The sequence below is a fragment of the Podarcis tiliguerta genome, assembly GCF_965153285.1.
Source record: "Podarcis tiliguerta genome assembly, chromosome: 9".
Taxonomy (NCBI): Eukaryota; Metazoa; Chordata; class Lepidosauria; order Squamata; family Lacertidae; genus Podarcis; species Podarcis tiliguerta.
Genome location: NC_139542.1, coordinates 39,703,567 through 39,775,655, shown reverse-complemented (window position 1 = coordinate 39,775,655; position 72,089 = coordinate 39,703,567). Strand labels below are relative to the sequence as shown.

The 72,089-nt window shown below is 43.4% G+C and overlaps 1 protein-coding gene and 1 long non-coding RNA gene across 7 annotated transcripts; one reads left to right on the top strand and one right to left on the bottom strand.

Annotated features, from left to right (window-relative positions):
- Positions 1-14,723: 14,723 nt before the first annotated feature.
- On the bottom strand, positions 14,724-29,676 carry NPY2R (neuropeptide Y receptor Y2). Of its 6 annotated transcripts, XM_083457474.1 has the most exons (5): positions 29,505-29,676; positions 25,286-25,382; positions 23,024-23,125; positions 19,318-19,771; positions 14,724-18,233 (listed from the first exon to the last, which is right to left on the bottom strand). In XM_083457474.1, exon 5 carries the CDS (start codon positions 18,183-18,185, stop codon positions 17,022-17,024), a length of 1,164 nt encoding a protein of 387 aa, XP_083313600.1. In that variant the 5' UTR covers positions 18,186-18,233; positions 19,318-19,771; positions 23,024-23,125; positions 25,286-25,382; positions 29,505-29,676; the 3' UTR covers positions 14,724-17,021. The 6 variants fall into 6 exon arrangements, with proteins under 6 accessions (XP_083313600.1, XP_083313601.1, XP_083313602.1 ...); XM_083457475.1 differs by lacking the exon at positions 19,318-19,771; XM_083457476.1 differs by lacking the exon at positions 25,286-25,382.
- Positions 29,677-35,652: 5,976 nt separating this feature from the next.
- LOC310685480 lies at positions 35,653-54,552 on the top strand. The gene is made up of 3 exons (XR_014515314.1): positions 35,653-35,743; positions 38,131-38,162; positions 53,576-54,552. It is a non-coding gene; the product is annotated as an uncharacterized lncRNA (long non-coding RNA).
- The last annotated feature ends 17,537 nt before the right edge of the window (positions 54,553-72,089 follow it).

The window sequence follows — 72,089 nt, the reverse complement described above, 5'->3', positions numbered from 1 at the left end:
CACACACTTTTTCAAAGCATGCTTAATATAACGTGGAGCTTAGCCCGCAAAATAAATCAGGCTAGAAGCAGAGTGAGAAATGGAGGAGAGAGGGTGAAGCTGGAAAAGGGGAAAACCAGAAAGAAGTGCAATCATATATGCACTTATTCAAAAGCATGTCCCACTAGTCTCAGTGGAGCTTTCTCTCAAGTTAAGTATGTACTGTGCATGTACATGATTGCAGCCTTAAAGTAGTCAAGGCAGGAAAGAAGAAGAATAAATCACTATCTTTGCAGTAGAAGAAGTAATGGCATTAGGGAAGGGAGTTTCTTAAATAGGTATGAAACATTTCAAATACCATGGACAGCAACAGAAGCTTCGCAACCCTACAATTTGCAGTTGGGCATCTTTGCCAGTGCTGACAATGAAGGAATTTGCATGCCTGGTGATGAATCACTGCCAACCTGCCCCATAAAACACTTCATATTCAGTTAAGTGTTTTTCAGTTTTATGTCTCTGCATTCTGCTATTACCAAAGCATTTAGGTGTGGCAAATAATGAGACCCGTAAAATCTGTCCTGCAATATATATAAAAAAATGGTCGGAAAGACTGGGAGGAATGTAGAAATGTTTAATTAAAAGTGTATTTCTCACCACTCCAAAAATGTAAATCCGTATGAGTTCCCTCCCACCTTAAGTTCCCTCCTTATTACCTGGTGCCGTTTCCAACTGAACTGTGAAATTAGGTGGCCAGATTTGAACAAAAGAACAGATGCTACTTCTAATTTAAAAGTATAATTGTAAGGAAATTTCATTAAAGTTGGGCTATGCAGTGGCTCCCTCTTTTCATCAACATTCTTGTTCTGTATTGCTAAGAATTGCTTTTAAGGGAGAAACCTGCTGTGATGGAGCCCTGCATCAACTGACTGCTCGTATCCGCTGTTCATTTGGCAGAAGATACACATTTGTGATGATAAACTTGTGTTAGCCCTCCAAGGACTTGCTTTTTGCCACTACTGGTCATGGAAACAAAATTGATTTGTGAAGTCCTTGTGATCTGTTCTAGGGCTATGAGCAGTCACTGTCACTCTCTATCTCATACCCATAAACTATGCATTGAACCTGCTTAAGCCCATGAAAGAGCAAGGTAAAACGGGTCATTTGCACTGAAAGAGCTTTGTTAAAATGATGCAATCCACATAGTACTAGAACCCTTTTCCATCTGTTTATGTATGGTTTATTTGGATCAGTTTTTACTAAAGCCACTAGCATTTATTCCCTAGAATAGATGCAATATTGGATACCAAATCTGGGGAGTCTTTTGAGAGAGAGAGAGGGAGAGAGAGAGAGAGAGAGATTTGACATGAGGCAAGACATGAGGCCCTGTTGACATATTGCTAGGCATGGGTGAATCTGTCAGCTGAGTTCCTGCCAGTATCTCTTTTTTCCATTCTTAAGTTTGGTTTTCCACAGAAGCTTACAAATTCATTTTTAAATGAAAACTCAGCATTTTACTGCATATTTCTCTTAATTTTGATATGCATTTTTTGTCAAATATACACATTTTTGCATGCATTTTTCTTTAGTATGTTAGTTTCACGAACAGATGCATTCTTATTTACACATTACTTTGTATGCGCATTTTTCTACACACTGGAGAACTGCATTGCAGAAGTGTGAATTTCAAAAGATGACAAGGCTTCGGTTTGTGTATTGTTTCAGGAAGTGTCCGCCATGGATGCTTTAGTTGAGATTCCTGCATTGCAGGGGGTTGGACTAGATGACCCTTGTGTCCCTTCCAAATCTACAATTCTGATTCTACGATTCTATAAATTGGCTAGGTTCATCTTTCGATGCAAATTCAAGAGAATTCAAAAGAATTTCTTCCCCATCTCTAAGGATGGGCAGAGGACCGGCACAGCCGCATCTGAAGGTGAGTATAGTTTTTAAGGGATTAGATCAGATTCACTAATTAAATCTTTCTGAATCCCACAGGGAGCCAATGTGTGGCCTTCATTTGTAAGCAATCTGAACAAATTGAAAGTGAATACCGCAGGGAGTGAGCATGTGTCAAAACCAGCCCATTGATGGGACAAAGCAGGTGTGGGTTTGTGTGAATGCTATTAACATGCTGATTTTTGTAATGCAAATAGCAGGAACAGGACTGGGAGGGATTAAGAGCAGTAATGGCTTGAGAGCAGTACATGTGAAAAGGATCTAGGAGTCTTGGTTGACCACAAACTTGACATGAGCCAACAGTGTGACGTGGCAGCTAAAAAAGCCAATGCAATTCTGGGCTGCATCAATAGGAGTATAGCATCTAGATCAAGGGAAGTAATAGTGCCACTGTATTCTGAACTGGTCAGACCTCACCTGGAGTACTGTGTCCAGTTCTGGGCACCACAGTTCAAGGAGGACACTGACAAACTGGAACGTGTCCAGAGGAGGGCAACCAAAATGGTCAAAGGCCTGGAAACGCTGCCTTAGGGGTGATATGATAGCCATGTTCAAATATATAAAAGGATGTCACATAGAGGAGGGAGAAAGGTTGTTTTCTGCTGCTCCAGAGAAGCGGACATGGAGCAATGGATCCAAACTACAAGAAAGAAGATTCCACCTAAAATTAGGTAGAACTTCCTGACAGTAAGAGCTGTTTGACAGTGGAATTTGCTGCCAAGGAGTGTGGTGGAGTCTCCTTCTTTGGACGTCTTTAAGCAGAGGCTTGACAGCCATATGTCAGGAGTGCTCTGATGGTGTTTCCTGCTTGGCAGGGGGTTGGACTCGATGGCCCTTGTGGTCTCTTCCAACTCTATGATACTATGATTCTATAAACCTGGACTCCTCTCTTTTCCCATGCTACCACCCACCTACCAAAGCTGCTGTTTTCATTGGGAGGGAAGCTGGCATCGATTCAGAACACCTTGTAGGCACAATTCCCAAGTGGTTCTCTTATAAACTCTGTGCTGTCATTTGCATTCATGACTCAGAACCTTCAATTAATGATCTTGGCATCCCATGGAATGTGAAACAAGGACTAAACCATTTTTTAAGCAGGTCTGTATCAAGAATGTTGGTTGTTGTTGAGCAGCTAGATATAAGTAGGGAAGGTTTTGCTGATTTTCATCCTAGTACCAGATGCAGAGCACATCTCACCAGGAGCTATTCTGGAAACCACCACCACCCCTCCCCCAACGCAACAAAAACTGGTTGGGTATTTTGCTGGTAAAAACAAAATGGCATTGCTAGCTTTCATTTCACCCCAGTGCTATATGAAACCCTAACTCTCTGCAATCCACAACAGTTTTAAACTTTTTAGGGATCAGTGATCCCACACTGGATTGTGTCCTGCGTGAAAACGAATGGGGTAATCTCATGTGCATGCAACAAAATGGAAAAACTATAGCATAAAATAATATGTTCCAGTTTCAGTATATGTGCTGCCGAAGCGAGCACCATAAAATAATATAAAAGAGGTGTACACTAGAATATGAAGAATAGATACAACTATATATCTATTTTCTGCCTAAAAGAGAGATATCAAATAGCATTCCTCTTGTTATTATATCAGCAAACAACATACCCTAATATTTTCTCAGATCTCATACTACTGTCTTTCCAGCCTTCATTATTTATTGTCTTTTAGCACGTTGAATGAACACCATTATTTCACAGGTAGAGAGCCATAAAATGAAAGGAAAGCACACAGAAATGCCTATCTATCTCCGTCGAACAAATTATATTTCCACACACACACGCAAACACCTTTGTCCCTAAGCACCATTATGAGACCAGCAAGCCTGGGCTTCCATTAGTGAGACACAGTTGATGGTCTCGTGTCAGTGGCGCTCTTGCCTCAGGGACGGGACCTCTAGACAAGGTCTGTTTGCCCGCACCTTCATGCTGCTGCTGTAGGAAATCAGGTCAGAGTGGAAGAGGGAGTGATGTGGTGGTGGCCTTCACGCTGCTCCTTCCCATCACTGATGTCATGTCACAGGATGAAACTGGCTATAAAACCTTCATCATTGAAAAGGGGGAAACAAAAATTCCTGTCTAAGAGCCACCTTTTGCACCTCAGCAGAAGATAGAGAGCACAAGCAGTAAACATGAAGCATGACACATTTTGATGGCTGGGTGCCCTTTTCTAACACTAGAACAAATTGAAAGGCCGCTTACAAGAGCTGTAAACATCCTGCCTCTACAGAGATTACATAGAGATAATGCAATGTAAGCTGCCATAATGAATCAATATTCATTATGAAGTGACACTGGATGCTAGATGGCTATTCCATGGACAGGGTCACCTTCCTATATATTGGGCATTATATCTTTGCCAACAGACCTTATGCTTCTCCTGACTTCGCTGAAGATGCCAGGTGCAGTCAGCTTTAATGTGTCATGGGAAGACCGGAATGGAAGCACCCGATTCAGAGTCCACTAGCAAGGCTCTGCCCACTGGAGGGCCCCTGATTGGCCAGTTCAAAGTTGGGATTTTAATGTGTTTCCTCTCTTCCATCACAGCATTTGACTGAAGCAAGCTGCTCTTAAGCAGTTGCAGCTGTGAAGGAAGCAGATTCCCCATGGATAACCAGACCTTGGGTTGAAGCAGAAGCTATCATCGCCATTCTTATTTCGACTCGTCGCTCAGGATCTTATTAAGAGAAAAATTGTGATGGGGAAAACAACTCTATTCTGCTTGCTATCCTTGCCAAAGCTTGAGTTGCCACATGAGGATTTAGTAAGTTATGCTTAGATGCCGTGACCACTGATTATATTGCTACTATGTCAGTCTACTCCTTTTGTTGAATCCCCCACCTTATTTAAGTAAGAACTAATTTTGCACTCAAGGCTGTATGCTTCAATGAGATCTTTTTTAAAGCTATTACTGTTACTTGAATGATCAATGAGAATATAAAAATTGTCACATTGCATTAGATCAGGGAAGGGGAGCCCATGAACCTCCAGATGTTGGGCAGCCAATCTGCCCAATGGTGAGGAATGATGGGAGTTGTAGTCCAACATTTAGAGGACCACAAGTCAATCATTCTTGCATCAGATCCATGGCACATGTAGCACCCTGTTGACAAATATTCAGCTTGCCACATACTGCCAAACAGATTTATTCATTCATTAAAACCATATCCACCATTCTACTCATGAAGAGTACAGAGAATGGAAAATGCCTCAAGGAGGCATATTGATGTGGTCAATGTGTTCCTAAAGCCAGTAAGAAGGACACTGAACCGGAGAATGAAATCCATACCTTCATCATCCTTTCTCCTCTTGGTTCCCATGTTCTGTCTTGACAAACAGACTAGCTGGTCTCTGTGCTGCATTGATTAAAGACAGCCTTCCCCAATCTGGTGCTCTCCAAAATATTTTGGACTATAAATCAGTTTTACCTGATCACTGGACATGCAATCATGCTGATGAGAGGTGTTGTGCAGAGCATCTGGGAGGCATGAGGTATTGCTTGGGCTGGATCACTTGGGCTGGACTAACCAGGAAGTGGGAGATTATGGGCAGCAACAAACAGGCCTCGTGTCAGCATCTGGGCCCAGAATCTGGTTGCCACCACATCCTTTCCTTGTATTTTTAAAAACATTTTATAGCCAGGGAGCAGGCAGCTGGGCACATAAAAGGGGGCATATGTTCACTTTATCATTTCAATCAATCTTTATTATTGCAATCACAGATCAGCCACTAAGTTACAATCAAGCAAATACAATTTTAACATTTACAGGCCAGCAAATGTCTATTTGGTATTAACAGTACAACAAAGGGCTAGGATATGTGTGTGTGTTTTCCCACACTCATTCATTCACACTAAAATGGATTACTGAGGAAATAACATGCTGATTCACATACTCCACAAACGGAATCCCTATCAAATGGGGAAATTCTGGGCATCAGCATACTATTATTTTCATTTCAAAACGTATATTAGCCTTTTCGACATCAACTGTGCTTAGGATAGCAGAAGCAGACTCTCATTTTATTCTTCTAGTTATGACGATGCTATGATCTGAGTGAGTTTAAGACATGGCACTGAGCATTCTAAGGATATTTCCTTTTTCTCAGGATTTGAACGTGTTTTTTCATCTTGTTTGTTTGTCCTTCTGATGTATCAGGAATGCACGGCAGTCATAAAGCATGGTGTGTGGCGAGGATGGAAGAAAAGAAACATTAATTGAATACATATGGCCATTTAAAGCTACACACCCACACTGTATGTTCAGGGTCTAAAAAGGCAGAACTGCACCACTAACAGAGATACAGTGTCAACACTCCATTGCTCCCATGCCAGATATTTCTGGAGAAACAGCCAACTCCAGGGTTGCTATATCCTGAAGAGCAAAAAAGAGGGCAGCCCGAGCTGCTGCCAGCCCGAGCCAGAGAAAGAGGCATGTGGGTGCATGGGGCCACCTCTGTGCCCATGCACCTCTTTCTCCAGCTCAGGCTGGCAGCAGCTGCAGCATGCAGAGCAGCCTGAGTCAAAGCCCAAACCAAAGCCACCAAAGCCTGAGCCGCTGCCAGCCCGGGCAGAAGAAGAAGAGGAGTTTGGATTTGATATCCCGCTTTATCACTACCCAAAGGAGTCTCAAAGCGGCTAACATTCTCCTTTCCCTTCCTCCTCCACAACAAACACTCTGTGAGGTGAGTGAGGCTGAGAGACTTCAGAGAAGTGTGACCAACCCAAGATCACCCAGCAGCTGCACGTGGAGGAGCGGAGATGCGAACCCGGTTCACCAGATTACGAGTCCACCACTCTTAACCACTATACCACACTGGCTCATGGACCCCAGCTCCTACCTGATCTTCACTGAGACAGCCTTACTCTGCTGTGGTGCTTTTGCTTCTGGGGCACAGCGCCCTCCCAAGCATGTGCATGCCCCCCAACCCCCCCCCCCAAAAAAACCCTAGACATTTCCTTTGAAATGTGAAAATTCATCCAGATGGGCATGTTGACCCCTAAAAAGAGGACATGTCCAGGTTTTCCAGGACATATGGCAACCCTAGCCGGCACCTCAAAATGCTGTTTGCTAACAGGGTTCAGAATGTAGCTCCCTGTTCATTTCTTCTTCTCTAATTCAGGGCGCTTCCATGTGACCTTCTAATTCGGCACTCACGCTGTTCCGCTCGCACAAAACTTCCATGGAGGTTCTATAACTTCTGTGGTTTCCTGAGCCTCCATCCTGATTTGTTTGCACTGAGGCTATACGATTTCTCACCACTCAATTAGCATCCCGCTCTTTCTAACGCATGTTCCTTATCACAAAAAAGTCAATTTGTTTTTAAAAAAAGTTTGGTTTGTTTCACAAGATTGCCTGGGTGCTTTTAAAACCAATTTCTCTGTGCAAACCTAAAACCATCAGTATGCAGTTGAATTCCTCCTGCAAGATTATATCTTCACACAGAGACATGTAGATTATAACATTCTTAGCCAGGTGGGGGAAAGAGAGGTGGGGGAAGTATGTCCCTTTGCCAAAATTGCTCTCACCTCCCATAGGAATCCCCAGCTATTTCCTAGCCATTTACCTGTAATTTTCCCTGCAAGAGATGTGCCTGGTAACTTGGACTGTTGAGTTAGTTACAGTCACCCTCGCTCCAAATGACCTTCCTTTGACTGAAGGGGGGAAAGAACTGCTATTATGTTTGGCATGGTGAAAGGCATTTTGACACAGCATGGAGCATTTTACATTTTGGGGATCATATCAGCTTATTACTTTCATTTTAAAGCAATCTGTAGTTATGAAAGTTCCAGCCAGTGCAATCTCTTGTCCAATCTTAATACAATACCGCTGATAATGAGTTGACATGTTCCGGGACCTTGAGAAGATTCGTGGAATCACCTCTGGAAGGGAGATCAGAGAGTGATTTTCATTTTCACTGTGTTTTTCTTATAGTTCTGAGCCAAAGTATTCAGCCCAGATCCTTTCCTGACTCTGGGGGCAAAAAATGCTATCCAAAGTATTGGAGTAATCTTCAGGGAGGGAGGGTGAACTCTAAAAACTTTAGGGTGGTTTGAAAATGAGGTGGTCAATGTTTGATTTTGATTTTTGGCCAGTGGGGGCTGCCATTTACGTACCCCACCATCACCACAATAACGCACACACCCCCTCCCAAATGTCCCAATGTCCCCGCAGTCATTTATTGCTGGCTATTTTACACCTCCCTTTGGGAGGACATTAGCTAATTTGATATGGAAAAAGGCAATCTGGACGTAACATTTTACATTTCTTTAGATTATACTGCATTAACATTTTCATTTTTAGAATCACTCATGGATAAGAGTGTTCCAGCCAGTATGTGTAGAGGTTAAAGCAGATCAAGACTCTGTAGTGTAGGGTCCAGCGCTGGATGTAACTCTGGAAAATTCTGCAATAATTAAAGGTTGCCAGTTAGCCCTGTCCATGAACTTCAGTGGGTCTACTCTGACTTTAACTTTTTGACTAAGAAATATGAGTATGTTAAAACTCTCAACTAAAGCACCAGCTAGGAAGTCTAGGCTTATTGCATTGCTACAAAATATTGCTATCTTGGTGAAATAAGGCCTTTAGTTTAATTCAGGTGAGGGCCTTCTTGGTGGCTGCACCTAGGAACTGGAATTCTTTGCCAAGGGAGGCCCGTCTCCAGTGACTTTACACCAGCAGGCAAAGACATTATCTAGACAGGCTGTAAAAGTGGCTTGTAAATATGATGTAATTGGTTTTAGGTGGCCTTTTCTTTTTGTTGATTTTATGTTTCACCTGTCCTTTTATTCTTTTCTTGTGTGTTTTATTTTACACACACACATGCGCACACCATTTGATGGAAAGGTGAGATGCCAATTTAACAATTTGAAAATGGGTGTGGCAGTGCTGTTGTTTGCAATGCACCATGTCCTTTATGTTGTGAATGTTTGTTCAGTATTACCCAACTGTGGATTTGAGAGGAAAGGGAGTTATTGTGCTTTAACAGAGCTGCCTTTGTTTTTCTGATCTTGTAAAGGCAACCTTGAACTTGCCAACACTCAGGAAAGCATACCATATGAGCTATGACTGCCGGGAGCCCCCTCGGACTCTGGAGCCAGTATTTTAATACAGAAGTACCTCAGGTTAAGTACTTAATTCGTTCCGGAGGTCCGTTCTTAACCTGAAACTGTACTTAACCTGAAGCACCACTTTAGCTAATGGGGCCTCCTGCTGCTGCCGCGCTGCCGGAGCACGATTTCTGTTCTCATCCTGAAGCAAAGTTCTTAACCTGAAGCACTATTTCTGGGTTAGCAGAGTCTGTAACCTGAAGCGTATGTAACCTGAGGTACCACTGTACAGGCAAGGCAGTGCCAGGGTGGTGCAGGAGATTCAAGGCAGTATGTAGAGTTTCTGTTCCGGCAGCATTTCTCTCCTTAATGGAATGTACCATCTGTGCTCAGGTTTGAATTCCCAGCAAGGATCCATTAGAACTCTGCTTATGTACCTGCTCAGTTCTGTGTGGATCACCAAGTGCCCCAATACCACCTCCCCATTTCCTTGAAATTTGTGTCCCATTATATTTCATTTCTACAAATTTGCTGAAACAGGAGCCAGAGCCAGGTGTTTATGCTAAGCTATACAAGAGCTCAGAGTTCTACATCAGATCCCTGCAGCCTCACCATTTAGTGTTTCATTCTACCCATTTGGCTACCTGTCTCTAGCCATTTATCCTCTTTACAACAATAATGCAGTGCTTAATAAGTATTTGTTCAACACTTTGAAAGTGTGACTTGCTCTGATGTTTGACTTAGGGCTTCTCCAGATGATCTGCTTCTTCATCCTGTTTTACTTCCACAAAGCTTACGCACTGGTTAGACTATGGTTGTTACTGAGCATTTGTTATGATTGTTTACGAGGTGGTTATATGACAACTGGCACTCGTCTTGGTTTGCTTGCAGGGTGTTCACACATCTTCCAGTTAATCATTCGTTCACCTTACACTTTCCCAATGGGGCATGTTTTTAAGAAGCAGATTTGTTGCGCCAGAGTGACTGAGCTTTAATCCACTTCAATTCTGCAAAGCTAAATTTCTAGTGCAGTCGTACCTTGGATCTCGAACGCCTTGCCTCCCGAACAAATTGGCTCCCAAATGATTGAAACCCAGAAGTGAGTCTTCCAGTTTTTTAACGTTCTTTAGGAAGCCAAATGTCTGGCTTCCTGCAGCCAATCAGAAGCTGCGCTTTGGTTTTTGAATGCTTAGGAAGTTGGACAGACTTCCAGAACAGATTCTGTTCAACTTCCAAGGAATGACTGTATATGCTTGAATCAGAACTGGCTTACATAGTGAGCTGGGCTACTACAGCAGCTTCCCAGCAGGTGGGTCACTGTTGCTTGCCTATAAGGGAATAGTGATGCGGTAGGGAGTTTGTTGTGGTGCAAAAATACTGCATGGAGCACGGGACTTGTTCTGCTGGTGTAGCATGCTAACTTCCCTGCTGCCTCTTCCCTTCTCTCTACTTCCCAGCAACAGTGACTCATTTTCCAGGAAGTGAGCAGCTCCACCCCATCTCACGCAGTGAGCTGCTTCTGCATAGACCCCGTAGCAGATACAACATCAGTAGACAAAAGAGTTTAAACTTGCAACCCACTATACAGACATCCCTGGGAGTAGGCCTCACTGAAAACCATGGAACTTTCTTCTGAGTAGAGACATATAGGGTTGCACTCGTCTAGACTTTCTGAGAAAGGGAACAGATGAATCTCTCTGGAAGCCAGGCACGTCTCAGGTGACCCTCTACATGGCTGGAAAAGAGCAAAGTGTTTTGCAAGTTTTTAACAAGGCCAGTTCACCCAGCTAACTTCCAAAAATGAAGAACAAGGCAGAGAGAAAGGATATTTAATCAAACAGTGTGGGTGGTGTGATCTTCAGCCAGAGCTCAGTGGTGAAGTAAGTGCTTTGCATACAAACGCTCCAAGTTTCAGCATCAAGGTCTGGGAAAGAAAATCTGGACAGCTGCTGCCAATCATTGGAGTTAATACTGAGCTAACTGGGCCAATGGTCTTTTGCCAGCTTCCTATGTTCCTGTCCTTTTTTCATTTGCCAGGAAATATAATATGAAAAGGAGTTTTCTCCCACAGTTTGACAAACAATATGCACTATCATTTGTACACTACATTTAACTTTCTCATTGTTATTCCTACATCGGAAGAAAATAAAGCCTTTGTGCCTCTTACATCTTGTGAAACTATGCATTCTGTACCAAGCATTTCACATGACTTCGGGTCATTACAATATTTATTCATCAACGTGCCCCAAAAAACACATAAGCAGGACTGCCTGTGGCATTATCTATTCCTGCAAAAGTTAAATGGGATCTTCATTTGCTTGGCACTGTTTTCAAATGCTCATTTTTAAAATAGAATAATTAGCAAAATGCATGAGACAACAACATGATTGTTCAACAGTTCCTAAGCAGAAGCAAAGGCAGAGTGCCATGCGGCTGCAGGTAGCTGAAGCTGTACCCTGTGGGGAAATAGGGAGAGATTGGGTAGTTTCACTGAAACAATAGTAGTTAGCTGGCTTGGTTAGTTTCCACTTGCCCCATTGGCCATGCTGGCTGTGGCTGATGGGAATTGGAATCAAACAACATCTGGAAAGCCACATGCTGCCCACTCTGAAAAAGAGCAACTGACCTTTCTGCATCTATTTATGGTGCTTAGGAAGCAGTTCACATGCTCTGACTGATGTCTGCATTCATTATACATGCCTTGCATTTGCCGGAGATAATAACATGTGAGTTGCTTCAGGTGCTCCGCATGAGAGAACTCTTGCATATGTACTCTCTGGGAAAAAGGCACCGGCTTGGAAGTAACCTGAAGGGTTGGAGCTGGATGCTATGAGTGTGGAAGTGGCCCACTCAAGCTGCCACAGTATTCCCAGGGCACAACTTTAGTTACGGCACAAAACTCCTCGGAGCTAAAATGAGCTTGGTTGGACTGCTCTCCATTTGCTTCTTATTGCACAGAGGTGCCTTTCACAAAGAGCCTCTTTGGGCATATTGGAAGATGTTTTCAAGCTGCATCACTCTTTCCTTCCTCTCCCCTCACCCCACCAATTGAACGCCACCTGCAGACACATTTATAGGAAACAGGACCGCTAAGAGCAGCTCTGTGTCATCTAGGAGTGAGTATGTGATTGCTGCACATACTTTTAAATTATTTTAAATGTTTTCCATATGTTCTTATTTTTAATGGTGTTGTTGAACTTTTGTGTTTGCTGAATTTGTGCTTGAAGTGCATGCAGGCACAATTGTCCCACCTCATAGTTATTAAAGGGAACTGATTACTTGTTGTATAATCAGAAAGTAGATCAGCACCTACTGACTGATCTCTGGGTGATTTGCGGTTGTTCGGCAATGTTCCTGCCTTCTGACTCTAACATTATCAGCAGCAAAATAACTTTCTATACCTATACTAGGCTGCTGAAATGTAGAGAGGAAACAAGGAGAGGACTCTTAGGGGAAATCTTTGTGAGACCAGCCCAGTTCTTGCACTGAAAACAAATTCCTAGGCTCACAATGTCCTCAGAGGCACCCTGCTCTTTCATTCTAACAACATGTCTTTTGCACTTGGCTTCCGCTGGTAGATCTTGGAGTTCAAACAAAACTGAGAAACCACAATCTGAGAAGCCTCAAGTTCCACACACACACCCTACAGGGCATGGTATCCATAGGCTCAGGCATCTCCCATGTTTAAGCACAGGAAGCAATTGATTAGCTGCTTCCATGCTCAGCCCCCATGACTGATATTTCAGGGCACCTCCAGGGCCAAACCCTGGCTGCGATCTGACGTTTCATGACATGCAGGTCTGCCCTGGTCACATACTGGCCCGCCACATACTTACCTTCATTTCAGGCACATTTTTTCCTGCATGTTTGGTAAACGTTAGGGCTGGTGGTGAGCATCTCAAGATTGTATTTACATTTAAGATAAATTACTATTCACTCTTTAGAGGGGGAAAATGAGGTTTTAACATTTCATGGCTAAGGTCTAAGTTTGGTACCTGGCAAACATTGTTTCTTCTTTTTCATTTTTTTGAAGTCCGATATGGGTTTAAATGTTCATAGAATCATAGAGTTGGAAGAGACCACAAGGGCCATCGAGTCCAACCCCCTGACGAGCAGGAAACATGTTCAGGAGAGCTAGATTTTTGTATTATGCATTTAATAGGTTTTTGGACCATGGTAAACGTTCTATAACATGTTGTCAGGGGTTCAGGAGCAGAGGCACAAGAAAGGGAGGAAATAGAGAGCGAGGGGGAGGAGTCCGAAGGAAATGTTAGCGATGACAGCGGTCCGAGGTCTCTGAGTCTTTCCAGCGAATCGGAAGATTCACAGAAAGGGGCTCCCATGGTCAGAGCAAGGGGGGTGCCTAGGGGGGCACCCCAGGAAGAAGGGGCCAGAGGGGACTCAGAGAGCAGCAGTCGGAAATCAGGACCAGCGTCCACACCTGAGTGCAGTAGGGGGGAGGAGTCCCAGGCATCAGGATCAGGCGGCGCACTGCCAGCGGGAGGACATGAGTCAGGATTGGCCACGCCTCCATCGGGGAGCGAGGAAACGGTCGAGAGGAAGGTTGAAGGCTGGGCGCGCGCGCCAAGTTCAAATGTACAGGAGGGCGGCGCGGTTGGCAGCCCGGATAGGGAGCCAGGTCCCAAAGCCCGCCGAAAAGAGCGGGAGGAGTCAGGGGGGGTCAACGTCAGCGTCAGAAGAATCCAGGAAGGAAGGGACCCCGGGGGGTAGCAGAACCCAGAGGAGAAAGGAGAGACGGAAGAGGTGGAGTAAGGCTAGAATCTTAAACTGGTGTACAGGGGGCGGAGATTCAGATGGAGCTTCGCCGATCTAAACCCTAGACGTAGAGCTGGGGCGCTGCGGCTTGAAAATGGAAACTGTACTTCAATAAAGACTTTTGTACATTACTACCGGCTAGCGTTGGTCCTCTGTGAGCTGGGACCTGGAGCCAGCTCTGACACATGTGTATTACTTACATTCTATTTTTACGAATCGTGTTACTAATACTGTTCATTGTTTCTGTCCATAGCTCCTGAAGGAGTTAACTTCAAAACATGTAGAAGTACCTTTTTTTTCTTTTTCATTTTCGCTTCATTGAGCACCAGAGCTTGCCCCCTCTTTTCTGTCTTGATCCTTTTTCTGAGCCAAGCTAACTTGGGGCATTGGAGACCAGATGAAGCAAAAGCTAGGTCAAGGAACTAACCCCATAGAAGCAAGCAGTGAGCAAGGGAGGAATATGCCATAGCTCAATGGTAGAGCATCTGCCTTGCATGCTGAAGGTCTCGGGTTCAATCCCCAGCATCTCCAGGTATGCCTGGGTTGATCCTCCAATTCAAACTGTGGAGAGCTGCCACCAGTCCGTGCAGACAACACAGTGCAAGATGGACCCCTGGTCTAAGAGTCCAGCTGGATCAGGCCAAAGGCCCATCTATAGCACTCTTTTATCACAGGGCCCCACTTGCGATTCCCAGCAATGGATATTCAGAGGGATACTGTCACCAACAGCAAAACAGAACAATCATAGCTTAGCAGCCATTGACTCAGTAATAAGACAGCTTCCTATGTAGCAAACATTGTGACTCATGTAGCATTTGTTCCTTGAATTCCATCCCCCTGCACTCTCCATTTTTCATGGCTTACCCACATCTAAAGAAACGGCTCCAATGATGCACCACATCTAGCTTGGCCCGAAAAGTGGGTGAGGAAAACACGCCAGCAATGATCCTTTGTTTTGATAACTTTAATGATTCCAGGGGGTTTGGGGGTTGTTGTTTTTTAAAAAGGCAAACCATATATGCTGAAGAAGTGTGCATTGCCATTCATAGCTGTGCATTTACAGGAGAGTCAAGTCATATACCTGAGCAAACAGAATGGAACTCTTAACACACACACACATGCAAACTTCATTTGGTGGTATACACAGCAGCATACGGATGTCTAGCTTGCATTCTATTTGAACGTATTTAATTGCACAGAGTGCAATGATGGGCACAGATCCCAGGCAAGATGCGTGACATAAAAGCACAAACCACAAGAACAGAAACAAAACAAAAAACACACGTTACCATTGAGCAAGATGGGCAGCATTTCTACTGTCCTTTTTTAGCATCTAGCAATAAAGCAGGAAGAGTTTCAAACATGATGTGTTAACAGTGCCAGAAGCTCAATCTGCAATCCATTTAAAATGAATACTAGGATCCGAGTCAATTTAACACCACTGAGAATAAACAGGATTACCTTCAATCACTCAGGTATGGATCAGGCTATAAGATACCTGAAAGATCAAGCATTTGCAGTTCCCTCACATAAAGGCATGCATGCACCCAAAATACCCAGACTTGACTTGAAACAGGGATCCACACCAGTACACTTGCTTGACTTCTTAGTTCCTCACCCATTACTAATCTTCCCATTAGCAGGCTCAGATTTTTAACTGAAATGTTTGAAAGACTATGAATTGGTACCGCAGTACCCCAGTGCATCCTGTTAAATTTTTGGCAACACTGGTCTGAAAAGGCAGGGGGGGGTACAAGACAGAACTGCAAAATAGCTAAGTGCTAAGATCATTGAGAGGGGCAGTTTTTGGTCTCTGCTAAAATAAATTAGCAGAAGAAATAAGCATAGTGCTATTGGTAAGCGGATGAATAGCACAAAAGCATTGTAAAGGAACAAAGAAAACTATGTCCGCTTCTGTCGGAACCAATTGCAGAAAAGTTTGGACAACTTTAATGAAAAACTCTCCCCCTTGACCTTCTCCTTCCCAAAAAGGACTGCAAAAACAGTTCACAGCATAAGTGCAAACTCCCTGAGGTCCTGGGTGCCCAAGCACCCACAAAATTCCCCATGAAAGGGCCGGGCACCCACAAATTTCAGTGCCAGGGCCATGCACACTGCATGTCACCCACAGCCCCAGGCATTCACGGTTGCAGGGCCAAGCTGGCACATATACTTCACAGGATGCCATGCAGGTGCTCAATTCACCAGTAACAGATTGCACAATACCAAGCTGGGTACCACTTTCATTATACAAACTTCAAGTGTGGTTTGCCTTCCAGAATTTCATTGCAAGAGGCTAAAAGATGGATGTTTCGCTGACCTTGTTTTTAACTTCAACAGGGGAACACAACTTTCACGTAAATCAAAGGAGGGGGGGAGAAACCATAGTACACTACGACTTTTAGGAAACCCACTTCTTTCATAAAGAAAGATGCAGCAAGTTTCAACTTCAGCAACCAGTTGCAGCTTTGCCACTAGAGGGTAGTTTGATCCTGTGGCCTAAAAGGACTGTGCAACGTTCCAAGCAGTCAAATGTTTATTGTCATCTGCCTCCAACTAACAATGTCTTGTCTCCTCGCTTTTTAAAATATGCATTGACACCCTTTTCTTCTGTGTTACTGCTGGCTGTGCTTCTGAATTCACTGTACACAACCAAACACCGGCTTAGTCTTTTATGGTTCTTTGGAGTTGACGTTATACTTGATGACAAATGGCCTTGAAAATGTAGGGAACGTTCTCAAATTGCACCCAGTTCATAAGCTTTCTATGAATCAGCAGCACATCTGAGCACACCCAACAATACATCAGCATCAAACTATTTCCCCTTGCGCTCACTCACATTCTTTGTCCAGCTTCACTGCTTTCTTAGGGTCAAACAAGAAATGCAATAGAGATGTGTGAATGCACTTCTCTCTCTTTAAAATCAGTGCAAATGCAAATTGGGTGAGGATTGGATCAGATCCACAAGGGGGAAGGGCTTAACCCTTTCTGCCTACATTGTTTTCCTACTCATGACCCCCTGCCCCACCATCTGCTATTTGCACTTTTGCTTTTCCTATCAGGGCAAATGCCAGCTGGGAGGAGCAATTTCCATCAGGAAGATTGGACAGGGGAAAGATTAAATGGCTTTTCTCCCCCTCTGCCCCTGGTCCCAATCCATATCGCCACCATACCTGTTAGCTGCAAAAAGAGAGAGAGCGACGGGTATGTGTATGTGTATGCCCACTGCCACATCTAGTTTGACCCCCTAGACACTTGTAGGCTGTGAAAACGGGGGTCCGTTGCAATGCTCCTCTTTGGCTTCTAGCTTTTTCTTGGCTTTCAGTGCAGGTGATACCTCTGGGTGGATGGAATCCAGCCGCTGTTCGCACCGGAAAGCAGTCAGGAAAGCCGTTCTGTAGTTGCTATTCATCCAGCCATAGAGGAGCGGGTTGGCAAAAGTGGAGCACATAGCAATGACATGAAAGAGCGTGTAGATCAGTTTGTATTCCTGCAAATCCAGCACGTTGCTGTCAATATCGCTGACGAGTTGAAAGATGTGGAAGGGCAGCCAGCAGACCCCAAACACCACCACGACACACACCAGCATCTTGGTAGTTTTCCGACGCCTCTGGTGGTAATGGTCCCCTGCCGCCCCGGGACTGATATGGTTCTTTAGCTTACTCCAGATACGGATATAGGCATAGGAGATGATGGCCAGAGGCAAGACATATTGGATCAGGAACATCAAGACGCTGTAGATGGTGCTGTAATTGACCAGCCCTTCCCTGGGCCAGGCCTCAGCGCAGACCACGATCTTGAAGTCCTGGTTGAGCTCAATGGAGAAATACTCCCGGAAGATAGCCAGAGGACTGGCCAAGATGGCACTGACAGCCCAGGCCACCCCAATGATCAAGAAGCTGATCCTCTTGGAGATTTTGCTCTCCAGGTGATACACAATGCAGCGGTGCCGGTCCAATGCTATCACAGTCAACGTCACTATGGATACCTGAACGGCAAGGCCTTGGGCGTACGGCACGAGGTGGCACAGCACAGGACCCAGCTTCCATTCTCCCAGCAATGTGTAAACTAATGTGAACGGCAGGCAGAGCGTGTTCACCAGCAGATCAGCCACGGCCAAGTTGGCAATGAAGAAGTTGGTCACCGTGCGCATGCTCTTGAACTTGATCACCACGTGAATCACCAAGGAGTTGCCCACTAACCCGAGCAAAATGATGACGCAGTAGGCACAGATGAGGACGATCTGCACCTCCACCAAATTGGTGCTATCCTTCAGATCTCGCTTGGGGTCAGCAAGCAGGTCATCGTAGGGATGCTCGAAGCCTGGTGGCAAGTTCAGCCTGGAGTAGAGGTCCGTTTTAGTTAGTCTTGTCCGGTTCTCCATAATTTTGGATCCTCCCATCAGCCCCATGTTCTCTGTAGGTGTGACAAATTTCAACACACGAGCCGTATTCTTCCCCTACAAAGAATACCAAGATGATGGACATGTTAAAAAAGGGCAAAGTCAGGAGGTTTACCCCAAGGTAGGGTGTTGGCTAAATGAATTGAACTAGGAGGTCCCTGCTTCAAATTGCACCTCAGCCCTGAATTCTTAGGGGCCCTAGGCAAGCAAATATATGTCAGACTCAGTTGCTTCATCTTTAATATAGACATAATATACACATTCTCATCACACACAGCTTTCAGATACTATGACCTGTTGATCTGCACAGAAGCAGGGGAGTGTTCCCATCACAATGTTATGTTATGAAGAGAGGTTCCTCTCTCACAAGCTGAGTGCTGTGGTGGTGAGAGAAACTGTTCTCTGCTGCATTTTTCTTCCCATCACAGCACTGTACTGGGAGCTGAGGTTCCTCTTCTCCTAGGCTGGTCTTTAAAGCAACAGCCAGACACCACAAACAACAGAAAGCCAGCCAGCCCTTTCAATGGGCAATGATAAGCCACTGTTCTAGGATGCAACGTAAGATGTAAACAAACCATTTGCTGCTCCCCCAAATCGTGTGTCAGCTTTGGCAGAAGCTGTCCTGTACATGTGATGATAATGTTAGGCCAGGCAGAAATATCCACAATAACTGGGAAGATGTTGTACAGTTCTAATTGGCAAACATTGGCTGGTACTGTATGTCAGCTCTCAGAGCCTATCAAATGTTGAGTGCTACATGTCAGACATTATCAATGTGTCCTGACCTTCTACTGAAAATTAAATGTCAAATCCTATTTCAGAATGTAGAATATTTGCATAGTCAAAGAAATTTCAGGGAATATTCACCAATGACATTAATACAGAAAAACTTTGAGGATGGGGGTGGAATCATTTCAGCTTCAGCAGAAAGCATGTAGCAATGCTTTTAAATACCTCTAGACTGCTTCTCTGCCCCTCACAGCCAAGGATTTTGAACTGCATAAGGCAAAATTCATTGGAGAGGAACTCTAATAGATCGTTCATGAAAACATACAAATAAAATTATAGGTCTCAGCTACACAACGCACTGAAAATCAATTTCATGAACCAGATACATACAAAACAGGGCAATGGCACACACCTGACCTGCTGCCCCTACTGCTGCCGTTTACTTGGAAGTAGAGGGAAGGTGGCAGCAGTGAGGTCAGCACGGTACAAACACATCAGTGGTGTCAATCCAGTGTTCTTGCCAGTACATTTCCACTGTGCCAACCTCTTTGCTCCACTTTCTGATAAGCAGCAGTGACAGGAGGTCAGCTGAGTGGCTCATCAACTGATGCAGAAAGCTAAAGTCCGTCACCTCATGTGATTTTCCCACAAGCAGAGCCAGTGTTTTGTGGTGGTTAAAGTGCCAGACTAGAACCAGAAAGACCAGCATTCTAGTCCCCACATGACAATGAAGCTGGCCGAGTGGCCTTGGGGCAGCCATAGTCTCTCAGCTTAGCCTACTTCACAGGGTTCTTGTGAGGATAAAATTAAGGAAGGTGGAGAGAGAACCACATTTGTCGTCTTGAGCTCCTTGGAGGAAAGGTGGGCTCTAATTGAAATAAATAAACACATATGTACACACATAGTACTCTTCATGCCCAGGAAATATACATAGGAAGCACTTCCCAGCTGCTACTGCTAGAATTTAGTTCATTTTTGTGACTCTCAGCATGCTGCTCATGATACTGATGATTTGAAAGTATCAGGAGAATTTTAGAAGCTACATGTCATGGACACCACACATTTTCTTTTAAACTCTAGAAAAGAGTGACAGAGTGATGGAAAAAACATGCACATCTACAGCCATCTAAACAGAACTGAAACATGAAGTTCCCCCCTGTCCCTTTAAAAGGTCAGTGTAGCAAAGCAGCTAGCTTTCAGGAGTACAAGCTGTACCCTGCAATAAACAATAAGGGAACAGAAAGCATGTTTAATACCGAGGAGTTTTTCTATACTTTGAAATTAAATTTTTAAAAACACATTAAAAATAACCTGAGGTAATGTTTCTTTGGCAGTGGACTGCACTTGGAGTGGTATTTCGAGGAGAAGAAAACATTCCCCTTTTCTCTGCTGCAGAACCTTTCAAAGTACGATCAAAGAAAGGGGGAAAAACTTCTGCCTTTAGTTTATATATAAGAGGAGCAGTAAAGAGTGAACGAGTATTGCTAACCAATGCTAAAGTTGTCAAAACTCTTCAGTTTATTATCAGCTTGAGAGTATAAGCTCAAGAGAGACATGAAAATGAGCAAGTGTATAAAGCTAGACTGTTTGAGCCTGCAATCTTACTGACTTATCTGGGAGTAAATCCCACTGAATTCAATGGGACTTCCTTCCATGTAGGTATATTATAGAATTGCACTGACCATCTGCTTTAACACCCCCATTTATATGAACAAGATGTTTTAAGTCTTCCTTATTACATGAGAACACATCCTGAACTCTGGGGATAGAATTCCTAAATCCAGGTTGTCACCATTGCAACACAAACAAAGGGCATTTTTAAATTATTCCAAATAGAAAAGGTATTTTTTGGTTACCAATTTATCATATAGTTTTGTGTTGAGTAACCTAAGATACTTCCACAGAATCCATATGATGTCCTTATTAGCCAGTTGCTTCCTAGTGTTTTCTGGAAAATCCTTTGTCTTTTCCCCATTTTTTTCCTGCATGTCTAATCAATGGCAATTTCTGTGGGCAGCTTCAACCAGTTAAACCCTATTAAAGTTTTCAGGGTACCTATGCATTTAAATTAAATGCTTCCTCTTAGAAAGCTCAGCCCATCATATTGGTTCTTCTTAATCTGTGCTGGAGGAGGAAGAACGAATAAGATCCGTTTTGCCCTTTGAATAACATCTCTACAATTACCCCAATGTCAGTTTCTCTTCTTGCTGGGTGTGTGAGAGAGATTTACTATTATTAATACAGTGGTACCTTGGGTTAAGTACTTAATTCGTTCCGGAGGTCTGTACTTAACCTGAAACTGTTCTTAACCCGAAGCACCACTTTAGCTAATGGGGCCTCCTGCTGCTGCCGCGCCTCCGGAGCCCAATTTCTGTTCTCATCCTGAAGCAAAGTTCTTAACCTGAAGCACTATTTCTAGGTTAGCAGAGTGTGTAAGCTGAAGCGTATGTAACCTGAAGCGTATGTAACCCGAGGTACCACTGTAGTATAATTTTCATATGTGGCAAAATAATGATTTTTTAAAAAGTGATGTACTCACCCCCATATGCAAAATCTGTAAAGGGCATTCAGGCTGTTTTGGATAGAGAAGCTATTCAAGGGGCATATCAGAAACTATTCACCACTGATCCCCAGAGCATAGACCAGCAAGAAAACAGACTGAACTTGCTAAGAGTATTTCCATGAGTTTTGGGTATGGAACTTACTTGTGAATAGACATCACATAAGGATCTTGGGCCGGGGGGAAGGGTACCACTGAATAACTTGGTGTGGCATTCAATATCACTTTCTGCAAACTGAGAAAAAACAGTGCCTTGGCACTTTGTGTGGAAGCACCCACAGGGTGGAAACAGGGGAGGCCATTTTGAAATGTGATTAATTACCTGGAGCAATTTACGAGGCTCCCACAACCATTCAGAAATATAGCCAAGTATGGAAAAGATACAGCCCTACCTACTATGAAGGAATGGTTGATAAAATTATCGGACTTAGCAGAGATGGCAAAATTAATGTGTTTAATTAGAGAAAAAACATTACTGACATTTATTAAGGATTGGAAACTTCTTGCGGGCTTTTCTGCTTGAATGAGAAAACGAACTTGTAATATCTGGATTAGAAGATTGAAAAAAATATTGGCTCATAGAAAATAGAATAGTTGGATGTTAATGAGTGAATACTATATGCAATGGACAGAGAACCTTTTTATCATTCCATGTTCTTTTCTTTCTCTCTCTCTTTTTACCTTTTTCTTTCTTTCTTCTTCCACTCACCACTTTTTTCTTCCTTTTGTTCCTGTTCATTTTTAGATTAGATTTTTAAAGTATTTCTTTTACTCTGTTGTACAATAGAAAGATACTTTGTATTGGGTAAGACCTTTTGCGTAGCTTTTGATGAGTACCAATTAAAAATATATATTCTACCAAGAAATATAGGAAAGTGTATATCCCCATTCAGTAAACTGAATTAACCTTGTAGCTGCTGAACAGAACTATAGAGGACACTTCTTTGTAATCAAAGGTACCTAACAGAAAGTTGGAATCCTTTCCCACAGGCAGCGGCGTAACTAGCTGCTCGGGTGCCTGGTGCGAATCACTGCATGAAGCCTCTCTGCCATCTCCCCCTCAACTGTAGGGCGGCGAAGGGAGAGGCGGAGAGCAGATGCAAATCCCACGCTCCTGCTTCAGGCAGCGCAGAGCCTTCAGGCACCTGCCCAAGCTACCACATCACACCCTCAGTGATGACACCCGGAGCATCTGCACTGCACACACACAGACACACACACACACACACACACACACACACCTTCCTCCAGCAGTGCCCACAGAAGTGGGATAACCCTTTTTCTGCATTCCCTTGGGAGGTAATCTGTTGGAAGCTGCACACCAGCAGAGAGCAGAGCCAGAAACAAAAGTGGGGAGAATTTGAACCAAGGATGTGTGACAGGACAGCCCCTCCCCCCTCTTGTTTTCTAGCAGCCCTTTCATTCTCTCTCTCTCTCTCTCTCTCCCATCATCTTTCCATCCATTTCCTCCCTCATTGCCACCCACATAAAATTAGGCCGCAGGCTGTATGAAAGTGGGCTATGGGCCTCATTAGTTCCCAAACCACACGTTGCCCACCTGCACTCTATTCTGCCGCAGAGTTGGTAATCCTCTGTTTCAAGGCACGGCTGGCGGCAGCTGCTATCAACACCTGCAAACTGCATGTGGACGAGAGAAGACCTGAAACGAAGCAACAGAGCATGGTGACACTAATAATAAGTTGGCAAGCTAACAGTCTTGCCATCCTCATATTTCCACAAGGCAACAAATATGCAAGGCGCACATTTGCCATGTTTCCAGTCGCTACAGCCAGCGGCTTTATCGGATGGACATAGCCCTGCAGAGTGAAAAGGCAACCACCATGGTGGTACTATTGTTACCTGAACCTACTCTTTGTGTCAGATGAACATGCCTCAGGCATTATTTCCCCAGCTGCTCCTCTGTATGAAGGCAAGCCCTAGCCTGAGTCAATTAGAAGTTAATGAACCATTCTAGACCTATTGAAATTCTATATTGCCTTTCCCAATAGCAATGCATTTGTAGGCTACATTCTGTTAACTTATGTGCCCTGCTCCTTATGTTTACAATACATGGGGAGCAAATGTATTATGGCTTGCAAAAAAATGGTGGTGCCACTCAGGATTGCTGTGCTGCAAAGCACAACTGCAGGTTTTTCTAGGGATGGGGGTGAACTCCCAGTCGCCAAAGGAATTTGTGGCCATTCATTTCCTACACATCCTTAATAATGCATTGATTATCCTACTCTATGCCTTTAACCAGGGACAGCCTACAAAGCAATTTCATCTGCTGCCAAGGTCACACCAAATGTTAATGAAGTAAAAAAGGTTGCCTTTAGCTTTCCTCATTCAAAGAGATAAGGGGTTTAAAAACTTGTGTGTCAGAGGAATTCCTTTATTTTAAGGTTTGTTTTATATGTAAGGCACAAACAATACCCAAGTGGCCACGTTTTATAATTGTGAAGCAGTAAATACTATATGCAGCTATGTGCTTCTTTTCTCCATTTTCTTTCTTTTTTTAAACCCAAAGCAAACTCAAGGAACAGGGGAACTGTGACCCTCCAGGCATTCCTGGACTACAACTCCCATCACCCCTGGGTTGGATTTAGGAGCCCACCAACATCTGGAGGGCACAGATTCTCCAACCTTGCTCAAGAGGCTTCAGGTTGCAGGAGAGGAATAGCCGCACAGTGGACTTCTTTTACTTTTTCATTCATTTAATGAACAAAACAACAAAAAAGCAATTTGCATTTCACCAGAAGTGGCTCATTAGTGGGGCAAAGCCGCTACACTACCTTTCCAGCTGTTGGTTTGCCAGAGAGGTGATGCGGTGGAAGCTTGGCATGGTGCAAATGCATCAGCAGGAACACCAGATTGGCTGCATCAGTGTGTTTGCACTGTGCTGACCTTCCCACCACCTCACCCTCTCATTCTGAGAAAGTAACAGCAATGCACCTGCTGGGAAGCTAGCAGAGTGGCTCTCCCCACCCCTAATCAGCAAGTCTGCCTCTGCATTTCATCTTAAAAATATAAAAGCCCTATGCATTCCAGTTACTGAAAATTGTATCTAGAGGACTTTATAAACCTTTTGCTTTTTGCCGTTTTTCCACTACCCTGGTGTTTTCCAAACTGCCTGGGGAAATGTATGGGTTCTCAAAAGTTTTCCCTTGCAAAGGGAGAAAAGGGGGGGGGGGCAGTTTTTGGGCTGGGTAAGCAGGCAAATGGCAAGGAAGGAAATAGTTAAGCAGTCCCTTCCCTGCTCCAAACTGCAGCCCAGACACAGGTTTTCATTTTTAAAATGGTCAGAGGAAGACTTGAATTTGTGTGCCTCCTGTGTGTTGTTCACTCTGACCCTGTAAAGCTATTGCTGCTGGATGACACTGAACTTGTTATGAAACCTGATCACCTGTGAAGGGGGCCGGTTATAGAAAGAGCCCCTTTCTCCCTTTACTCAAAAACTATATGAAGAACAGAAGGGGCCCATCTATGCAGCAACTTTTAAGAAGATCAGCATCTACCATGTGTCCAACCCCCACTGTCCATATCTGGCCACAACTTCAGCCCCCTCTGGTTCATCTCCTTGCCCATCCACACCACCTGTTACAGGAATGCCCTCTAACAGGTAATAAACATGGAAAGAGTCATGATTATTGGCTGTCAAAAGGGGGGCAGGGAGGAAGCTCCCAGTTTCATCCCTCTTCCCACACTTCAGTTTAAGACACAAGAGCCAGACTGGGAAAGGTATGCCATGGATGTCCCCTTAGAAACTTGTGGCTGGGAAATTTTTCATTCTCTTGCAAACATCACCGCTGATCTGCATTACCTTTGCTGAGGCTTCTCAAGCTGTAAAGGTTACATCTCTGTGGTACGGATGGTGGCGGTCACAGGACTAGTAATAATATACTTTAAGTCAATCACACCTGTGGACAGGTGAAACAAAAGTATATCATGGCTGAAATGTAGATGCAAAACTATCTTCTTGCACAAGTAAGGTGGGAAACTTGTGTCATGGGTGACCAGAAATCACATTTGCACACAAGGAATGAAACCATTGCTAAAAGGTTGTTTTAGTGTCCCTTATGGAAAGGGTGGGGAAAACCACTGAAACCTGATCCTAGCCATGTTTACTCAGAAGTTGGTCCCACTGAGGACTATTAAAGTAGAAGCCAGTGTACTGAACTACATAATGGAGCAGACTTCAAACTTGTTGCGTCTACTTTCCTCGCCTACAACCCAAGATCCACCAACAAGCTCCAAGTGTAAAAGATACAATATTGTTCTAGTTTGCATATAACATGAAGCCAGACCATGGCTATCCATGAACGAGTGAGTATTCAGGTAGCCACAGCCAAAGCTCATCTGAATCTGAGCTTGTGGTTTGTCTGGGCCACTATTAGTTGCTGTGGGTCACTCATTCACACTTAGATATGACTTGACCTAACATTATGTGTGAAGTGGGCCAGTGAGAATTCAATAACAGGGTGCTTCTGAACCTTGGTATTTGTTTTCACTTCCAGAAATGAACTGAGGTTGCAGTCCTTTCACACAAAGGATAAACCCTAGATAGCTTTCTTCATTTCAGCAGCCCCACTTAAGTGGAAAAAGTAATTTCGTTGTTACCATTGCTAAACAACTAGGAATCGTGAATCCTTGCAGGTTCGTTGAAAATCACCCAAACTCACCTAGGTAAAAATAAGTCTCAGTAAACTCAATGGGGCTTACCCTTCAACAGACATATACAGGGCTGCACTGTAAATAAACATATAATTACAAAGTCTGCTAATAATGCATGTAGCATGCAGCTAGGATGCATAACATACAATTCAAAGAACCCTGCATTCACTCCCAATTAAGAAAAAAGCATGTTAAAATTTCTTTGACGAAAAATTACAGTATTTTAAAAAACTGTATTGAAAGGCTGCTTCATTTTTCTACAAAACTTCATCTTCCATATCTCTCTTTTCATCAAGCTTTTCATCCTCCTTTTGGCTAGAAAATGATCAGATAATGTTTTTTCTTCTCTTGACACCATCTTTTCTTTATATCCTTGTTAAAGTGCTCTGCTGAGTTTGCTTCATCCAAGAAAGCATTTTTTGGGTAGCAGCACCAGAGGGGAGGAAAAAAGAAAGATACTTCAAGAATCCAACAACACAAGCAGAGGAGAAATTGCATTTGGTTAACAAATGCCAGAAATTGGAAAGAACGAGGGTGTTTAATGCGGCTGTTACTAAGAATCCTACTGTATTGTATATAAAATCCTCATTATTTCTCTCTGTCTCTCTTTCTTTCACCTATTCTGAAGCACGCTGGTTTTCGCTAATGCTGTTGTTGTTTTTTACTCAAATGGGTGCACAAAAACATCTTGCAATCATGCTTCTCATAATCCATATTCCAGCACTGCTCTGCGGATTTTAGAACTCCTGCTGGACTCATTCTGCAATGGCCTGGTTCACACATCACATTAAAGAGGGAAGTGATGCCCTCCAAATGTTGCTTCATATGTCTGCTCCCATGATCCCTGACCACTAACAAAGCTGGCTGGGGCCAATGGAAGTTGGAGTCCAACAACAACTGCAGAACACTACATTGGCCACCCCTACATTTAGCATAACCTATGGTTTAATATTGTTACACGCCATCCCAATCTCTGAGCAGGAATCCAAGCACTTTCTCAGGGTTTGTGTTTCCTTTTGTAAAGGAGGCAAAGCGGAGACTGTGGCGTGTTTATGATATATGGTTAAGACCACCTGAGCCTACTGTGAAGGGGTTCCCAGCATTACACTCCAAGAGGGTCCTCTTGCTTCTCCCATAGGCACAGTGAACTTGGATCCAACAGAGAAATCAGCCATGCTCTCCGTCTGTTTCGCAGCCTGCCACAGTTTCTTGCCAGTACTTCACTGCCAAGTGCCATCCTAAAGCCTTTTCCCTTTTGCTAGTTACCTCTCTAGATGAAGAAGGGGCTCACATCCCTCTGCCTTTTGGCACAGAGTAACTACTTTGTTAATCACCCTGCCTCTTTTTGACTTGGCCATCATTAAGCTTTATACCTCTAACAACTCTCACTCAGCAAGCCATCATCAGGTTGGCCTGGCTTGTATTTCTAACATAAGCTGTTTGGTACAGTTTAACTCCCCAAAGCTTGATTAGTTCTCACTTTTATCAGACCCAGGAATTTACAAACTCGTAACAATATGAATGGCCAGGGCATCCTTCAGTGAGAGGGTAAGAGTGGCCTCTTAACAATTTCATAGGCTCTGTAGTCCAGGTTAATAACAGGGACTCAGTCCCATGTTCTTTATTTTGAGGGACCAAACAAGGGTGTCCATTATCTCTGGTACTTTTTGTTCTGCCTTTTTTTTGATCCCCTCAACATTTCACTTCACAATAATGAATTGATTACCACAGAACTGGAAGAACTTGGGAGAACACCTGCAGCTTGTATTAGAAGACAGAAAATATGGATGGTTGCTGATTAAATGGGTAAAGGCTCTCAGGATGTTAATGACTATATTGAAATATGGCATCCATTTGCAACTTTCTCAGATGAAAATAATACAATCTGGCATCCACCACGTGCACATGATTGGTTAAGGAACAATGAACTCCACTGTTGAAACCATTTTGTCCTACTTGAGCAAGGAGGGGTAATTTGTTACTGTTGGGAAGAGATTTAATTTTGTATTTACTGAAATCCAATGAAACTTCCTATTTAAAAATCCAGCAGTTTAATGTGACCTGCACACCAGGTCAATGTGTCCATTCCACACCTCAAATCCACTCTAGCAAACCATATTTACAAGTAAACTCATCTATAAACATATCTACAAACTCATCTATAAACATATTTGCTCAGAAGAGAATCCCGATGATTTCCATGGGATCTGCTTTCACCCAACAGAAACTTAAAGTGACCTTCTAATGTAAAAGTTTGCAATGTGTTACTAACTTTCTTCCAATGAAGAGAAGCTGCTGGTTTGAAAGAAATACAGAGCTGTTGAGAAAGGCAGGAGTTAAAGAAGGAAAGGCTACGATTTCGATGCTCCAAACAATCTGATCCGTTATTTATGCCATATGGCCTGCTTTCAAAAAAGCATTACTGCTAGCTGACATTATCCTGGGTTGAAGTAAGTTTGATGCACAAAACACTTCCTTCCCCAGCCTTCAATAATAATGATAATAGCTGTTTAAAAATCCACCCAGCATTCTTGCAGAGCTGGCTGGTACGTTATTAATTGATAACCTCCTCCTATGGGATGTACACGGGGTGGAGCAGGGTAGAGGTTGAACGCAACAAAGCACAACAAGAAAAGCAGAGGGATGTGTAGCAATATGCTTGCCAAACACTTAAATACAGACGACTCCTGAATGCTTTGTTGCTGCAGTTCATAATTCAGTTATTCCGGCCGGAGTTCAACAAATTTCCATAGGGTGACTGCGGAGTCTGTAGCTTGTAGCCGGCAACCTGAGGTTCTTAGTGTCTAATAACCATAGCTGTCAACTTTTCCCTTTTCTTGCGAGGAATCCTATTCGGAATAAGGGAATTTCCCTTAAAAAGGGGGGAAACGTTGACAGCTATGCTAATTACCATCATCCCCATCCCCATTATGACATTCAGAGGCTGCTACCACGGACCCAACACACACGCATCTTCCCGCGTCAGTTTATGTCCTGTCACTCTGAATCCCCGTGCGAAGCAATGCTCAAGGGCTCGCTCATCAATTCGAAACAGAGGAGGACTAGAGAAGAGAACTGCCAGTTTCCAGATGACCCTTTTCTCCCCGTGGAGATCGAGTGGCCAAAGCACGAGCGAGGCTCTCCTTTCGCCTCCCTGGGCAGCTGCACGGGCAGCGCCAGGACCTTTGCTTAGAAAGCAGGAGTGGAGGAGATGGGGGCAGAAGTGTCCAAGTTTTCCAGGCAGGGCGGGGACGGGTGCCTCGCCTGGATGGAGGAGGGACGCCAGGAGTTGCCCTCCTCCAAGTACCCAAGGGGGGCTGTTCTTTCCCGCCTTCCTCTCTAGATACTTTTGTGGGGCTTGGACTTACCGATCTCCCGTGCCTGTGCTTCCCTTCTCGCCCCCCTCGCCGGAGCTTGACTCCTCTCCCCGCCTCAGTTCGACGCTCCGTCTCTGCCGCCCGAAGTTTGCAGCGCCTCTTCCATCTCCGGGACGAGGGAGGCGCCGGCGTGCTCACCTGCCGAAGCTCGCCCGGCCACTGAGCGGCAGCGGGCAGAGGACGCCGAGGGGAAGGAAAGAAGGCAGCGGGGGAGGGAGGGAGGGAGGGCACCAGGAGCCCCGCCCACTCGTGCCCAGAGGGGCGGAGCTTCGCTCGGAATCTCTTCGGAACGCCGGCAGGCAGCCGCGCGGGGGAGGCATCCCGACGAGGAAACGAGCGCCTCTGAACATGTGCAGAGAACCCCGCAGCTATGCCATGAATAGCGTCGCTGTGGGGCAGGCGTCAGCCCCGGGCGGCGCCTCCCTCTTCGTAACTGAACCGGTTTGTGAAAAAAAGGAAGAGAGAGGCGCACTTCGGTCCCGCAGCCCCGCAAGTGTGTCTACTCAGAAGTAAGACCATTGAGTTCAGCGGCGTTTGCGCTCAGTGCCGAAGGGATTGCAGTCCGACGACGAGCCACAGGTTTATTGTCTCGGCTGAAAATTCATGAAAGGGAAGGTGATGGGGATGGGGGGGGCGGTTCAGATACATTCAGATGGTTTATATCATGTCACAGCAAAGTGGGTTTTCTGTGAATCCGAGTGGATCTCTCGCGGTTAATGTCTAAAAAGACAAGCTCTCCAAGTGCTATGGCGACCTAGACAAGTTTCCATTTCCCTTTTCATTCAGGACTTCTAGGTGTCAGTGTTGTTGGTTTTTGGATAAAGAAACAGAACTTTATTGGACAATTAGTTCCGATTTAGCACCAGTAGCAGCCTAATCCGGAGAGCGATGCGGACCTCAGCCACATAATACTCCTTAGGCGAAAGCTGATCATTCTCATTTATGTTCGCGTTGGGGAGGATGCAGAATCCAGGGCAAGCGTTTACTTCAAACAGGATCAAGTGGGAAAGTTTGCTGTCGTTGCTTGTCCAGGACTGCACCACTTCTAAAAGCCTGGAAAATGTGTGCGTGTCTCTTAGTGCCCAACAACAACAACCTCATGTGCTCCTGGAAAACTAGCATGACAGGAAGATGGCTAGGTTGAACACTGATGCTTTTCTACATGCAGGAAACCTCTCTTCTTTTTTTAAGGGGGGTGTATTCAAATATGCAACTGCAACAGAATCTGCTAAATGTGTGAACTGGTGCTTTATAAGGAAACCAGTAAGTGGGGTCTAATCCGGAGACCCTGCAACGATGGTCTGTGAAGGCTGCTATGAATCCATGATGCATCTGTCTTCCAGAGTAGTCCCATTAGGAGGAATGCAACTGATCCACAGTAAGTAGTTTGTGCGTGGCAGCCGAAAGAGTTATTGCAGCTGCTATAGAAGAAAATGAACCAGAAAGCAGCCTTATTTCTGCCTCCCAGACTCTTCTATATTCTTACATTTAAAGATGTTTGGGTTAATATCCCGTGAGACTCCAGAATTCTTCTGTAATTATATTAGTCCACCACTTGCCAAATCAGTGTTGCTACTTGAACTTTATTCCTCTCCTTCAACTTGCCTGAGGAGTTGGGGGTGGGGGGAAGCACTTACAAAAAGATGTGATAATACAGAATTGCAAAATGACATTTGAAGTCATTCTGGATCATGAGGACAGACCAATTGCCCTCCTCCACCCCCAATTTTTATTTTTATTTTTTTGCAAGAACAGGTAATTGTTCACACTTCAGCATGACATGGCTTGACTTTACAGCTGAGTGGCGATTTAAAACATGGTCTCTAGTCAGCAGGAACTGCTGCTTACCAGGAACAGGAGTGAAGTGGTGTTGAGTCTGAGGCTGTATAGATACATTGGTGCATGCACCAGGATGGTTCTGCTGGTATGTCTGCCTGGCCCCAACCTTGCTGTCATCTCATCCTGTTCCTCCCTCTCCTGGTGAGTGGCAGCGACCCCGCTTCTGGGAAGCTATGGCTGCTCACCGCCCCACCAAACAAGCCACCCCTGTGCAGTTCAAGTTCACCACTCTAACCACTGCACCACACTGATTCATAATACAAAAAAAAAAAAAATGCAGCTCCCACAGGCCTAAATTCTAATGGCCTTGTACCAGGGAGGCAAAAATAGTACATTTCCAAATTTCCTCCTAGGTGCAGTTTTTATGCACTCCTTGGCAAACTCCTGGAAATTTAGAGGGACTTCTGAAGAAACTGTCTGGTGCAACGCATGATATTTTGAGCAAAGGTGAGATGAAGAGAGAAGCAGAAGCCCTTGTCCAAGTCCTTACATACTCCTTGTGATTTTATCACAGCCAATGTGGTTCAAAAAAACCAGCCCTTCTTGGTTAATGAGCATTACCTTCTGACATTTCAGAAAGTCTTTGCAGGTGGACTTTTTTTGCATTTGAAAATAGCCAGCTGTAGGAGTGTTCAGCTGCCAGAGCCATGTAACTCTCATTCTAAAGGAAATACATTGATGCCCTGTTTGCTGCTGAACTCAATTCAGGGTGCTGGGGCTCACCTTTAAATCCCCAACAGGACAATTCTGTACACTAGAAACTGGTGTAATGCTAAATTAAGCTGGAGTAAAACACACCACACTCAAACACCAGTCTAGAACCAGCCTGAGCTTGGCAGAGGGAAAACAAGCCTTTAAAATAGTGTTTGCCATCCTTTTTTCCAGCTTAACTTGCACTGAGTGCCCAGGTGACATGAAAGAACTGAATGGGCTTAGGATCCAGTCTTTGTCCCCCTTTTTCCCATCTTGCCCCCACCATGACCCCAGAACGGCTCTTTTCAGGTCTTACACCAGCTTAAGATCTTCCAGACTCAGCTCAGCTGGAGATATGCTGCTGAGCTGAGGATGGGGAGTTAGTAAAAGGCAAAAGATTTATACGATCTTAAGAGAAACCAGAGTTACTTACACTGGTGTAGTCCAGCTGCACCAGGAACCTCCTAGCAGAGCCAAAGATCTAATGGATTCTAACCCTGTTTATTCTGGCTTATCTTCCTGTAGGATTGCTCCCTAAATGATTTGGGGCCAAAATATCTAAAAAATAATATATACCTCCATACATCATGCATTCTTTTTGGCTCCAGCTTATAAGCTTTGTACTAGCCCAGCATTCTAGATGTGGGTATGTGGTGCTGATGGAATGATTCTATTCCTCTTCCATTTATTGTACAACTCATTTGTTTGCTTCGTAATGTCTTTGTAATTGTAAATGGCTTTGTTTGCTGTCTTGAAATCCACTATTGCACCAAGAGTATTTGATCATTTGAAAAATAAATAAACAAATTTAAATAAATACAAATTCTGTATGTAGTATTAATAATATTAATTATTTCTCTTTGGGCACAATTTGCTCATCTGATCCTCCCCTCAAAGTTTTGAGCTGGCCCTGTTTAGAGAACAAATCACAATCCCTCGCTTCTTCAAATGACTTTTGAAAACAAGCATTAGTGAAAGTAAATAATTAGATGCGTTATTACGAGGGTGCCTCCTGTCTAAGTGAAAATAACCTTAGATCATATTACAGAAGCAGCTGCAGCCATGTGGCATATAGTGAAAACGCAAACTGAATCTGCACTGATCACAGTTGCTACCCTGATAGATGAGGATACAAGAACGAAGTCAACACTGCTGCTAAGGAGGCTCACTTCACATGATGTACCATTATACATAGGGGAGTGAGAGGGAATGGCAGCTGGCAGTGAGCAGCCACCATTTCCTCAGAATATGCCCTTGTGTATGATGCCACAAACCCAGGGGTTTGTCAGCAAAGTGCCCACAGACATATACCCACCAAGGCTTTCTCTCCATTCCCCCCCCCCAAAAAAAAAGATTAGTCTTGAAAGATATGTTCTGTTGAAGCTAATACTCTTGGCTGTGATATATGGTTGGTTGTGGTGAGTATTTGTGATGCCCACAACAGTTTCTCTGGTTTGCAAGTGTGCCCAGAGGCAAGAAAAGGTTGGTGACCATTGTTCTGCATCATGAAGTAGTCCTGTCCCAGAGCAATGGGTGTGGGGTGGAAAAGAGGGTGGCAAGAGGTGTCCGTTGTGATGAATGCCCATCTGGCCTTTTGAGCCGAAAGTTCTCCTCAGATAAGGTCACGCTCAGCTCCAAAAGATGGCTAATCAAGTCCCTTTATAAGCTGAGGCCTGCAAGGACTCTTCCCCCTCTCTCCTCTGTGGTAGGTTTTTTCCCCTTGCTCCCTTTCTTCTCTGATTTCCCCCCAGCTTCCTGTGAGATGAGTGATTATATGCTGTTGCCAAAGGCCACACAGAAGTAATAATCATTCTGCTAACTGCTGACGGCTTGTTATTGAGCATGATTAAACTGTGGTGACTGGCTTCTATTGCTGCTAGGTTAAAACGCCTGGTAAAAAAATGTGTCTGTAGAAACAGCACCAAGTTTTTGCCAAAAAACAAAATAAAAATGGGTCAGTTACTTGATGCGTCACACCATCACAACTGCCAAGTTGAGTTGGAGGAGGGGAGGGGCACTGGCCCTCATCCTCTTTTCATGTGCAGCAATGTTCATTCCACCAATGTTGAATGACAGGAGCTGGAAAAGCACAACTGGGTGAACGTGCTTTGAAGCCTAGTTTGGATGTGGAACCCTGGTAACAAAGGATTCCCTATCACAGGGAGGCTTCTAAGCATGCTTAGTCAAACACACAACTGGAGATGGGCAGGGGCAGGCAGGGATGTCCGAGGCTGGGGCCGCACATGCGGCCCCTGAGCCCATACTGGCATTCCAGCTAGAGCCATATTCTGATCAGTTTCTTATGTTATTATAGAATTAAATTATGGGATGCTGTCACATTTAAGCTTTGAGCGTCATCCAGAAGGGGTAGTTCGGGACTGTAACTATCTTCTGGGTGGGATTCAACAGCACTGTGAAATTCAGGTTGTCCAGTTAAAGTGCAACTGAGCTCTTCTGCAAAGAAATTGGACCAGGATGGGCACTGCAAGCAGTGTCAGTTACAGGATGTACAGTGGTACCTCGGGTTACATATGCTTCAGGTTACAGATGCTTCAGGTAACAGACTCCACTAACCCAGAAATAGTACCTCGGGTTAAGAAGTTTGCTTCAGGATGAGAACAGAAATCATGCTCCAGCGGTGCGGTGGCAGCAGGAGGCCCCATTAGCTAAAGTGGTACCTCAGGTTAAGAACAGTTTCAGGTTAAGAATGGACCTCCGGAATGAATTAAGTACTTAACCCGAGGTACCACTGTAATGTGGAAATTAGGGGACTTCCTTGTATGGCTATCAGCAACAGGTGATGAGAACAGCTGTTGGGACAGATGCAGCCTTGCCCCAAAGTATCCTAGATATTATAATGACACTCCTGTGCTCCAAATACCATTTCTGATTTCAGAGCAAAGCTATCAACGTTTCCTGGCAGGGCCGGGCGTTCCATGTGGCAAGGTGAGGTGATTGCTTTGGGCAGCGGCATCCACAGGGGCAGCAAATCCAGCTTCCAAGGAATGCATTGCATGTAGATCTTCACTCCCTAGCTTGTTCCTGGCAGGGGGAGTACATGGGATGCCATTTTGTGGTTTCCCTCAGGTGCCAAAATGTCTTATGCCAGGCCAGTTTCCTGGTACATTATTAAATACTTGTCACTCTGTACTCATTACTTAGCTCAAATAATGTGTAAAGTTAGCCTTAGATAGTGGGAAAATTCATGCTAAGATTGACATGCAGCACACACGCTCACGTGCGTCCTCCAAGGAAGCAAAGAATAATCACCAAACATCCCTTTTTGAGGAACTTTTGATTCTGAACAAATTGATTTTATTGCCTGTGTTTGAAGACTGAGATTAAATTTTGCATGGATTTCTCACACACGACAGCTGCAGGGTAGTGGACTTTGTTTTTCATCGCATTGCCCTCAGATTGTAGCTCTTTGTTTCTGTAAAAACTGTTTTAATCAAACATATCTTTCAGCTCTGAGCTGAGGTTCCTCTCAGGCTATATAGCATCATTTTCTACACTGACACCACTGAATTCTTCTCTGTATGCTCACTCAAATCTTAATCACTCGATTTTATTTCAGGTGCTTTTAGACCCCAATGATTTAGCAGCACCCAATCATTCCTGTTCTCTTTCAAGACACAAGTAGAATAGCAACTCTGCTTCTATAGACTGCAGGAATCCAAATAACCTTCTGTAGTAAGGTGGGCAGCCCCCTTTCTCTCACCACAAATGATGGAGGTGGGGACATTTTTATTGGGACTACTGTGTGTGGTGAAAAGATTAAAAACTTTCCCTCTTGTTGCACTCCCAATTATGATTCTTCCCCTGGGGGGGGGGGGAGAAAATAAATGATATAAAGACAATGCTGTTTGAAAAGTGGAAGGTTAAAGTGATACCCAAATAGGCGAGATGAACCATAGAGAAAGAAATGGGTACAGTAATCTATATAAGCTGTGCTAACAACCTACTAAACAGTTGGGGTAGCTACACCTGGGGAAATTGCACAGCTGTTGCATTGGTTTTAGAAAAGGTCAGATTTTCTGATTTCATGGTGCAGAGGAAGAACTTCAACAGACATTATTCTGGATTAATTAATTGATTTAATTAATTAATTAATTAGATTTCTATACTGCCCTTCATCCAAAGAATGGTTTACAATATAGATACACAAAAATACATACCATAATAACGAACAAAGACAATACCCCCATACACAGTTTAAAAGGTCACAGATTGTTTAATTAGCCAAAGACCTGAGAGAAGAGGAATTATTTTGCCTGGCCCCTAAAGATATGTAATGAAGGCACCAGGCGAGCCTCCCTAGGGAGAGTATTTCAGAAGCCACTGCAGAAAAAGTCAGTTCTCATGTTGCCACCCTCCACACCTCTCATGGTGGAGGCACATGAAGAAGGGCCTCAGAGGATGATCACAGAGTCCAGGTCAGTTCCTATGGAAAGAGATATACTTGAGGTAGAAGATGGCATGAGAATATTTTATTCACATTATTGTGCAGATGCCTCCTTAAAAGTGAGTGAACAAAGTGTGGCTTTTCCATAGTAAATACTCAGTGTGGAAGCATCCTTCATCATATTCTCCACTGGATAAACAATGGCAACACATTTTCTCTAAATTTAGGTTAATCTCCATCTTCAAAGCACAGTGGTCACTGCATAAGACACTTCTTAGTTCTTTTGGAGTCAGTGTCCCTTTTGTAAACCATGAGAATTGTGCTGCTTTAATATTCCTATTCTTGTTTTTGCTCTGGGAATTCGTTTCTCCCTGCCTACATCCATTTTCACTCTGGTACTCGTTAGTGACACATGACAACACACTGTCTAAAAATGGGTCTGATTTTTTTCTCCACATCTGAACTCCACTGAGCATCAGGTGATTGAAAATATAATCTTGCCTGCATGCCTGTCAGTACCTTTATGGTGCCTGCAAAAAGTCTTCGCAAATATTCCCTTAAAAATCCATAATGCACAATAAACTGTTTTTCCCGCTCATTTACAGTTTGCACTCAGTGTCTCATACATTGGGCATGGCTCCCTTAAAGATGCTCATTTTTCATTGGATGTCCCCACCTCACATTGAAGAGGTGGGGCAGTGGCTGTTGTAGGTGCCTTTTGTCCCATTGATGGGTCTGTTGATTGGGGACACACACACACACACCATTTTGTTGTCCTGCCTCTTATTTTGCTCTTTTAGATGTGGCAACCATTATGTCATGCTGACATGGCAGCCATTTTGTGACTGGCAGCTACAACACTATCTCAAAATTTCATATGTGTCCATTGGCCCCCAAAGTTTGGTAATCTGGTTTGTGCGCAGAAAGTTCAAGTCACACATGTAGTACCAGATTTGTTTCATACTGATTTAAAACTTCATGGCTTCTCCTAAAGAATTCTGTAGTTTGGCAAAGCTACTGACAATACAGCTAGCAATCTTTAGCCCTTACAGAATTTCATTTCCCAGAGTCCTCTGGGGGAACAGGAATGGCCAGCCTAAATCTATGGTATGGATAGACCCAAGATTCCAGTAGTGTGGTGTCCCTTTAATTGTCTCTGCGCATAAATTCATTCACTAATAATTAGAGAGCAGCAAAATGACTGCTGTAAGTAGAAATTGCACATAAATGATTATGCCTTCCATCTTTGTTTATAGATCAATATTGTTCCATCCCCGTTGTGCCAATTTGGTTTTCAAACACTGTTTTTGCTGTGGAAGGAATAAATGTATGGCAACAGGCTTCTTTATAATTCTTGCTCATTTGCTAGCAAATCAGCCTTGCAAAATGAAATTGTTCTTTATGTGAAAATCAATTGCTTAATTGAATATACTTGCCAAAAGAAATAAAAAGGAAAGTGCCCTGGTGTGCTGCTTTAATACTTATGCCTACAAATCCTGCTCATAGTTGCATGCATTATAAAAAGAGCATTTATCTTCTATGTCTTGTCCATAATCTCATACAGTGGGATCTTAATAAGAATCTTTACTAAGAATTCAGAGAGGATTCGGCACCAGTTTAATGAAAGTTAAGCATCTTAGTCAAGTAGTCTCCTTGATAACCAAATGCATTCTTTTATAGGTATGTGCAACTTTAGCGTAATGAGTGATAAGGTAAGCATTATTTTGGACTATTCAGCAAAACAAAACAAAATGTCATTCAGTAAAAGGCCTATATACATTTCTTCAGACATCTCTTTTCATCAGTTTTCTTACCCGCATAATAAGTTATGATGTATTTGGAACAGCTGGTACTAAAAAAAGAAAAGGGAGGAAAAAGCATATTCCATCAGAGAAACTCAATCGGTTCCTTAAATGAATTGGGCATATGCATTCTGGAAGATCAATGAACATGGACCAGCAGTGCCTAGATGGAAGATCACTGGGATACACATAGAAGCAGCTCTGAACTTTCTAAAAGGAAGAGTTGGGTGTATAAAGATGGTGGGTATCATTTCAAAATGGCTTTGAATAATGAGCCCCATTTGAGTGTGTTAAGACTCAGCCAGTCTTCAGTTCATGAAAGAAAAGGAAGGAGGCCCTTAATGAAATCGGCGGGGAGGCCCAACCCCCCTCATTTTAGCCAAATGATGGGCTTCCACTATAGCAGTAGATAAAGGAGCTGTCACAAAAAGGAAGTGGGCTGGGCTACCTGCAATTTGAAAATATTGGCTCTACCAGCAGAATTATATGTTACACTCCACACAACATTGCTATGCAAAACATAGTCACATTGTGACATTATCTCATTGTATGTTGACCCACCACACACACTGGCTGTTGCACACAGCATGCTCACACCGGTGTATGAGGTCAAGTGAAGCTACAATGTTATGGGGAAGCAGCCCCAGAGGGAATGTATTGTTGCAGGTTTGTGGGGTCAGTCTGCATGATGCCCTGAGCCCCTCCCAATTCTTGGGTTCCTGTATCTTTTGGGGAAGAAGGTATGAGAGCAAGCTTGGCAGACCAGTTTCTATGTGTGGGAAATGGTTGAGGCTGGCTAGTTACGCACCATGATTAGCATAACCAAAGGAGTTGCTCTGTGCCATGGGGGAAATGGCCGGGCCTTTCCCCTTCCCATTGGGCTGGTAGATAGAAGAACAACAGGCAAGCAGTTTTGGGTGAACTGAGCACAAAGCAGGCTGGGAAGCTGGAGATATAGAGCCATGCTTGACTTGTGCTGGAATCCAAGGCTATGACTAAGGGAGAAGCATGATCTGTTGTTGGGGGGTTAATGCTGTGAGCCGCTTCATCTTATGCTCAGGTTGTATAGATGTGTAAATAAAACCATATATCCTAACAACACCACAGTTTCCACTGACCTTCATTCCAAGAAAACCGAATCCTGGGTAAATGCCTGGAACCTCTTGAATCTCTCACTGCTCAGAGATTGAGGTGGTATGTAACTGTATCATGTTGCTCTGGCCTTTGTGTTTCTTCTGTTGTCAACCAGTGGGGAATCTCTTTTGCAGCATTGCAAACGTTTCACGTTTTCCTGCTTAAAGCTCATGCCAGGAGGCACTGCCTAATCACTTTAAGATATGAGGATGCTGTAAACTCCCAGAACAATTCATGGAGTACAGCTGGGCAACTGTCCAAGAACACCGACCATTTAAGAAGCCACGACAAAGGACGCCACAGGGGCAAGCACACAGTCCTGGCCGGTGTGCCGTCAACGGCTGAAAGATAAGGCAAGCATGCTTTCTGCATTGCATTCAAACAGAAATACAATTCTGAGTCCAGCAGGGTGAAGAGAAAAGGCAGTCTCTAGAGATCATGATGCAATTACTGTACCAGAAGAGATCAGCTGTGGCTTTTTCTTCAGTGCACACAATGCACTAAATTGCCTCCTTCAGAGCAAAGTACACGGTAAAATAAATAAATAAAACCTAATAGATGCTCTGGAGCTCTGCATTGATACAGGTACCCAAATAGAATGTGCAGGTTTCTTCTCTGCCTGCCCACACAGACAATGCTGGAATATCTCATAGCCACCCACTGTTGATCGTGGAGGGGAGAGAGCAAAAGAGACAGGCTGGCTCATTAGCTCAACAGCTGAACGGTTGTCAGTGATGTGGATTTTCCAGGAAAGGTTGAGAATCAAAACATTTAGCACCAGCTGCCCATGAAATTCATGTCACATATGGCTTTAGCCAAGTCTTGATTTGGTGAAGAGGTGGGCTGGTGTCTTGCCCAGCATCTGTAGCCATGTCTGTGGAAGTGCCCGTGGAGCTTCTCACGCCTCAGCAGATACCACAAAGAATGAAGTAGAGCTAGATGGCATGACTGAATAAAAACGAAGATTTGACTTTTAAATTTTCCTTTCTTGCAGAGGAAATTCATGCTTAGAGGGAAACGAAATGAATTGAAGGGGGGAGGCTCTATGGAAAAATGAATGCTTAGCAAGAGAAAATGTGTGCAGTACGTGTTCATTAGGAGAAATTTGCACTACAATGCTGCTGAATTTTCATGAAAAAAATTCTTTGAAAAAATGCAAACTGAAGTAGAAATGTTGGAAGCTGAAATTAAGATTGGAAGAATGGAGAGAAACCAAAGCTGACAGATTTGTCCATCCCTTTGTGTAACCTTCTCAGAAACGAATCACAACAAATGCTCAATAAAGTATAGTCTAACTTTCCCATAAATGTTGTGCAAGCAAATCAGGACGAGTGCTCTATAAACAGGTCATATGGAGGAGCTCTATCTCTAAACAGCAGCTTCCTACACCACTAACTATGCTTTTGGGAACTGAGCCAGACATAGAGAACGTAGTGCCTTGGAAGGAAAAGAACAAAGAAGCTGTGCAGGATTTTTGCGCAACCTTCCCTAGACAGCCATTGGTCTTTGCCATTGGTGCTGACTCTGCAAGTAATCTTCTGGTCTGTCATTTGAATTTACAATACAATCCTTATAGTGTAGTAACTCAGCAGTATCAAGGACCCCAGGAAATCCTTTTTCCTGGAATTGATTTTATGATGTAGCTCCTGCGCTTGGAGGATCACAGTGCTTTCTGATCCCCAAATATGCAGATTCCGTGGTTTGCTGCATCAAGCATTTTTTCCCTCCGCCCTCTTCCCTGCTGGCTGCTTTGCTTACCATGTAGCCTGGTGAAGAGTTATGGAGAACCTGAAAGCTTGCAGAGTATTTTGTGACATTTTGCTTTGCCTAGTGAAGATTCCCACCCCCTAGTTGTGGATTTTGGAACAAATTTATTTTACCAGCTGTATTTCCTAGACAAAAGATATAGAATACAATGCAAACAAGCCTTTTTGAAAGAAAATTTTAGTAGGCTGGTAACTTTTCTTCACTATACAATGTTATTGGTATCAAAACACCCCAACAGCAAATCAGGATGAAGGCTGGTTGTTGTATAATCTCCCAGCAAAAAAGTCAGAATGTCTTCCTCAGTCAAGACAAAACAGATATTTTTCCTCTGCGTAAGCTTTATAACAGCAAATCAAATAAATAGGTCATCTGGAAGAGCTTTGGACGGGGGCTTAAAATTGCAAACTGGTCATTGGTGGCAGTTCCCAGTTTATTAGATTTCTCCTACAAATGGTAAATCTGGATTAAATTTGGGAGATGGATACAGACTGGCACAGGGCCACTGAAAAATGGGTAGAGTGGATTAGTGATGTACCATACCCACAGCCAGCATGGATTTCACACTCCAAGCTTCCATGAAAAAAGAGCAGGTTTCTAGCCCTCCTAGAAAGAAAGGTTTGACGCAAAATGTACAAGTATCTTCTGTGTGATTTTTGTCAGATGAGACAGCTTGGCTACGCCCACTTTCCAGTGTTCTTAGCTAATGAATGAAGTCAGAGCTGTAAGTGATAAGTGAGTTGTTTGACACAGAAGCAGGGAAGATGCACTAAGTGGAGCAGGGATCAGCAGCTTTATAGGAACTTTCCGAAGCATTTCCTGGTCACTTCCCTAACCACAAGAAGCCCCTTTCTTTTTAAGAAGTGGATTTGTTGCGCAAATGCCATAAAACACTTCAATTTTATTTCACTAGCCTACATTTGCTGCTATGTGCTCGAATCTTTTGTGTCAGCAAAAGACTGAGAGTCTGGAGTTGCCCTCAGAAACTCTTCTGGTAGACAACAATGATTGATCCAGTTCAGGAGCCTTGGTCTTTGCAGGGGACCAGCTGGACCATGATGTACGACATATTGTTTTACAAAACCTATTTGAACCTGGCAAACAGTCCTTTTGACGGAGCTTAAACCAGACACTTCAAAGTAATTTCACCTCATTTAATTCTGATTGCCTCTCTGCAAGCAGTAAGTGACAAAAGGCTAGACCTTCGCTAAGAGATTTTAGCTGCAATTACCAATGGTGGCTTTCATGTTTGCTTGTTTTGCTTGCGCAATTTCTAGCAGTTGGAAGAAAATTAAGGGGTTCTATCAATACGTGTTTTGGACACATCAGTGTAAATGTAGATCAATTTTCTTTTGATTAGGTCAATCCAGAAAAAAAGAAGAAAAATACTTGTGTGCATTTGAAGTGCTAGGAGGTGCAACTGATGGGAAGCAAAGGTATAGACAGTTTTATGCTTTACAGGGCATTCTCACATTGAATTTGGTACCCATGTATGGTTATCAAAATACAAAAGCCCCAAGCCTCTCATTTAATGTGAAAGGAAAACTCTGCTGGTGTGAAAATGTACCACATGGTTTACCTGACACAGGTGTTCATTGGTTGTAGCTGTTGCCACCTTACAGTGGAAGCAGCAACCATGTCATGAGATACTTACGAAATTGGGAGAATGGGATGGGACAGAGCAACCAGAAGGAGCCAGTGGAATGGAAGGGGGAGATCTTTTATTTCATACTTTGCAAAGTGGGGGTTGGACTCGATGGCCCTTGTGGTCTCTTCCAACTCTATGATTCTATGATTCTATGCAAATCTGTCAATTTCTGTTTCTTTCTATTTCTGATTCCCCCCCCCCAACCTTAAGTTCATTATTTCATATTGGTTTGCATTTGGGGGAGGGGCTCGTGAAAATTCACCAGCATTTCAGTGCAAAGTGCATATTGCAAAGCAGTTCCCCAAATATAATGCAATTTTGATTGTTCTTTTCACAAATCTTTCACACATTTTTATGACACTTTCTCTGAGTGCATACATTTTTTGTACACACTACTTGCCTGAAGAACAGCATTGCAAAATTCAGAGGAGTGTGAATTTTGAAGGAGAGCAGTGTTTCGGTTTGCATATTGCTCTGCAAGTGTGAATTAGGTCAGTTCGTCTTTAAATGAGAACAGAACTGAATATCTCACCCATCCCTAGGTGCACACAATTCATCCCAACAGTTGGGCTCTCATTCATTTGTGTCACAGCCAGCAAGTACATTACAGTTTCCTTCTCGATAGTCTTTGTTACTGTCAGTGTACATACTGCAATTGCCTTCCACAATTCCTGATGTACCCCCTTCAGGGACATGATATTCTCCATTCAGCCACACCTAATTAACCCCCCCACACACACACACACATACACACACAAAAACACCATATGCAAGGGAGGGGAGGGAGTTCCATATGCCAAGACTTGTTCTCACACAGTCACCACTGCCAAGAGCATTGTTGTAGCCCACATAAAGGGCTGCTGAGATTAAACCAATTTACGCCTCTGCAGGACAACCATTTGACTGAACCAAAACGATCAGCCTCGTCCTAAAGTGAGGGGGAAATGCAAAATAAAAAGCCTACGCTGATTAGGAAGTGAGAAAGGCACCACACTGTCCTGTTATGTAGAATAATTATATCAGTAGCCTCCAAGTCAGGAGGCTTTGTCAGGAGCCATAGGAAAACCCTAGAGAATGGGCCATCAATGTGGGTGGGCAGTTCATAGCTTCATATCCAGCTACAGAGTGAGAGGACATGAAGAAAGTGGCTCTCACAAAATTGTGGCACTGTGTTTATCATACCTTAACACATGGGTAGTCAACATGGCACCCTTCAGAAGGTTTGGACTGCAACTCCCATCATGCCTGATCACTGGCCAAGCTGACTGGGGCTGATGGGAATTTTAGTCCACAACATCTGGTAGGTACCATGTTGGATACCCAGGCCCTATATGTAAAAATGGCAACATACAAGATGATCTAATGGAATTAGTCAGATGAAAAATAGTTGAAATAGTGGGTGGAAATGCCAGTTTTTGACAGTAAGCAGCGATGCTATCACATAGGAATTAATATAGTAATTACTCTTTTAAAAATAGGTTTGTATTGATTTCCTCCACTGTGTTACTTTTACAGGTAATTGGTTTACCTATCCATAGAATTAAGAGTTTATTTGGCAACCAAGGCACTGTTGTAATTTTCTTAAAATGAGAAGAGGCTTAAATTTAAACACTTCCACTGCCATTTTATGATTTAACCATTTTTTATTGAGGCGTTAAGGAAATAATTTCAAACAACTAACCCTAATAATTGCAAAAGGGGTGCCAATTTTTCAGTTGTGTATGTGTAATTGTACAGCAGCCTTCATCCTCCTTTCCCAGTCTCTCTTCCCTCAGCCAGCCCTAAAATCCACAGACACTATATTTTGGGATCCTGCAGCCTGTATGCCCTTACCTATTCTTGTTACAGGCAGGATAGAAAAAGCAAGTAAACATACCCCAGAGACCACTTCTAAATAGCATTTTACTTTTTTGAAGTAGGTGGTGATCTGTCCTTAAATTGCCTAGGAACAACATTCAGTACATGCCTCAAAGCTTAGCAAGCTTATGCATAGATCATTGACTTGTAGGCTATAGGTGCTATTTTGTTCCTCACAACTGTGACTGCTTCTGCAAAGGAGAAATAAATAAATCACTCCATGTAAGGCTTCCGACTGACCCTTAAATTCTGCACAAATGTGAAATCTGGCACACTTGCAGAATATCAAATTCAAAGGTTTTGAAGTTTGATAGTTCTAATGATCTTCGCAGAGTGATCCAAGCAGGTAAAAGAGGGATAATCAAAGGAGAATAAACCATCTATTCAGTACCCTGCTGTGTACACAGCAGCAGAGCAGATGGGAAGATGGAGTGGCAGTTTACATCTCCCTCCTGGGTCTCTCTCTCTCCGTCTCCCTCTGTCTCTCTTTCTCTGCGTGTGTGAGTGTGTGTGTACACAAGTTTTCCTGAGTTGAGATTCCTTGTACCTGGCTAATGATTGTGGTAAAGCGAAGGAGCTTATTGTTGCCATTCATCTGTCTTGAGAGTCAACGCAAGAGTGTGTCTTCCGTGGTAAAGTCAAACCACTGGATGGTTACAGCACCTGCTGTGACTGTAGAGAAATATGGGACAGACATGTTTTATTGCAGCTAAGACAGATAAAGGCATCTAGTTTCATTGTTACAGATGCATCATGGAGTTTCTTTTCTCTCTGCTCCTCCCAGTGGTCATTCCTCCTCTGGTCACTGCTGTAGATACACAATATATCTGTCTGTCTCCAGGCACTGCGCTTGTCTGCAAGGAATTCCCGCATGGCAGGGTTAATGTTGCCAGCCTTCATGTCATGTTTGCAGACATCTGTATAGCACAGAGTTGGTCTGCCAACAGGCCTGTTGTCTGAAGCCAGCTCCCTGTAAAACACATCATTGAGAATCCTGCTATCTTCCACTCCGTGTACATGACTCTGTGTACATGTGTACAGCATAGATTTCACTGAGAAAGAAGTGCAAATGTGTTGGAAATGTGGGCTTCAAAAAGCCCATCTTTGTTTGAGACTCTGTCCTGTCATGTGATGCCCAAAACCTTCCCGACACAGTGCACATGGAAGGCATTGAGGCATCACTCTGGGCAGGCATAAGTTGTCCACAACTCACTTCAGTAAAGCAGTGTGATCAACATACAAGCCTGGTAGACCTTTATCTTGGTATTGGTCATTAGAATCACATTCTCTTGTTCCCTTTTGGAGAAACAAGCCATTGCCATAGCTGCCTTACCAATATGCTAGACCAGTTCAGTGCCAATGGATAGAATGCTGGTCCTGGTGGAGCACAAATGGACAAAATAATGTACCTCCTCAAGTTTATGGTCACCAATGCTGATACGAGAAGTGCTGGTGAGGTCCTGACCCAAGATATTGGTCTTCATCAGGCTGATGGTGAGGTCAAGCTCCATGCAGGCTTGGGCAAAATGGCTGATGAGTTTCTGTAGAGCTTCCTTGGAGTACACTGTCAAGGTTGTACCATCTGGAAACAACACCTCACAGATAAGAACCTGCCACACTTTTGTCTTGGCATAGAGATGTTCAGGTTGAACAGACCCCCATCACTCCTTGAATGGAAGTACACACTGTATTCAGTCAAACTGAAGACATATGACAGCAACAGGGAGAAGAATATGCCAAAGAGAGTTGTGGCAAGAACACAGCCCTGTTTCACACCACTCTTTATAGGATGGCATCTGAGAAAGAACCGTAATACTGGACAGTGCAGCACATGTTCCCATGGAAGGACACAATTATCTTGTGGAGTTTAGGTGGGCATCTTGTCTTGTTGAGCAGTGTGAAGAGTCCTTTTCAACTGAAAAGGTCAAAGGCCCTTGTCAGGTCTATGAAGGTGATGTAAAGGGATATCCTCTACTTTTGGCATTTCTCCTGCAGCTGCCGGAGACAATCTTGTCGATTGTTGACTCTGAGCTCTAAAGTCACATTGTGACTCGGTATAGACCGTGTAAGTGACTGTAATCTGTTGAGAACTACAAAGAACTTGTGCAATATACACTTATATATCAAAGTAATTAAACTTAGTAGCATTCAGGTGATCAGCTCCCCAATGTTTGTCTCATTTTCATTACCAACATGGTAACAACACTCTGAACACTAATGAAAGTGTTTTATAGTGACATGTTTTATCCCGTTGGGTTTAAATTAATGGAGCACAACAGTACTCTATCGCAAATGAATCTTTATTACATGCAGCAAGTCGTATTTCTTCCCAGCAAACTCTTACAATATGTAAAATTGTCCTCTCAGTTCCTATGTTTACCAGCTTCCTGTAATTAGATTTCACTACTGCTTCAAAAATAGATTTGTATGAATAAATACTTCAAGACTAGCCCTCTCTGTCCTTTACCCATTCTGTAATATACAATGAAACATTTGGACAGGCATTTGCTTGGCCATCAAAAGGATGAGTTTGTGTTGTGTTCACAACCAGTCATTCCCTGGTATCCTTACCTCCCTCACAGGGCTGCTGTGATGATAAAGACACATGCCATCTTGGCGGAAGGGAGGGATCAAATGCTAATGAATGACATTTTTGCATTTGCCTTGAGGGGAAAAGCAAGCACACTGCCACTCTTTTGCAGACGCCTTAGAGAATACTGAAATCTTGAGGGTATGGCAATGTCCACTCGGCGATGGTAATACAGGAAACAAGAAGAGTACCTATAAGGTCCCCTCCAATTCTTTGATTCCACTCCATTTCCTGTACAAACTTCCAGTTTAGAATAGCATGACACCCAGTCACTGGCACCATCTCCAGGGGGCCCTGGGTGCCTGAGCACCTAGAAAAAAGTCACCGTGGATGCCCAGCCTACGCCTGCCACCATGTTCTACTGACTGAGCTTGCATTCAAGTCCTCAAAAGTCAGTTAATCATATAGTCTATTGACAGCCCATGTCAGTTTCACAAGTGAATATTCACAGGTTCTGAATATTCTGAATGTGTTCTGGCACATTGTCTATCAATTCTATAGCTACAGCTATAGCTATAGCTATAGCTATAGCTATCTATCATCTATATAATTCATTTCTGTGCATATATATATATATATATATATATATATATATATATGCACAGAAATGAATTATGTCTTTTCCCCAAATACACATTTTATATGCATTTTATCCCAAAATATGAATATTGTGCGCTTTCTATCCCAAAATGCACATTTCTGTATGCATTTATCCCCAAATATACCTTTCTGTACATACCTTAACCTAATATGTGTATTTTATATGAATTTTTATAGTTTCTGAGCCAAAACCTGAACTGTGAAAAGCACAAAAACCAACAGATAACTGAATTTTTCACACCCGCTCTGCTTTTTTATTTACAGCCCCACCAAATGAAATGTTGACTTCGTCTATTAATTAACTAAAGCCTCACTTAATTCATCCATCCATTGAATCGATCAAGGCTCATTAATCAGCTAAAGCCTCAGTTAATTCATCTACCCATTGAATCAATTAAGCCCTGCAGCATTTTTAGCTTCCATGTCCTCTCTCACACTCCCTCCTCCTCAGATGCATTTGCATTCAAGTCCCTTAGTTTGATAGCTTGAAACAAATGCAAAATCCATTATCCCTTCTTTCCTTCCAAGGACCTCAAGGTGGCATGTATGGTTCTCTCCGCATTTATTCCTCACAAAATCCTGTGACTCTAAAGGATGGAAACTTGGCCTATGGACACCTAGTGCGTGATTCTTTGATTCTCTGATTCTCTCATGGTGGAAAGCACTGGGTTGGATTCAACTAACTGGTCTCGTGAACAGAAAGCTGCACAAAAACGTCCACTACCACTATGGGCCTCCCCCCTTGTGTGTCCCAGCATACACACACACCCCAAATGGCTCTGGGGATATCAGGAGAACCCCCAAAACAGAAGTTGGAGAGGGCAGATAGTTTCATCAGGGAAGCAGAAATGCTTGCACTGATAGAGAGATCTGCTTAGCACTACTTTGAATTCCTCTCAGAATATCAGACACCATCAACAAAAATTGCAAATCAGTAAGCTAACTTCTTCAAAAGCATGTAAACTGTTCGATGCAATCATTCTTTCATTCAACCTACCATTCTGATTAACACGAGTCCATTTCTAGAAAGTGAACTCAATTTTTCATTTGACTGTTTTGCTCTAGTACTAATTGCTTTCTTCTCTCCAACTTTTCAAATGTCTCCCCCCCCCCCTTCTCAGCCAAGTATGGAAATGTCTCCTCACTGCTCTCTGTCTCTGTGTGTCTCTTTGCAATTCTTTTGATGTAAAAAAGCTTCATTCAGCATTTCTAATTCAGGATTCTCATCAACAACAAAAAGGCAGAACTGTGCAAACGCTGAAAATAAACCTATGCATGTTTAGCAGAAATTGGTGCTAAAGGTGCAAAAGAACAGGGAAAACTGAAGACTTTGTGAAACATATACTACTGTGTGTGTGTTTTAAGCTCTCTGAGAAAAAGAGTGGTTTGTTTGTTTGTTTGTTTGTTCGTTCGTTCGTTAAATGTACTACACACACATATATGCACACACAAAACACTAGTGTGTCAGCTCTTTGTTGAAGTGCAAGAAATTGAGGCCTCATTAAGAACTGACTTTTCTGCCAACACTGCTACCAGGCATCCAAGTTACAATAACATGAGAGGTGCCAGAAAGCCTTGAAGATCAAGTGCTTATTGCTGAGCCTGAAATAATTGGCTGTTCCAATCAGCTATGTTCTTAAACTCTTTTCTACATCTTTTCTGCATCTGGATGTGTCACTTCTAGCCCTCATGTACTTAAAAACAATTGGTTGATGATCATCTCCATTATTTTTCATGGGACATACCCAGGATACTTTGCGATTATGTGAGAAAAAAATATGCAGTGAAATCTCACTAAAAGATCAGCATCAGTCCTTAATTTCCAAAATGAGAGGTGCTGTGTTACAAATTTGCAATGCAGTTTTCCAGCGCTATAATAATATGCCAAAATGCAGTGTATGAAAAGAACCACTAGGGGGTTTCTGTAATTGCCAGCCTCTGTTTGTCCCTCTGAGGTTTCTGTAGAGGCTTGCTTGATGAGCCCACGACAGCCACAAAAGAGCTCCATTCTGCAACTAGATATTAAAGACTGGTCCTATTACCAACTGCTTGAAGCTTGTGTTTTCATGCTGCTAGATCCAACCAAATAATGTGTACCAAAACACAAACAATAGGGAGAAGTGGCCATTAAAATGCATATTTACTGAGGAGCTCTGGAAAATGAAGCGGGACCTCAGACGGCTAGAGCGAGTATGGCGGGGTGCCTGTGACGGAGCCTCAAGAACATCTTATAGGTCTTTTATGAAAACCTACGAGATGGCGGTGAAGGCTGCTAAGAAGTCTTACTTCTCGGCCTCCATTGCATCCGCTAGCTCTCGCCCGGTGCAATTATTTAGTATAATCAGGTCTTTAACGTCCCTTGAGGGACAGCCAGATTTAAATAACAATTTGACACACAGCTGTGAGGCATTTGCGAGCTTTTTTGCGGAGAAGGTCTTGTTGCTCCGCCATGACCTCCCTGCCAATTTGGATACAATAAAGGAACTGGAGGCCCCTCGACTGTCCTCTGGTCCTGTATTGGACCACTTCAACCGGATATCCCCAGCCGATGTGGACAGACTCCTCCGAGCTGGAAAGCCCACCACCTGTCCTCTCGACCTGTGCCCGTCTTGGCTGATTAGAGCGTGTCCAGACGAGGTGAGGGACCTCCTGAGGGATATCATCAATTTGTCCCTTGGCACGGGGACATTCCCAGGGGAACTGAAGGAGACAGTGGTGCGTCTGCTCTTAAAGAAAACATCATTTGATCCTTTAGATCTATCCAATTACCGCCCGGTTTTGAATCTTCCGTTCCTGGGTAAGGTGATTGAGAGAGCAGTTGCTGAACAGCTTGGTGGGTTTCTGGATGAAACATCGGCTCTGGATCCATTCCAGTTCGGCTTCCGCGCTGGTCATGGGACCAAGACAGCTCTGGTTGCCCTAACAGATGATCTTCGTAGACAGCTGGGTCGAGGCGGGTCGGGGCTGCTGATTCTTCTAGATCTGTCAGCAGCTTTTGACATGGTCGATCACGAACTCCTGGACCACCGCCTTGCCGACGTGGGGATCCAGGGCACAGTCCTTCAATGGCTGCGCTCGTTTCTCTCTGGTCAGGGACAGAGGGTGCCGCTTGGGGGGGGGGGAATTGTCATCGCGCCACTCCTTGGTGTGTGGAGTACCTCAGAGTGCGATACTCTCCCCGATGCTTTTCAACATCTTTATGCGCCCCCTCGCCCAGCTTGTCATCAGTATGCTGATGACACCCAACTCTATCTGTTGATGGATGGCCATCCTGACTCGGCCCCAGACACACTGACCAGATGTTTGGAAGCTGTGGCTGGGTGGTTATGTGGGAGCCGGTTGTAGCTAAATCCTTCAAAGACAGAGGTCCTGTGGCTGGGACGGGACGATATGGGATTGGGGGGGCAACTCCCATCTCTTGCGGGGGCGCAATTAGTGCCAGCACTGTCAGTTAAGAGTTTGGGTGTAATCTTCGACACCTCCCTTTCCATGGAGGCGCAGATTGCAGCTATAACAAAGGCGGCATTTTTCCATCTCCGCCAAGCTAAGCAGTTGGCTCCTTACCTCTCTCGCCCTGACCTAGCTACTGTGATCCACACGCCGGTCACCTCCAGACTGGATTATTGTAACTCGCTCTACGTGGGGCTGCCCTTGAGACTGACCCAGAAACTCCAGCGGGTGCAGAATGCTGCAGCAAGACTCCTTACGGGGTCTTCGCTGCGAGATCACATTCACCCGGTGCTATACCACCTGCACTGGCTCCCAGTGGAGTACAGGATCAGGTTTAAGGTGCTGGTTTTAACCTTTAAAGCCCTATATGGCCTAGGACCCTTGTACCTACAGGACCGCCTCTCCTGGTATGCCCCACAGAGAAACTTACGGTCGTCAAATAAAAACATCTTGAAGGTCCAGGCCACAGAGAAGTTAGGCTGGCCTCAACTAGAGCCAGGGCTTTTTTGGCTGTGTCTCCGATCTGGTGGAACACTCTGTCACAAGAGACTAGGGCCTTGCGGGACTTGACATCTTTCTGCAGGGCCTGCAAGACAGAGCTGTTCCACCAGGACTTTGGCTAGGGCACAGCTTGACTCCCTCCCTCGGCAATCTTCACGGAGCTCTGGCCCAATGGTTGCCACTGGCTTGATTTGAATTAATTTATAATGAATGATTTTAGAGTGTTGTTTGTGCTGTACTTTTGTACTGTTTTATTGTTGTTAGCCGCCCTGAGCCCGGCTTCGGCTGGGGAGGGCGGAATATAAATAAAAATTATTATTATTATTATTATTATTATTATTATTAATTGATGAAATAGCATACCAATTAGGTTTGCCATAGGGACGCGGGTGGCGCTGTGGGTTAAACCACAGAGCCTAGGACTTGCTGATCAGAAGGCCAGCGGTTCGAATCCCCGTGACGGGGTCAGCTCTCGTTGCTCGGTCCCAGCTCCTGCCAACCTAGCAGTTCAAAAACACGTCAAAGTGCAAGTAGATAAATAGGTACCGCTCCGGCGGGAAGGTAAACGGCGCTGCTCTGATTCACAATGACCCGGAAGCCGTATGCCGGCTCCCTCGGCCAATAAAGCGAGATGAGTGGCACAACCCCAGAGTCGGTCACGACTGGACCTAATGGTCAGGGATCCCTTTACCTTTTACCTAGGTTTGCCATATTTCAAAAGGTTAAAATCTGGAACCCAAAGTAGTAGAGCATTTGGGGGGGGGAGTTGGGGGGATTCACCAAAAATGCTAAACTTGCCGGCAGGGATTCCTGGCTTTTGACTTGCATCCTGTACTGTGGTTCCTGGCATAAACTGGATACTTTGGTTCTGAAGAAAAACCACCCACTGGCTCCTCCTGGAATGGATGAGGCACCAGATTTCCAGTGAAAATAGTCCCCGCTCCCATTTTCCCAATTTGCACCTTCAGCAGCAAATAGGAAACAAAGAGGGAAGAAGTTTTTTCTAGCAGAAAACTGACACAGGTTCTCCATCTAGTATGCTTTTTGTAAATAATAATAGTAATAATAATAATAATAATAATAATAATAGCAAAGGTGGTAGATTACATCATGCATAGTTTGGCCCTCAGAATAGCTCTGTGCTGGCAGTGTGGGAAGGTGGGCTGCAAAATGGTGGAGAACTTGAGAATCAGCCTCACGGAACACAGTGGGCCTTCTGTCTGAGAAAATATGGACAGGATTGTGGTGTGAAATGACACGCAGGGCCACCCACAAGAGTTGCCCAGTCACCATTCCCGAAATAGCCACAATATATTCATGATCACAGCAGGGAAGGGGGCTGGAATGAGAAACAAAAAACAACAGAAGTGAGGAACGTAGGTGGAAGAGGAGAGGAGAAAGACAATTATTGATAGCAAGCCATTAAAAAACAACATAAACTTTAGCTTCAAAGGCATGTCAACAGAATAGAATCTAAATAAATGCCGGCTTGGAAATTGGAGTGTGGCAGACTTAGATGAAGCAGGTAACAAAATTCAGAGGATGAAAGGTGTCGCCTGGTGAAATATTAATGATCGGTGTCAACGAAAATGATACAGACACTTAGAAAATATTGAGATGGTTTAACTATAGAGGTGGGGAGAACATACAGTAGCGGCTTATTAAATCAATACTGTTTTTATTTTAGAAAAAGATAAAAGGATGACTTTTCAAAAAGTTATGAATCGATATGTGAAATTCAAATCGTCGCATTCACAAATCTATAGCCCTTCCCTCCAGCAGGAAGCAGCCCCTCCTGTCCCAAAGGATAAAAGAGATCTGGGCCACGTCTTGCGAAAGAACAGAGAAGGCCTCTTTATAGAAGATGGAAAGGGAGGGGAGAGAAATCTCTGTCTGCTGTTGTTAGCAACATATACATTATACATGAGATAAAGCAAGCAAGCACTGGGGTTTTTTTTTATCCCTTGCTTGGAAATGTCTGCCAAGTGGAGAATCAGCGGGACTCTATTTTCAGTTATTCCCAAGAAGAGAGCCATAGATTGAGGATCCCATGGCTGCTGTTAAGCCTACTAGCTCCCATCAAGTTCATTGCAGATTTCGCTGAATCAGGAGGGAGGTGAGGTTCCAAACTGTGTTTCCGTTCAGTTAGATGCCTACAGTTTTAGGAGACTAACTGTGCCGAACCTCCCTATGCTACCTGAAGTCTATTTAAATAATCCACCAAAAGCATGGCAATAATTGATTAGTCTCCCTTTCTCTTTCATTCTGCATCAGCAAATGTTGAAAGAGCTTATGGCAATCGCTGCTTTTCCTTTTCTCAAATGGAAACGGTCTGGTGTCATCAAGCACAGCCTGTGAGGGCGTTGACTGTGTCGCTGCAGCTGCTGTTGCCTGGGTTGTGGTGACACTGCAATGTGTAAGCCCACGCTGTGCAGGTGCCACCCGTCTGTTCAGCGAAGAAAGGAGACCTGGCATTCTCTGTGCAAGCTCAAAGATTTTCTCCCATCAGAGTGCCCATGCTGGGGGGAAAGACAACACATGGAAATCAAACCTCATTCCAAAGTTAGGAAATGAGTTGTATTGATTAGGAGTATTGATGGATGCTGTCAATTGTGCATTTCACTAGTTTTTATTGCTCGCATTGGCAAGGAACCAAATTGTTGTCGGATGCTGGTAGCGAAGTGTTATTAATTCTTAATGTATTTATTCTCTTGCGAACCACTTTGAGTGCCGTATACACGGGCAAGTGGGGTGGTGAAGCAATGTGACATAATTACTTTGGGCTGTTGCTGTGCAGAAAACACTTTACTGTGCATAGAACATTACACGAGATGTCCCATTCACACAGTGCCAGATTTCCATATAAGCTAAACAAGCTGTAGCTTAGGGCCCCACTCTTTTGGGGTCCCACCCAAAAAATTGAAGGAAAAAAACTGGATGTGCATTTCCAAAATATAAGATAAAAAGCAAATAAAATAAAACCTACATACAGCAACAGTGTTTTGTGTTGTGTAGGCTCCTATTTGTTACGTGCAAATGGCTTTAGATATCTATTAAGTCCATAAATTACCATATAGCAGGCTTCCTCAACCTCGGCCCTCCAGATGTTTTTGGCCTACAACTCTCATGATCCCTAGCTAGCAGGACCAGTGGTCAGGGATGATGGGAACTGTAGTCTCAAAACATCTGGAGGGCTGTGTTTGAGAAAGCCTGCCATATAGAATATATTCAACAACAAAAAACAGTGACAATTTGTTGTTGACAAAGGACAGCTGGACATATAAAGGGCCCCATTACCTTCAGTAGCTTAGAGCCTCATAAAACCTAAATCCGGCTCTGCAATCACATTATATGAACCGGGTCCTCCTCAGCCCATCAGTCTGTCTTTCATTCTTTCCCCTCCTCACACATGGCAGCAGAGGCTCTGTGACATTCTCAAAGACTATGCATGACAGTTATTTCCCACTTCTTTGTCAGAGTAGAACAGCTCATGAGAATCAGGACCTAAATCAAGGAACGTTCATCAGACAACTGAGTGCAGCTTAGATGCAAAGCTTTAAAATAGTGCAATCAGGCAGATGTAGGGGTTTCCCCCCCCCCTAGACTTTAGTATTACAGACGGCATCCCAGTTTCTGATTGGATCCTGGAATGTCCCAGATTTCCTTTTTCCTCCCCTCCATGTCTCAGAGAACAAATAAAAGGTGTGTGTGCAGAAACGGAGTCCTGCTTATACGGAAAATAAAATCCCTGCACCAAATGAAGGAAATGGTGAAGCTGTCATATGAAGCCCTTCCTATAATTTTGAAGGAAAAGGTCACCAATCCACTTCAAATTCTTTCATTGTAATGCTTCAGCAGCTAGCCATTTGTTAGGAAATGTGTAGAGTGTTTATCCGTTTATTGTAAATGGAGCCTTACACTGTCTACTCAGAAATAAGTCCCACTGTATTCAATAGAGCTTACACCCAGGTAACCTGGCAAAGACTGGGCAGCCTTATGATGTATTCCAAAGCATTTTTACTCAGAACTAAGTTCCACTGAGTTCAATAGGATTTACTGTCTAGTATGTTCCTGATTATTCTCACAGTTTCTATTATGTTGTTGTTGTTGTTGTTGTTGTTGTTGTTGTTGTTGTTTTTACCATTACCCACCTTTTTCCCTGACAGGGACTCAGGGCAGTTTACTGCTACAATTTTATTTCATTCCATTTATCTGTGGAAGGTGTACACCAGGCATCCCCAAACTCGGCCCTCCAGCTGTTTTGGGACTACAACTCCCACCATCCCGAGCTAACAGGACCAGTGGTCAGGGGTGATGGGAATTGTAGTCCCAAAACAGCTGGAGGGCCAAGTTTGGGGGTGCCTGGTATAGACAGTCCCTTCCCTCACACATTTTTTCTTTACAATAACCTTGTGAGGTAAGTGAGGCAGAGAGGCTGTACCTGGCTCAAGGTGACCGGTGGAGATGAGTATATGATGTTTATGTGTGTAGGAGATCAAACACAAGAGAAACTTTCCTGATGTAGAATAGGATGCTCCTATTTTTGTCAGAGAAATGTAGGAGGCTTTGGGATGGGGGTCGAGCATCTCGCGTACCAGAAATGGCCTCTGAAGTGATGTAAAGTGGCACACCAGCCATTACTCCATTGGTGGTGGCAGCATTGCCACTTAAAAACAACAACTCAGCCATGGATCTTCTGCTGTTTCATCAAGGGAAAATGCACACATTGCTCATAAGAAGCAATAGCTCAATACCGCCAATAGCTTAGGCAACTTTCTATACTAATAGTTATCACATGAAAAATATGTAGCTTTGTGCCAGAAGAAGGTAAGAGAAAAGGAAAGAAAAACCTCACATCACAATCTTCCCTCTTTCAATGTCCTTTGCACACTGAGAAGCATGAAAGTATCATTTGCAGTTTCTGAGAAAGAGTCAGTAGAAAACGTGTATAATAAACCTTCCACCAGCATGAAATAAAATATACAAAAGCAGGATTTTCGCTCCTACGTAAGGATGCCAAAAATATTTGTGGGACATGGAACCTCAGGAATGTGTTTCAAGACACATACCATGTTCCAAGTGCTAATGTTCGCACTGGGAACTTTACATTAATAGATACATGGGGGGACATAAATATAACTATCCATCTGTTTAGGAAAGCTGCAGCGAACCAAGCTGTGGCCTGTCAGTTGCTATTCCACAGAAGAGACAGAACAACGTGTGCTTTGAGCTCTGTCTTTTCTGGGGCAGGCAACATATAAAACAGCATAAGAATGGCCCACAAACTCAATATGTGTATAGAAAAACAAGGTATGTGACGTTTGAAAGTCCTTTTTGGTTCTGTATGGACTATCCATAGTACAACACTGGGGCTGAATCGTGAAAGAGAGAGCCAAAATAAGTAAGGACATTTGAACATTTAATCTCAAACCTGAATAAATAAGTTGGGTTGAATGACCATACTTAGCATTTATGTATAATCAGTATTTGTTTCTTTCTTTTAAGTTTCTGTATGACTTTAGCTCAGGGATTCAGGACAGGTAGAATCAGGGGGTTTTTTTCAACTGGAACTCTCCAGAACTCAGTTCCAGCACCTCTCAGGTGGGCACCATTGCCAATCCAGTGGTACTTCGGGTTACATACGCTTCAGGTTACATACACTTCAGGTTACAGACACCGCTAACCAAGAAATAGTTCTTCAGGTTAAGAACTTTGCTTCAGGATGAGGACAGAAATCGTGTTCCGGCGGCGCAGTGGCAGCAGGAGGCCCCATTAGCTAAAGTGGTGCTTCAGGTTAAGAACAGTTTCAGGTTAAGTATGAACCTCCAAAACAAATTAAGTACTTAACCCGAGGTACCACTGTATAAGAGAACAAGTTATAAGAGTTATAAGAGAACAAGCTCATGGTGAGTTCCAACACCATTTATTTCCTAGAAAAATAGCACTGGGTAGAATAGAAGAATAGTCCAGCTGCCAGCCCAATGGGAAGACCCTACAGGACTTCAGAAAAATGCTTCGGTTCAGAGGAAGGTAATTCATCATAAAGATTGTGACAGAACACCAGGGAAGAGAAAATTCCTGGTGGGCTTTCTTGATGAAAAAAACACATGCCTGAAATACTGTCTGGTAGTTTGTAAGAAGCTAACGGAGATTGAGGGCACAAGGTGAAGGGGACGACAGAGGACAAGATGGTTGGACAGTGTTCTCGAGCTATCAACATGAGTTTGACCAAACTGTCGGAGGCAGTGGAAGACAGGAGTGCCTGGTATGCTCTGGTCCATGAGGTCACGAAGAGTCGGACACGACTAAATGACTAAACAACAACAATGGAGATGGTAGAGTACTGTAGCCATGACTCCTAACCATTTCTTAGTAAGGAAGTCATGTCTTCTGCTTTACAGAGAATAGTCCTCCATTTGAAGGAGTCCGCTATTTAAAGCGATGTCCAGTCCAAGTCTGAGATAAAGGACAGTAAGGAATTACAGAGACTTGAAAGCTGCCCATCAAAATTTAGGAGCTGGACAGCGGGCTGAGCAAGCACACACTTGACCTGCTCTGTCACCCCCAGTATGGTGTGATGTATTTCTATTTCTGTTTCCACTTAAACTATAATAATTTTTTTCTGTAGTTGCATCTTTACAAACCTGTGCAAATCTGTGCAAATCTGTATCACCTTACCCCTCTTGTTTGAGGGATACATTCCTCTTTTTCTTCTTTTTGGCAGTACTGTTTCTTGGTGTGTGTTTTAGAAAGCAAACCCAGCTCTCACCACCTTTTCTAGGGCATTGTGCTTCATTTGGGCTCCTGACAATATTGCAATATTGTCACCTTCGATTCAGGCAAGGTTCATTTCTCCAGTGCTCATGAGGATGTGTGAACAACAGCCACACTGACACAAATGCGGTGCAACTCAGAAATGGGTCATTTGAGCATTGTGAAATCACACATTTACCAGAAAACAGGAGCATGAATCTGTGCAGTCTCAAGTCAAAGTAAGGAAAAGAAATCACAGACACACACAGAGGACTGTAAACACCAAGGTTAATCAAGCAAGTGGCACAAAACACAGGAGAGAAATTGACTTTACCTGACAGAGTTTTACCCACAGGAACTCACCAACGATGTACATTGGGAAATTATTGATTTTTAAAGAGAGCAAAGAAAGGTCGAACTTTCTGCTCACCGCATAACGTTGCTTAGCTTAGAGTCTTGGACTTTGTTAACGTAGCAGAAAAAGCAAGCGAGGATGTAACAACAATAGCAACAGAAGGCATCTTCTCAGAAAATCCAAATTCATTTTTTGACATTTTACAGGGCTGGAACATTTTATGGAGTATAAATTGTAAAAAGTCATTAAATAATAATATCCACTAAATAATAAATGAAGCCTCGCTAATTAAATGAAATAAATAATAAATAGAAAACCTTGCTAACTGGGGCTAACGAGCATTATTTTCTTTCTACTGGGACTGTAAGCAGGAAATAAAGTTTAAAAGCTAAAATATGAATAAATAGCAGATTGGGAAACACATCTCAGCAAGCAGGGCAATTAATAAGCCAATTGTGTGTCATCTGTTTTTTGTTTTGTTTTTTGCCAAGACACTTAGATAATAGGATGTTTTAAGAATATTGGATAGTTTAATTATCTGCAATCTGTACCATTTTTTTTTCTGCACCAGAATGCATGTTTGTATTTCTCTGGATTCTATATATTTTCCCTCTTGATTGCTACATTTTGCACTACCGTGGCCTACAGTGAAGGCGATAAATGAAATGGAATCATATTTTTTTTCCAGCTATTTTGCTTTTCACCAGGGAACTTGAGTGGAAATGGAAGCACATCATAAAGCCCCAGAACCTGACTGGTATCATGCAGAATCAAAAACATAACATGAAATGTCCTGACTGCCTAGTCAGCTGGGCAGTTTTTCCCACAGGGGAGTTTCGCTATGGCAAGCATCTCCTCCAGATGTTATGGACTATCATGCCAAGCAGCTCCAGACAGCAAGGCCATTTTGTTCATGACAAAACTGAAATACCTGGTCATTACAAGCCTCCGCGAAAGCTAGCACAAGTTGTTTTTCATGATTCTGTAAAGTTTGGATTGGGCATTATGGCAGACTTCCCTAACTTTGCTTTTTACTATTTGCAATCTGTTCTTTTTAGGGATATCAGGGATTGCAGCTCTGCTATGGGATTTATAAACCAATTGCAATTCTGATTGATGCGCAAATACATTTTCACCATATGGAGTACATCTGGTTTGACAAAAGGATCCCCAATAAATTTGATTTTTGAGAACATTTGTGCACGGACTGAGCAATCCAGTAAACTCTGGGTCAGGAGCTCCAGGACATGTGATTTCTGGAGAATTTAAGAGTGTGGAGTCCTGCACAAGATTTTTACACTCTGCAGCAGAAGCAAAGCCATGGCTTCAAAAGACGGCAATCAATCATCTTCCTCAGAGTACTGAATCCATATAGTAGCTTCTGTGCCATCAGAAGTAATTGCCATCATTTAACTTTGATTGCAAACAGGATTTTAACATTAACTTTGCAAACCGGTAAATCACTTAGCTTTAGATCAGGTTTATAGGGCATCTCTTCCCATGGAGGCTTGAATCATGGCAGTTTTACTGTTTTTAATTAACAGATTCCAAGATCTTGATGCTTTGTGAGTCAATGAGAGGCGGTAACTCTTTGTGGTTCAGCAGGCAAGAGTCCATAGTCCATAACGTGCCCAGAAATATTTAAACACAGTGTGATATCCAATGTAATTCCAACTCAGAACAAACCCACTAAAATTAATGGACTTAAACCCATTGATTTCAATGGGTCTACTCTGAGTCTGACTTAGTTCAATATCAGTCATTGTAGATATAGAGAAGGCTGCTGTATCTGTTGGCTTTTCCCAGCACTTTCCCAACATTCTGTGCTTGCTATGTGTCAAGGATGTATTTAAAGACCCAAGGTGTCTATCAGGACAAAATATGGATGGCAACTCCACTTAGAATGAGTTTCTCAGCTTTTCTACATAGCCTGTTAGCCAAGGTGTGGCTTGAAAGAAGAAATGGAAGAACTGAGTACAGACAGGAAAGGCATTTCACTCATCTTCCCCAAGAGACAGTTGAATACAGAGGTTAGAGTTTTGCAGGAGGTCCAGTTCCCCATGCAGTCATGAAGCTCATTGGATGACTTTGGGTCAAGCATTTTCTCCCTGCCCACCAAACTTCATAGGGCTGTTGTAAGGAGAAGGGGCAGCAAGAACCATGTACGTCATCCCAAGCTCTTTGGAAGGAAGGTGGGGTGTACATGTAATAAATACAAATATTTATCTATAGAGAATGTTAGTATCCATTCTTTTGCCATCCACCATTTTCTTCCACTGAACTTCTTGCCTGAGGGACAAACTGTAGTATATCTTCAAGAAGATGAACTAAAAATATACGACAAACAGAAAAGTCAAATTCCTTTCCCACCTCAAGTAACATGATTGCTCATTTATGAGAAATCTCACTCCTGGAAACCAAACCCATATTGAACAAAAGGCCTTTTCCATCAGTCAAAGTTGCCACAACATTTTTGACTTTGTGTGATAGATCATCAGGCACTTTTTCTCCATGTACAGACCAGACCAGACCAAAGTGCACTGTTTGAAGTATAAGATGTGCAGAATTAATATTCAGCAGCGAGAGCTTGTTATATTGGTCAAGGTTGCTTGCAGAGTAAACAAGCAAAAGGACTGAAATTTGTGTTAAGCTCGAGCCAGTAAATTATAAGAGTCCTGCTCTGTAATTGTAGGTTGCTGCTTGCTCTTGAGTGTAACAGTTGCTAGATTATGTTTATAGCTTTGCCCTTCTGCTACAGAGCTATGAACCGCAGGCATACAATTTTTCATTCGCCTCATATGCTTGTCAAGTGTGTGACGTATAAGAGGCATTAATCGGCAAAGGTCAGATCCTTATCAGCCACCGCTCATTTTAATGCCTTGAAGAGAGTCAAGAGGCATGGCGACTTATGCAACTAGGCAAGGATGCCTGTGTTTCCAGCAGCAATTGAATCGCGAAGGCTTTAAAAATGAGTACAGAAAAGATACACTTCATTCTCGAGGATTTCCTGAGAGCCAGCATGGTGCCGTTTGGACTACAACTGCTATCAGTCCCAGCCAGCATGGCTAATAGTCAGGAATTATAGGAATTCTAGTCCAAAACCTCTGGAGGGCACCATACCATGTTGGCTACCTCTGGTGCAATGTGTAGAACAGTAGTGGCAACCTGTGCCTCGAAGGCCAGATGCAGCCCGTAACCTGCTTTCAAAAGCCCTCAACAAAAGCTCCTTTTAGACCCTGAGTAAGAGTAAGAGGTGGGTGGCCCTGTGGTCTAAACCACTGAGCCTAGGGCTTGCCGATCAGAAGGTCGGTGGTTCGAATCCCCACGACGGGGTGAGCTCCCGTTGCTCGGTCCCAGCTCCTGCTAGCCTAGCAGTTCGAAAGCACACCAAAAAAGTGCAAGTAGATAAATAGGTACCGCTCCGGCGGGAAGGTAAATGGCGTTTCTGTGTGCTGCTCTGGTTCGCCAGAAGTGGCTTAGTCATGCTGGCTACATGACCCGGAAGCTGTACGCCGGCTCCCTTGGCCAATAAAGCGAGATGAGCGCCACAACCCCAGAGTCATCCGCGACTGGATCTAACAGTCAGGGGTCCCTTTACCTTTTTAAGAGTGAAATGTCCTTCTGGCAGCCCATTGGGTGGTAAAAGAGGCAGAGAAAGGGCAGGCCCACACCTCCTTTTGGCTCTGACTTCATCCACAACCAGTTTGGTCCCAACCAAGGCTGACATGCAGCCTGCAACAGAAGAGTCTGAAGATCACACGCCTGTGTTAATCACCTTGCAAAGACCAGGATATCTGTGATCTCCAGTGCTGCTCCTTGCTAATGGTTCCCTGCCCTGCTACAGATTAATTCATTAATTCAATCATCTTAGCAATTATCACCAATTGCTTAAAAGGTTAAAGGTGTGCCCATTCGACATATATTTAAGCTCTAATTATCACTGGCTAGAATTGTTGTATCTCATTGCCATTCAGCTCCCACTGTGCAGTTGTGTCTTTTACATACCTGCCAACTCAGAATTCACTCTTGTGTCTGAGAAAGTCAGGGGCCCGTTCCTCCCTCAGTAAAAGCTGTTGCCATTCCCCTGCTGAAAATCAGCTTCATGTAACTAAAATGAACATAATGAATGCACCTGCATTCACTGAAGTGAAATGAAGCAGCCTGTCATACGCCTGAACATGAAAAAAAAAAAACCATCGTCATTATTTTGTAATAACGGTAATGGAGTTCCATGCTCATAGATAAGCGTTTCTGAAACATTTGCAATTGGATCTACAAGATGAGTTGGTCAGCCCAGATACTCCATTATAGCTTCCCTTTGGGGTAGGGCTGTAGAGCATGTAAATCAGGCATCCCCAACCTTCGGCCCTCCAGATGTTTTGGACTACAATCCCCATCATCCCTAACCACTGGTCCTGTTAGCTAGAGATCATGGGAGTTGTAGGCTAAAACATCTGGAGGGCCGCAGGTTGGGGGTGCCTGATGCACATGTTCCCTCCATGTACTATTTGAGAGAGAGATTCTACAGGTTAATGGGAAAACCAGTATATCTACAATTTATTATTACACACACACATACACATCACACATCTAAAACTGGATCAAGCTGAGGTTTCTTTGTACAGAACTTCATGCATATGTATTAATTGGCTTTGATCCAGTTAGAATTTGCATTTCTCTTCTTTCTCTTGAACTGCCCTTTTTATTTTTGGTTAAAAAACAACAACTTACCACTGCATCACAGTGACATAATAATAATAATTGATAACTTCAGTTAATTTCACATCAAAGGCATGGAGTGAAGTAGTGGGAAGCACTTTTTACATACAGTGGTACCTCAGGTTACATACGCTTCAGGTTACACACTTCGCTAACCCAGAAATAGTGCTTCAGGTTAAGAACTTTGCTTCAGGATAGGAACAGAAATCATGCTCCGGCAGCACGGCAGCAGCAGGAGGCCCCATTAGCTAAAGTGGTGCTTCAGGTTAAGAACAGTTTCAGGTTAAGAACAGACCTCTGGAACAAATTAAGTACTTAACCTGAGGTACCACTGTACTTTGGAAAACTTTAAATATGTAAAAAAAAATATCTGGGAATTGGTAGTTGACCTACACATTTCAGTCCTAGCACCCCATGGCTGGGCAAATAGCACCTCTTCTGGGAAACTTCTTTTGCCACTCAGTGGCATCATTCACTGGCAGAGGTGAGGATAATCATCATCACATTTTTATCCACCTTTGGGGCTTTTCCTTTAGCTTAACTTAGTGCCCTTTCAAAGGATGAGTTTTTTATGCTGCATCTATATTTTCAAAGTGGAAATCTCCCACAGTACTGATTACAAATGTCAGCTCTAAATTCATTCAAGGATGGGCAAATCTGTAACATTTGGCTTTTTTCTGTTTTCTCATTCTTCCAGTCTTAAATTCAGTTTGTCTCATTTCCACACGTTTGCCATTTAAAAAAAGAAAGCCTCGTGAAAATTCAGCAGCATTTTAGTGCAAATTCTAATAAACATATTTGTATGCAATTTTGCCTATTATACACATTTTTGCAAAGCAACTTCTAATATGATGCATTCACACTTTGTGCTGATATATGCATTTTTTCCACACACTTTTGGGCTGGAGAATTGCATTGCAAAATTTGAAAAAGTGCAAACTTGGGACAATAGCTGTATTCTAATTCCCACAGTGTTTCAGAAAGTGCATATTAGGTAGGTTCATCTGTACATGTCTACTCTGAAGTAAGACCCACTGAGTTCAGGTAAGTGGATGAAGGATTGCAGCCTTAGGTTCCATTGCTGGAAGAAAGGTCCATTCTTGTACTGGTGCCTACCTGCTATAGCAGAACAAAACTAGTTGCCTTCTTCCTGCAGAGCACAGATGGGTACATTATAACAAGGCAAATGAATAGTGGTGAATGAAACATTTATGCAAGTTGTTGAAATGAATGTGGAAACTTCCAAGACATTGATGGAGAAGGGAAATCAAGTATAGCACTAAAATCCAAAATACTTAACATAGTTCTTTGTTTTCATTTTTTACTTTCTTGGTTTAGAGTTCAAGATTCAAGATATATATATAGAGAGAGATTGTATCACAGGATAACTTATTTGTTTACTGGCAGACAATGTGAGCTGCACACCTGGCACCATGAATTTCTGTCAGTTCATGGCTGGGTCATGAAATCAGCAGACAAGAGGGAGGACTGAGCTTCCTGCACTGATAAGCCTGAGGATATATTTAAGAGTCAGGATATTTACAAGCTGCTATTGTCATTCTCTTCCAGTGCCTCAAGGGCAGGAGTATTCATCCAGACCCTGTGATTTCAAATCAGGGACTGTATTACCAAAGTTTGCAAACAAACAACAAACAAACCTGCAACTCTTACAGCCCCATTCAGTGTGTGCTAGGGATGCTTGAGGAATTTGAAGTTTGTGGATTCTGATGCAAATGGACCTGATCCACACCTTCCCTGACTAATGTACAGATAATTATCCTTCAGATTTCACACTTCCTGATACAGCCGTGGCTCAAAGATTGCACTCCATGATGTGCTTTGGTCCTCACTAGAAGGGCTATGGAAGGGCTCACAGCATTAACACTCCAATAGATCTTGCTCCCCCATTAGGTTTCCTGGGATCCCTGCCCAAAATAAAGCTACAGCTTTGGTTGCAGCACTGGTAGCAAATCAGACTTCTGTATCTTTCCAGCTCTGGGAGGGACTAGCCCAGACGAGCCTCTGTCCTTTTCTTCTCCTGTTCTTAGCTTGGGGAGGGGAGGAAGGTCTGCCCCCTCCTTCTGGTGGAATCACTAGCTAGTTGTTTCCATGGCAACACATCTGTACTAGATCAACTATTTAGACATGCAAAAAGTGGTGCTTAGTGTCCTGACCCCTGTATGCAGCAGGAGCCTGAAGAACCAGATGGCGCCCACCAAATATCAGCAGTCCAGCAGTGCCAGGAGAGAGGCCATGACATGACATGAAGGAGAAGTTTTCTTAGGGGGTGGAGACTGGAAAAGATACTCTGGAGGTAGGCATAAAAGGCCTCAGTTCACTTCCAATATTTGTTGGAGTAAGTGAGTCACTTGGAGCTGTCCATGGTCCTGCATTCTGAAGTGAGCATGTGTGGGTCGCGATTTGCTGCTTCTGCGCATGTGAGTGATGTCATTGTGACTGTCTGCGCATGCGTGAGCAGTGAAACCAGGAAGTAACTCATTGCATTACTTCTGGGTCGCCACAGAGTGCAACCCGAAAATGCTCAACCTGAAGCAACTTCAACCCAAGGTATGACTGTACAGTGGTACCTCGGGTTACATAAGCTTCAGGTTACATATGCTTCAGGTTACAGACTCCGCTAACCCAGAAATAGTGCTTCAGGTTAAGAACTTTGCTTCAGGATGAGAACAGAAACTAAGGCCCGGGGGCAAGATCCGGCCCAAGCGCCTTCTAAATCCGGCCTGTGGACGTCCAGCAACCAGCATGTTTTTACATGAGTAGAATGTGTCCTTTTATTTAAAATGCGTCTCTGGGTTATTTTAGGGGTATAGGAATTTGTTCATTATTTTTTTCAAAATATAGTCCCCCCCCCCCCAAGGTCTGAGGAACAGTGGACCGGCCCCCAGCTGAAAAAGCTTGCTGACCCCTGCCTCTGGGTTCCGGCTTTGGTCCAGAACACAACACTTCATCAGAATTTTAAAAGAGGCTGATTTGACCACTTCAGCAATGTCTTGTAACACAGACTCTCATTTTACAGATATGAAACCATGGGCTTGGGGTGCAGCCAAATATATCAAGATCAGCCCCCCCCCCCCATCCTGATGTAGTACGATATTCCCCCAAACAGGTAAAACACTTATAATGTCACCCCAAATAAAAACCAACAAATAAGGCACAAAAGCAGGCAACGCTCCCTCCAAAAGATACCCCCAAACCAAGCCCCCAGTTTTGAAAGGGGCAGGGGGCCTTGTCAGGCACCAAAGAAGGTACCTGGGTTGCCTATATTACAGAAACCCCAACACTAGGGATCTTCTGTCTCCCTCCCAAACCACAACCTTGACCCAAATTTCCCACCACCACCTGCTTTAGCCACTATAGCTGCTTCTAAAAGAATAAAATTATGGTGCAAGATTCAAGCACGTAACCTGTACTTTGGCCCTTACTTGGAGTCTTTTTAGCTATGGAAGCTATTTCGACCTTGGCAAAATGCTGCAACAAAAATCTTGGCAAATTCAAAAGGCTACTGTAAAATCTATCTGAACATATAATAGGTACAGAAGTAAAGCAGACTTTTTCTACGATTACAGTCAGCGACCACAAACTCTCCCTGGAAAATTGGAAGCACTGTTTTGCTACAGGCTTCTGACTATAATGAGAGATAATGCCTCCGATTGTTTGGCACGGCACATGATGGCAGCAATCTTGTGCCTCTGTTACAGCTGTGAATGTCCCACATAGTTCAGCAGGATGAAGGCATAACTGAAAGAGCCTGGCAAATGATGAGAAAACATCTCCTAGGTAGGTAAAACGGCTCACCACCATTTATACTTTTGATTGTGAGTGTTTCTTTAGTCCCAAGGCAACAGATAGGAAAAGAATGGCTGCAGCGTTCAACTATCTGTATCCTTTTCCAGTTCTGCACAATGGGGACACCATTTAAATAATTTCATGGTCATCCCTGAGATATGCATAAGGTATAAGGATGAAATCAAAAATTAAAATGCTCAAAAATTAAAAACTGACACTAATTAAGCACGACTGCTGTGAACTACTGGGAGGAAAGAGCTGTGAAATGTACTGGGGTGGGGGACAACTTCACTGCACTGGTGATGTAAGCAGCCCACTGTCCAATTTAAAAACTCAATCTGTAGTGGAAGTCTGAATAACCCCTTCCTCTAGGAGCCCTTAGAATTGTCCAGCCACTGCTCACCTGATCACTTCGGCTAAAACGAGATTTGACACTAGTTCCCTCATTCCTGAGGGTTACATAAATGTTTCTTTAAAAGCATGGTGAGCAGTCTCAAGAACACACTCCTTGCCCCTGCCGCACCCCTCCCTAGGCCCGTTCTGCAACCTCCTTGATAGGTTAAGACTCACTGGAATGTTTCTTTGGAATGTGATACAGTAATGGCTTTTCCTTGACTTGTTGGTGGGTGGGTGGGTGTGTAACGACACCTCTGACTTTCATATAGCTGGAATGTAGTCTATTGTACAAAGATTCAGCTCACATTTATGGCTCTGCCTATTTGTATCCACCACACGGAAAGTCACTCGCGAAGGAATGTGGCCCTCAGACTTTAAAAGAGGTGTCTCTGTTGCCTCCTTCCAACTTGATGGTATGCCATTGTATTCATAATAACCAATAACTTGGTCTTTTACTTATCCTGACTAGCTGAAAGAAACCAAAATAGGCATGGCTCAAATGGCTGCATCATAGTGCAAAGAGATACAGGTGCTTTGTCCACACCTTAAGGTTTTCCTAGTTAAACTGACCCTACAAAACCTAACCGAAGGGGGAGATGGATGCATATACTCATGACTCTTTCAAAATGGCAATGAATGTGAGCCATTTATCGGCAAAGTACCATGTCATAGCTGGCTACCAAGGGCTCCAACTGTCATTGGTATCATCTCATGTTGACTGGCATTGTTAGAGGAAATAATCAAAGGGTAAGAGAACACCTTAGCTGGCATGAAAGAGTTGTTGATTGGAAAGAGGTGCAGAGAAAGAGTGTGAGGTATGAATGTCAAATAAACCAATTACGGGGGGGGGGGACATCTGTGGATTTTTATTGTCTTTCACTTGCTACTTGATGTCTTGGAGCTGAACTCCTCACTTAATATAATGAACATAATTCCTACCGCACATTCCACGCAAATGCTCCATGTAGAAAGAAGTACAGTGGTACCTCAGGTTAAGAACTTAATTCCTTCCCAAGGTCCGTTCTTAACCTGAAACTGTTCTTAACCTGAAGCACCACTTTAGCTAATGGGGCCTCCCGCTACTGCTGTGCTGCCACCTGCTCTCATCCTGAAGCAAAGTTCTTAACCCGAGGTACTATTTCTGGGTTAGCGGAGTCTGTAACCTGAAGCGTCTGTAACCTGAAGCATCTGTAACCTGAGGTACCACTGTATATGTCCCTGTGTGGGGAGCTTGAAAGAATTAAATATAGAAGGAAAGGAACTGAAGAAATTAAACACGGAAGCCAATTATCTTCTCCATATCTCCTGCCGCAAAAGCATTTTGATGTTCATTTCTGTTACCAGGGAAAAGATAAAAGCACTTTCAAATTCAATGAAGTAAAAGAGGTCATGGCACTCTAAGAGGTACTGTCTCGAGAGGATCCTGACACATCCCAAAATTGGCATCTGAAAACGAAAGGTCCTTAGTCAAATAACTCAAACTGGCCTCCAGCTCATTTTGCAGTGCTATTCTTTTGGGATCTGTAATTATACTGTGAAGTAATGCATCAGGAATGCAAACTGACGGTCTTGGACAGTAAGACCTAAAAGATCAGAATACTAATGTCAGGAATACTTATCTTCTTAGTCTTTGTAGTTTATTGGAAGAAAGAGAAACTCATGGGTGAAAACAACTCTTGCTTCAAGCTTTGGCTGCTATTCTTCCTTCTCCTCCACAAAGTCAGGCAATGGCATTAGTTTCCCTAATGGCTGGACCAAGACATTTTGCTGCCTGAGGCAGAGCAGCAAATAACACCCCTGACCAAGTCAAGATGACAGTGGTGATGGGTTTATTCTGATCAATGAGATCCTCTGACGGGGCACGGCTGCTGGTTCCCCATGTCCCTGAGGTTTGGCTAGCTGTCAATAGGGAGCAGACCTTTAGTGTGACAGGCCCTGCCCTGTGGAACTCCCTGCCAATAGAGGTCCAGTGGGACTCGTCCTTTCCTTCTTTCAGACATCTTTTGAAAAGGAGGCTGTAGACAGGGCTTTGTAACATGAATTTTCTTTTATCCAGTCAGTATTCATCAATGTCTTGCTGGTGTTTCTCATGATCTTTTTATGGATACTTTTGCTGATTTTATTCTCACATGTTATATTTTGCCTTGAAATCTGTTTTTTTTAATGCAGATTATAAGCTACCGAATGCCAATTTAGGCTTTGAAGCAATAAAAACTGATTGTACAATCATTAAAGTATAAGCGTCAGTTCACAATAAGACAGAATATAAAATTCACATTAAAACCAAACTTTTAAAACCCCACCATAATTAAATCAGGAGATTCTGGCCAAGGGAATGCCTGTCTAAGCACATGCATCTTCAAAAGGCAGAGGATCATACTTTAGCAAGGGACACATTTCATTAAACTGGTGCCACCAGTGAAGACGCACATTTCTGCATCATCAGCACCTGATAATCATCAGCACATGGCAAGACTAACCGGATTCCATTTTTTCAAATAGCTTAATGTCCTTGCAATGCAAGACATGAAGTAGATCTTTCAAGTAACCTGGTCTACAATAGTATCCCAAGCCAACCGTGTTATTTTGGGGCCTGGAGCAAAAACAATTCCACAAACAGTTCTTCCACATCTTCACAGTAACAATACAACCATAATAAAGCAGATTAATAAACATTTGCTGCACTTTCATGTCACCCAAAACCAGCCGCCTCAGGTTGCCACCTCCCTTTCCCTAATGGCAGGGCCGGCCCTGGGTTCTCCTCGCTTGAAGTCTCCATTCTGCTTCCAGTCTGTCAACTCTTGCAGGCTGGAAACTGGTTCCTGGCTAAGTAACAGTTGTGGCTGCTCTACACTGGATTCTTTTGCGGAATGCTGGCACAATACATTCCACCAAAGTAACAAACAAATGAAAAAGATTGCAGTGAACTGCATTTATATTTGTTAATAAAAATATTTCTAGACCTCTGATGTGCCCATGGAGCTTCCTGCATGCCAACAGGTCTATGCAGCCAAAAAAAGTGGATTGCACACAAAAAATATACATCAAAAGGATGACCTATGATGAGGAATAATATTATAGATCCTTTAAAATAAATCTAAACCTGTTCTTTATACAGTATGTCTTGTTCTGTTCCTCCACACACTCCTGAATTCAGTTCAAAGGAACAATCTAAAAACATGTCAATAAAAAGCTTTCATCCAATTTGCCAAAACACTAGCATAGAGTTTCTAGTGATGAAAGCTTTCATCAGCAAAGATGAGAATGCGGCTATCATTATATCTGGAGTAATCTCAAATGTTAACATTAAAAGCAAGTGTTGTTTTGAACTATGTGTGGCTTTTGAGTATTTGAGGTAGAAAGGTAGCAAATAAATAAATTCATAAATATTTTGCTTCTTGGATGAAACAGTCAACTGTGCAATGATACTATAGTTCCCCTCAATGAAAGAAATCATGTTGAGAGCCAACAAATGTAGAATAAGCTCCCCTATTCAGACCCGATGCATTCATGGCAGCAGAATCAGGTGATGGGAACACATGACAGAGGGGTGAAGCTAATGCTTGCTTTCACACATCTGAACATCATCTAAAAGCAAAGCGGCTCTGTCATTTCCCTTTAAATAATTTCTTTTACTCATATGTACACATAGAATCATAGAGTTGGAATAGACCACAAGGGCCATTGAGTCCAACCCCCTGCCAAGCAGGAAACACCATCAGAGCACTCCTGACATATGGTTGTCAAGCCTCTGCTTAAAGACCTCCAAAGAAGGAGACTCCACCACACTCCTTGGCAGCAAATTCCACTGTCGAACAGCTCTTACTGTCAGGAAGTTCTTCCTAATGTTTAGGTGGAATCGTCTTTCTTGTAGTTTGGATCCATTGCTCCGTGTCCGCTTCTCTGGAGCAGCAGAAAACAACCTTTCTCCCTCCTCTATGTGACATCCTTTTATATATTTGAACATGGCTATCATATCACCCCTTAACCTCCTCTTCTCCAGGCTAAACATGCCCAGCTCCCTTAGCCGTTCCTCATAAGGCATCGTTTCCAGGCCTTTGACCATTTTGGTTGCCCTCCTCTGGACACGTTCCAGTTTGTCAGTGTCCTTCTTGAACTGTGGTTCATATACAGATTCAACCAATTAATTTATTTTTAAAAACTGATACAATTAATCAACTATGATTTCCTTAATCTAATGCAAGCAGCACTGGCCATGTATACCTAGCATGCATCTAGTAATTATATGCTGCAGAATCATAA